The sequence below is a fragment of the Phoca vitulina genome, unplaced genomic scaffold, assembly GCF_004348235.1.
Source record: "Phoca vitulina isolate PV1807 unplaced genomic scaffold, GSC_HSeal_1.0 scaffold15, whole genome shotgun sequence".
Lineage (NCBI taxonomy): Eukaryota > Metazoa > Chordata > Mammalia > Carnivora > Phocidae > Phoca > Phoca vitulina.
The window spans coordinates 33,762,653-33,832,836 of record NW_022589718.1 but is presented as its reverse complement, the minus strand read 5'-3'; the positions used below and the strand labels follow the sequence as shown (position 1 = coordinate 33,832,836).

Genomic DNA, 70,184 nt, shown 5'->3' with positions numbered 1-70,184 from the left:
AGGATGGAGCCCCTTATCGGGCTCCCTTCTCCACAGGAGGCCTGCTTCTCCCTCTCCCACTCCCCCTGCTTGTGTTCCCTTTCTCACTGTGTCTCTCTCTGTCAAATAAATAAATAAAATCTTTAAAAAAATATATATATATATATATAGTTCATGATCCCATTACATATTTTTATTTCCCACAGAATTGTCAGCTGAATTTTGTATCAAAAAGAAAAAGATTGTTGGGGCCCAATACTTCCTTAAATAATCCCCTTTAATGCCTATTGCCAATCATCTTGGAGATGAATTGACCTGACACTATATATCAGTGTTCTCTTATGTCCTATACAACTGAACATTGTCTCCAGGGACAATTTATGTTTCTAGTTGTTTATTCTTAGTGTATAGAAATGCAACTGGTTTTTGTGTGTCAATTTTGTATCTTGCAATTTGAAAATATTTGTTAGCTCTAGCAGTGTGTGTGCATACTTTAGTGTTTTCTATGTATATGGTCAAGTGACTTGTGCAGAAAGATAATTTCACCTTTTCCTTTCCAATTTGGATGCCTTTTCTTGCTTAATTGCTCAGGCTATAACTTCTACTACTATGTGAAATAGAAGTAATGAACGTTTACATCTTTGTCTTGTACCAGAAAAAAAACTTTCAGTCTCTCAACATTGAGTCTGATGTTAGCTGTAGATTTTTCTACAGGGTTATTATGCTGAGGAAGTTTCTTTTCATTAGTAGTTTATTGAGGGCTTTTGTTAAGAAAGGTATTGAATTTTATAGATGCTTTTTCTGCATCATTTAAGATCTTCATTTATTTTTATTTTATTAATGTGCTGTATTACATTGATCGTTTTACCTATGTTGAACAATGCTTACATTCCAGTAATAGAATCCTGCTTGATCATGGTGTCGTATATAATCCTTTCAGTATGTTGTTGAATTAATTGTGCTAGTATGTTGTTGAAGATTTTTATATCAATATTTATGAGGCGTATTGGTCTATACTTTATTTTCTTGTAACATCTTTGTTAGGCTTTGGTATCAGGGTACTGCTGGCCTCATACAATGGGATAGGAAGTACTCCTTCCATTTCAATACATTGAAATTGTTTGAGAAGTATTGTTGTTAAATTCTTCTTTTAATATTTGGTAGAATTCACAAGTGGAGCCATCTGGTTTCAGACTTTTCTTTGTTGGGGGATTTTTGATTACTGAATCAATCTCCTTACTAGTTATAAGTTTATTAGATTTTCTCTTTCTTCATTTGGTTTTGGTGTCTTGTGTGTTTCTATGAATTTGTCCATTTCGTCTAGGTTATCTAATTTGTTAGAATACAAATATTCAAAGCATCCTTATAATACTTTTCATATTTCTGTCACTTCGCTAATCATATCCCCACTTTCATTTCTAATTTTGCTAATTGAGCTCCTCTCTCTTTTTTTCATAGGCGATGTCACTAACGGTTTGTCAATTGTTTTATTTTCAAAGAACTGACTTTCTAAAATATTTTCTATATTGCTTTTCTATACTCATTTTTTTCTCTACTCTAATCTTTATTTTCTTCATTCTTCTATCTTTAGGTTTAGGTTGCCCTTCTTTTTCTAGTTTATAAGGTGTAAAGTTATTTTTAGATAAGATTTATTTTTTTTAATGTGTTTACATCTGTGAACTTCCCTCGTAGCACAGCTTTCACTGCATCCCACAGGTTTTGGAACATTGTGGGTTGTTTTTTTTTTTTTTTAAGATTTTATTTATTTATTTGAGAGAGAGCAAGAGCGAGCATGAGCAAGGGGGAGGGGCAGAGGGAGAAGGAGAAGCAGACTCCCCACTGAGCAGGAAGCCTGATGTGGGGCTCAATCCCAGGACTCTGGAACCATGACCTGAACTGAAGGCAGACGCTTAGCCAGTTGAGCTACCCAAGTGCATGGAATATTGTATTTTTGTTTTCATTTGTCTCAAGGTGTTTTCCAATTTCTCTTGTGATTTTCTCTTTTACTCATTGGTTATTTAAGAATATGTTGTTTTATTTCCACATATTTGCAGATTTTCCAGTTTTCCTTCTGTTATTGATTTCTACCTTTATTCCACTGAGAAGAGAAATGATACTTTGTATGATTTCAATCTTTTTAAATTTACTAAGAATTTTTTTGCAGCCAAACATATGGTCTGTTCCAGAGAATGTTTCACATGCACTTGATTTGTTATGCTGTTGTTGGGTGGAGTTTACTGAATATATCTCTTAAGACTAACTGATATGCTACTGTTTAAGTCACTTTCTTTCTGTACAGATCTTCCTTCTGGTCTATCTGGTTATTCTATCCATTATCAAAAGTAGGCATTGATGTTTGCATCAATTATTGTAGAACTATTTCTTTTTCTCCCTTTGATTTCGTCAGTGTTTGCTTCATATATTTGGGAGTTATAGTATTTGTCATATATAGGATTATAAGTACTGTATCTTCTTACTGTATAGATTCTTTAATCAGTATAAAATGTCCTTGTTTGTCTATTGGAACAGTTTTGGACTTAATGTCCATTTTGACTTATATTAAAATAGCTACCCTTGCTCTCTTTTGGTACCTATTTGCATGACATATATTTTCCTTCCTTTAACTTTTCATCTATTTGTATCGTTAGATCTAAAGGGAGTCTCTTGTAGACATTATATAAGTGGATCATGATTTTTTTTGTTTGTGGTTTAGTTTAAAATTTTTAATCCATTCTGCCATTCTATGTCTTTAGGTTGGGGAGTTTAATTCATTTATATTCAAAGTAATTATTCATAAAGGAAGATTTACATCCTTGACTTATTAAAGACTATATGAAATATGAACTATTATTTTACATGTCTTTTGGCTTTAACTCTAATTTTCCCTTCATGGCAAATATATATATTTGTGTGTATGTGTTTATATATGACTTTTTTAAAAATTAGCATTGCTATACAATACTTGATTCTTTTTAATCACATGAAAATTTGCCCTTTTTGTTGTTCTTTATCCTTTCCTGCATCTTTAGGCTTCCATCATTTGTGATCACTTTCATTTATCTGAAGAGCATCTTTCTGTAGAAAGCACTATGTTTGTTCTTAAATGAACATGTCTTTAATTCTGTTTTTAAAGGATTTTTCATTAACTTTAGAATTCTGGCACATAATTATCTTTTTTTGACCACCTTACTGATAATTCATTGACTTTTATTTTGTTTCTGTTGAGAAATTGGTATAATTCTTATTTTACTCTTTACAGGAAGTTATCTCTTCCTTTGCTTTCATCTGTAACTATATGCATTTCTAGGAAAGGATGAGAAAATACATTTGAACTAAGTCCTTCAGGCTCCTGGGCAGGAGGAAAATCAATTTCTTTCTCTTTTGAGAAATCTAATGTAGAAGAGTAAAGAGTCAGATGCTTAACCGACTGAGCTACCCAGGCACCCCTATCTTGGTATATATTCTACTGCAAAATTTGCTTTTAGATAGCAAGCATTTATTTTTTCTTATAGTCCTAGATATTTATTTATTCTGCTTGCTTTACATTTTCATTGTGAATTGTAGTCTTTTATTAATAGATTAAATTCTTGCGTATTTCTCTTTAATGTTTAATGTATGCCTAAAACTATTAATTTCCATAGCTGTTTCCATATTTCATTACTGCAATCTTGTTTATAAAATATATCTAAGTAAAACTATTTACATATTATCTATTCAGATATTAAAGTCCAGATTGAATGTCTAAAAAATCCCCTTGTGGCTTGATCTATGGGACCAAGGCCGTTAATGTATATAGCTTATTGGTATTCTTCCTCTCCAAGACAGTTCTTATTTTCATTATAAACCTTTTCTTATATTTTAAGCCATATATGTTATGTGTATTGGAGGCCCCCCTTTTTTTAGTACCAAGTTCCAGCTAATTTGTGCTCTGACTTGCCCATAACTGGTTGGTTCATTAAGAAAACATCTGACCCTGTGGCTAAATTCAGTGGTGTCTTCCTGAAGGGTCAAGGGATTGGCATGCACTTCATCCTCAAGGTCAACAGAGGCATCTCAGAAGCTGTCTGCCTCTGGTAAGAGATCTGAGTATGTTAAAGAATCTAAGATCTTGGAGGAAGGAGAAGGCAGGTTTGTTATTCTTTTGTGCAGAATACACAGGTCAGAATAAGTCTCCATGAGTTTTTTGGCCTTTATAAGATCCAGAATCTGGTACAGCTCCTTCAATGAACAGCAACTCAGGAAGCTGTTCTCTACTGAGGTAAGAGAGGAGGGCAAGAGTAATGTTGTGGTTATTTTCAATATAACTATTTCAGGAGACCTATGTTTTTCTAGATCACTTCTCCTGGCCACATCTTTTGTTTTTGTGTTCTTTGGTATTTTTACAGTGTCATGCGTTTTAAAAGTAAATCTTTCACCATGAGTTAGCTGTGCCTGCAAAAACTCCTATATGTAACCTTTTCCCTATTGGAAAATTATTTCCAAGTTCTTCCACAGGACTCCAGAAATATGCATTTCTATGAGAAAGATCTTTGTGTTCAAGCTCAACACCTCCAGGGATAGAAAACCCCTTTGTCAGGGAGGGAGGCAAAGGGGGAATGAGCCTTGTCTTATAGGCACACACATCCAGTTTTGCCTCTTAACAGGTTGTGTGACCCCGGGTAGATTATCCAATTCCTCTCTGAGCCACTGTTACCTTACATTTAGAACAGTATGGCCATGAAGTTATACTTGTACAATTCTGAAAATCAGAGAGAAAACAGGACAGTTCTGTAGAAAGTCTCTGAAGTTTCACTATTTTTACGTGCATAGAAAATGACTTCCAGGGGTGCCTGGGTGGCTCAGTCGTTGGGCGTCTGCCTTCGGCTCAGGTCATGATCCCGGGGTCCTGGGATCGAGCCCCGCATCGGGCTCCCTGCTCCGCGGGAAGCCTGCTTCTCCCTCTCCCACTCCTCCTGCTTGTGTTCCCTCTCTTGCTGTGTCTCTCTCTGTCAAATAAATTAAAAAAAAAAATCTTTAAAAAAAAAAAGAAAACGACTTCCATTTTATCTCAGTCTCTGTGTTCTTCAGGTCCTACTAATGAATTAGTACAGTTGGTAGTGAAGGGAAGGATGGAGGTATGCAGAGAAATGCCTCATGTCTGTCTGGCTCTGACTTCTTGGTTAGTTTGGGATGACCTCTGTGATGTGTCAGGACATCCTCCTTGGTTTTGCTCACATTTGCAGCCACGGCCAGTGACATGTGTGGTGGTGGTTATTTATTCTTATGGTACCTTTTAACTGCTCTAAGCTTTTGTTAGAATTCAGTGGGAGGGGTGAATTTTTCTGGAAGTGATGCTCTTCCTTTGAAACCTGTTGAAGGGAAAGGTGCCAAGGCACTGATCCTTACTTCATTGGATTTCAGTTCTTGTTCATGTTGATGCTTTTGTCTGTCATAGCCAAGTATTTTGAGATTCTAATTTCTGATCTGTAGGCTAATATGACTGAAAGAGGGCTTGTCATTTTTCCATTAATTGTCTGTGTGCTATCCTGTGGAAGTCCCTCTGTAGCAATTTTTGGCTCTTAGGTGCCCTCCTCCATGTTGGTGGCCATTCAAGCCCCTTTTCCGTTTGGTATGAAGATGGGAACAATACAAACACTAAACAGTACTTGTCAAGCTTATTCATCTTTTGCTTCATTCATTTCTTTTTTTTAATTCATTTAGCCAGCATACAGTAAGTACATAATTAGTTTCAAATGTAGTGTTCAATAATTCATCAGTTGTGTACAACACAAAATGTTGATATTGCAGCAATCTGTAATGTAAGGTTAACCTTAGAAAAGGGGTATTCATAGAAAGCCAGAAATAACGGCTCCTCTGATGTATATTGGGCATTGGTTGTGTTCTGGGCTCTGTAAGAGATAAGGTACACCCCTAACTTCAAGAACTTAAGATGTCATGTCTGAGAGAGACATATATTTTTAATGTCATAAACTATGTCATCACTCATAATGGATGCATCAGGAAAAGGCCTCTGAATACAAAAGTGGGAGACCTTGACCCCAAGGAATAAACAGGAGTGTGTTGAAGGGAAGGAAGAATGAGCAGCTGCCAAAGGGATATTTACTGGATGGAGTTGAATGGAGCTGCAATTCCTTCACAGCAAGTGAAGCAGCTCAACCAAGGGCTCTGAAAGCAACATGGTATATATATACAATAGAATATTACTCAGCCATCAAAAAAATGGAATCTTACCATTTGCAATGACATGGATGGAACTAGAGGGTATTATGCTAAGTGACATAAATCAGTCAGAGAAAGACAATTGTATGTTTTCACTCATAATTTAAGAAACAAATCAAAAGGATCATGGGGAAGGGAGGAAAAAATAAGATAAGATGAAATCAGAGAGGGAGACAAACTATAAGCGACACTGAACTCCAGGAAACAAACTGAGGGTTGCTGGAGGGGAGGTGGGTGGGGGGATGGGGTAACTTGGTGATGGACATTAAGGAGGGCACATGATGTGATGAGCACTGGGTGTTATATGCAATGGATGAATCACTGAACTCCACCTCTGAAATTAATAATACACTATATGTTAACTAATTTAATTTAAATAAAATTTTAAAAAAGAAAGTAACATGAGATTCACAATGAGCTGCTGCATGAATGTTTAAGTGACAGAATAGTGAAAAGTGGGTTTATCTTCATCGTCATAAATCTGAGTGCATAATCTGAAGTAAGGATCATTTTTTACCTTGGAATTTAAAAGCTTTTATAACCATATGAATAAATATTCTGGAGGTTTAGAAAATCTAATTTGGTTCTGGGAATTTATATGGTCTACCTGAGTATACTTCACTCCAATGAAAATAAGCTGTGTAATCTGTAAACATATTGCACCTTCTCTAGATTCTCTTCTTTGAACCCTACTGCCTCAATCTCTAGTATTAACTCTCTTTGGGCCCTACTCAGAACCTCAACTTCATCAGAATAATATTGACTTTATGAGGTCCCTTGGGGAATTAAGAGATAGATTACAGTAAGCAAGTATATGACAAAGTACACAGTGCAGAAATCAAAACCATCTTCATGCAAATGGATTGCAAATGTTTTTTCAACTAATCACTGTGGTATGACATTTTGAGCAATATGAAATAAGTCAATAAAGCTCTCCAGTGAAACATCTTGATATTATATAAAGCTGCGTGCTTATGAGAAAGCCAACCCCTTGGTTAATACAAACAAGAGCAATTATCTTTGACGATATGTTGATGAATGTAAAACTTTAACAAGACACATACATTTTCCAAATTTGAAATTAAACAAAAGAGAAAAATAATGAAATTAAAAATGTGTGAATCCTCAGATGATAGTATATGTTATTATAGGAAATACATATATATACAAAGAAATTAGAGACCTACTAATATCACCTTTGAAAAAGAATGTACAATTAACATAGGTCAAATGAAGTCACCCAAAATGCCAGTGTTAGTAACTCCAATGCACCATCCCTTCACTAAGGCAATGATGAAGCTGTCAAAAACTACTGGAATGAACTTTTTCAGAATTCTAGAATCTAATAAAAAACACAAAACCTGGGGAAGTGCTTAAAAGGAAAAAGAAGGTACTGAATTTCAGTAAAACAGCCTTTAAGATATTTTAACTTACCCACCTCCCATGCCACACTCCCCAGCTCTGTGGCCACTATGAGGACAGGGGTCCACATTCCTGGGACAGTGTGCTCATGCCAGCAAGACTGATTGTTCTCAGAGAATCGTGGTCATGTGTTCTGACCTCTTTGGGGGCTCCACGAGGGGCAGACTCAGGGGCTTCCCTTTGTTCCGGCCGCCTCAGAACTTTAAGGAGCTGCTGGGTGGCACTGTCCAGAGCGTTTCAATGAAATATACCAGTGGCACCTGTCTGGGAAGGGATCAGCCAGAGGGGCCAGAGGGAGGCAGACCGAAAAGCCTGGGAAGGAAGATGCTGGGACATAATTGAGGGACGAAGGGCACTGAAAATCTGCTGTGCGCTGGGCAGTCTAAAGACCATGCTGATGCCCACGGCTAACACCTGAGAGCACCATGTGAGCTGGCCTTCAGCACTGGCGCAAGGGCAAGTGAAGGGATGACGGAGTTAACTCCCTGCGTAAGCTCTGGAGCAGAGCACCAGCACGGGGGCGGGCGGTCTGCAGTGACTGGCAGAGCACCTCGTCGTGGTCTCCTCCAGGCATTGCAGGAGCTCTCTCTCAAATCACAAGGGGCCCACCAAGCTAACAGAGCAGACTTCAGGGGCACTCATGACAAAGACCCTTTACAAAAAGTTGAGAAAATCATTAAAGTAACACAATCCATATGAGTTGTAAACAAACAAACAAAACCCTGGAAAGGCAGAAGATTGTTGTTTGCAAAATTACCACATTGTGTTGCTCAAAATGTCTGGTATTCAACAACAAAAATAGAGTTATACAAAAAAACAAAGTACAGTTCATTCAGGTGGGGTGGGGGGTGGGTAAGGAAACTGAAGATACCGTCCCTAAGGAAGTGGCTTTAAAAGAACTATTTCAATGATGCTTGAAAATTGAAACCAGGAGGGGAGCCTGGGTGGCTTAGTTGGTTAAGCGTTCGACTCTGGATTTCTGCTGGGGTCATGATCTCAGGGTCATGTGATCAAGCCCCACGCCAGGCTCCGTGCTGGACATGGAGCCTGCTTAAGAGTCTCTCCCTCTCCTAGAAAAAAAATGAAACCAGGAAGGATGCGCTTTTACCAAATCAAGAGTTTCAATACATAGAGATAAATTATAAAATGGAGTTAAATAAAAAATCTAGAGTTGAAAATTACAGTAGCTGAAACAAAAAATATATATATAAAAAGAGGGTTCCAGCACTGGACTTGATCAAGAGAAAAATTAATCCATGAACATGAAGACAAATCATTTGAAATGATCAGTCATGGTTTATGGATGAGCCAAAGATGGTCTCTGCATATCAGATGTGTGTTTTATTTCTTCACAGCAGACAGAGCCCTTTAGCTCAAAAACCCACTGTTACCAAACTCAAATTTTTACACACTGGATTGTTTTAAACATAGCCCAAATTAGTAGATTTCATAGCTTAGCCATATCTTCTGTGCATGCCCTGTGAATCACCACCTAACATCTACTAACAGTAAATAAGATAGACCATGAATATCAGTGTCTCCAAGCCCCTGTCATCCATTCATAATTCTCTGGCTCAGAGACTCTATATCTTGCTATTGAGAGACATCATCTCCACAGGTAAGCCCCTTCTCCAACCCCTCTCCTCTGGGAAGTTTCTTTGTCATCCTAACTTTCTGTGTGGTGGACCTGTACTGTTACCATTGAAAGATATCATCCTATGAGGGACCACCCCATTCAGTCAAGCAGTCAGTGTGCCACCAAATAAATCTTGTTGCATGATCATAAAATTGTATGTTATCAGCCCTGTACTGAAGTCCCTTGATCTCAGTACAACTGCCCAACACACATCCATAAGTCAGTGGAGATAAATCCTACTGGGACATGAGCTCCTCTCAGAAGGGGGTGTGTGTGTCAATCTTAGGAGTCCCAGCACTAGCACAGGCCCCACCCACAGGAGTCACCAGGAGCCATCCCTTCCCTCCTGGTGACACTTTAGAACAGAGCATGTGATTCCTGGCTAAGCCACCAGCTGGGTCTCTAATAAGGTGGTTGCCCAGAATTACAATTCAATACAACTAGAGCTTGGGGGTAGAACACGTATTGCCTTAGGCAGACAATAGAATTGGTTGCTCATCATCCTCACACATGACTTGATAACATGTTTCTACCCTAACTGTACCGTAGAATCACTGGTGGAGATTTTAAAAAAATGATGTGTCAGATACCCTGCACTAATTATATATATTTTAAGAAAACAGCTTGTGTGGTGGCTAATAGGTTTAGGGATTTTATCCTACTGGAGCCCTATTTTCTGGTTTGTGGGGTGGGGTGGCGAACAGCTATGGCGCTTTCTAAGGTGACTGGAGGATGCATAAATCCAAAATTGTCTTAATAAGATATAGACTGTGGTCACAGAATCAACTCTTGCTCCTACTTAGTTCAATTCTTAGTTCAATTCAGGTGTTTGGGGACAAAATCCAAGGAGCTTTCTGGGGGCTGAGAGGGCAGAGCTGCCTCTCTCTCTGGCACCAAGTTGCTTCCAGTAGCAGAGACATAAGCTGAAGGGCCACCAAAAATTTTAGACTAGATGTCTTTGATAGTGCCTCCATGACCTTGCCTGACCAGCATCATGAGCCTCTGAGAAACCTGGCAAATGGGGCTGAAGGTCACAGTTGTGCCATCACCAGGGCATGAAGGGAGACAGTGTTGGTGGGAAGTTGGAATGAGTGGAGCTGAGCTGTGTGGAAGGGACTTGGAAAAATGGGAGACTCACAGAGTCTTGCTGAGTCTCTAACCCACATGCTGAGGAGTACAGAACTGAATCTACATAGAGAAAACTAGAACACCAACATTTAGCTTCTTTAGCAACAGGTTTTATTGTTCAAATATTTGCAAGTGTTGATCTATAGTAAAAGTTTAACTTCTTAAAAAATTTTACATTTAATATTGCCAGATCATTTTGTACTCCTATATTTTATGCCACATTTTTCATAATGAACCAGGGGTTATCTTCTGCACGAGTGCTATAGTGTTTTTAAAGTTGAGAGCTGTTGCTGAAAACATCCGTATTGTTATATTTATGATATGAACTCTGCCATGTCATCTGAGGTCAGACCATGACTGAAGGCTTTGCCACACAGGGCATATGTATGAATTCACTTCCATACACAAATGTATATCTTGCCTGAGAAGTATGAGAACTGAAGCGTCCTCTATATTGATTACAGTCTGTTTCTTCAATATGTGCATCCTTTGGTGACTTCAAATGTTAAAGCTCTGACTGATATTTCTTCCACATTCATTGCATCTGTAATACCGTGTCATCTCAGGTCAGAATACTTACTGAAGACCCTCATGATTTTCTCTCCAATGTTGGATTCCCTCATGTTGTCTAAGGGAAGAATACTGACTGAAGAATTTCCCACATAGCTGACATTCATATGGTTGCTCTCTGGTGTGCGTTCTTTCATGGTGTCTAAGATTGAAATATTGACTGAAGGCTTTCCCACACTGGTGACATGCATATGGTTTCTCTCCTGCGTGTGTTCTGTTATGTGGTCTAAGTTCAGCACATCGACTAAACGTTTTCCCACATAGAAGAGACACATGTGGCTTCTCTCTAGTGTGAGTTCTCTTGTGTTGGCTAAGGCCAGAGCTCTGACTAAAAGTTTTCTTACATTGATGACATTCATAACATTTCTCTCCAGAATGAATTCTCTCATGTTTTCTAAGGTAGGAACTGTGAATGAAAGCCTTCTTACATAGATGGCATTCATATAGTTTCTTTCTTATGTGAATTTTCTCATGTTGTCTAAGGTAAGAATTCTGACTGAAGACTTTCCCACACAGATGGCATTTATATGGTTTATCTCCACTGTGTGTTTGATTGTGGTTTCTAAGGGCAAAGCTTTGCAGAAAGCCTTTCCCACAAAGATGGCATTCAAATGGCTTCTTTCCATTGTGAGTCATCTTGTGTCTTCTAAGACTAAAGGAATTACTCAAGTCTTTTCCACATAGATGGCATTTATGTAATTTACCTCTAGTGTGAATTTGGTTATACTGAGTAAGGAATGATTGTTCACTAAGTGATTTTCTACACTGTTTGCTGAAATAATGTTTCTTCCTCAGGTGAATTAACAAAAATTGAGTCAATGCAGATATATGAGTAAACTCATCACCCAAGTCAGTACTTTCAATAGGATCTTCTGGAGCACGAGATTTATGCTTTGGGGAAGAAGATGAAAGGTTGTTAATGGTTTGCCCACATACTTCCATACATTTATTTCTCTACATATAAATTCTAGAGTAGTAGTTAGTAATATTCTCCAGTTGCATACACATCTTGTTACTCTCCGAAGGCATCAGTATTTTCTCTTTTGTAGTATTCCAACCTCAGAGTTATCAGATTAATTCTGAAAACTTCAGTATGTTTCAAAGACTAGGTAATGGTGGGGAAAAGATGGCAGAGGAATAGGGGACCCTATTCCAACTGGTCCCCAGAATTAAGCTGGATATCTTCCAGACCGTTCTGAACATCCAGGAAATCAGCCTGAGATGTAAGAATATAGAGCTGGATCTCTATAAACAGAATACTGCAGGTGGTTGGTTTCAAGGTATGAAGCAAGGAGCCGTGATTCCGCGGGCAGATATTGGAGGATAAACAGAAGGGGGAGGGAGCCAGCCATGGGGATCCTACACCACCGGTGAGTGATAGCCTCCCACACTGGGGACCGGGCACAGACTTCCTGACAGGTAGCAATGGGGAAAGGACTTTAGGGCAGCCCCCCCAGATGGAAACCCAGAGTGGTGGGGCTACGCATGTGAACTGGGGGCGGCTGGCGGGTTTAGAAGTACAAAGGGCAGAGATGAGCCCCAACCCGGAGGCGAGGACTGGGAGTGCTGCTGAGGGGCGTACAACCCAGGACGCTGCAGTTTATAGCAGCACAGACAGAAACAGAGATAATGTGTCCTGGAGAGCTCACTGAAGAACAGACTGCGATCTCTCTGCTCTGGGGTAGAGGATTGGAATGGTCTCTTCTGCTCTGACTCTTGGAAGAGATGGGGAAAGCCACCAGAGAACAAAAGCCTCCCAAAACCGGTTTTCCCTGAGCCCATCCCCCACCACAGGGGGCAGGACAACTCTGCCTAAACAGGGTTGCCTGAGTAACAGCACAGCAGCCCCCCCCCCCCCCCCAGAAGACAGGCTGGGAAAACAAGAGGCCAGCAACCCTAAGGTCCCTAGAAAACAGGTGCATCTTGCTTGGGTTGTGGTCAATAATTGGGAATCTATATATTCCCTCAACCACTCCTCAACAAAATTACTAGGAGGAGGAACCCCCAAAATAGGAAAGACTCAGAGACTATGACTTATGCCACAAATTTACAAATGGATTCAGATATAACCAAGATGTTGGAGATGGAATTCAGGCTAGCAATTGTGAAGAAAATAGCTACAATGAAGAAATCAATTAATGGCAACATAGAGTCTCTAAGGGCAGAAATGAAAGCTGAATTGGCAGAATTTAAAAATGCTATCAATGAGATCCAATCTAATCTAGATAATCTAACAGCCAGGGTAAGGAGGCCAAAGAACGAATTAGTGACCTAAAAGACCAATTAATAGATAAAAAGGGTAAAGAAGAAGCCAGGGAAAAACAACTCAGAATCCATGAAAATAGAATCAGAGAAATAAGTGACACCATGAAACGTTCCAATGTCAGAATTATTGGAATCCCTGAGGGGGTGGAGAGAGAGAGGACTAGAAGATATACTTGAGCAAATCGTAGCTGAGAACTTCCTAATCTGGGGAATGAAACAAACATTTGTGTCCTAGAGGCAGAGAGGACCCCTCCCAAGATCAAGGAAAAGAGGCCAATACCCCGGCATGTAATAGTAAAACTCACAAATCTTAGAACTAAGGAAACCATCTTAATGGCAGTTTGAGGGAAGAGATTCCTTACATACAGAGGGAGGAACATCAGAATAACGTCAGAGACCTGGCAAGCCAGAAAGGGCTGGCAAGACATATTGAGCGTACTAAACGAAAAGAACATGCAGCCAAGAATACTTTATCCAGCAAGGCAGTCATTTAGAATGGATGGAGAGATGCAGAGCTTCCACGACCGGCAGAAACTGAAAGAATATGTGACCACTAAGCCGGCTCTGCAAGAAATATTAATGGGGGTTCTATAAAAGGAGAAAGACCCCAAGAGTGATATACAACAGAAATTTACAGGGACAATCTATAAAAACAAGGTCTTCACAGGCAACATGATGACAATTAATTCATATCTTTCAATAATCACTCTCAACGTGAATGGCCTAAATGTTCCCATAAAATGGCACAGGGTTTCAGATTGGATAAAAAGACAGAACCCATCCATATGCTTCCTACAAGAGACTCATCTTGAACCAAAAGGTACATCCAGACTGAAAGTGAAGGGATGGAGATCCATCTTCCATGCCAACGGACCTCAAAAGAAAGCTGGGGTAGCAATTCTTATATCAGACAAATTAGATTTTAAACTAATGACTGTAGTTAGAGAAACAGAAGGACACTATATCATTCTTAAAGGGTCTATCCAACAAGAAGATCTAACAATTATAAATATCTACACCCCCAACATGGGAGCAGCCAACTGTTAACCAAAATAAAGAGTCATGTTGATAACAATACGTTAATTGTAGGAGACCTCAGTACTCCACTCTCAGCAATAGACAGATCATCTAAGCAGAAAATCAACAAAGAAACAAGAGCTTTGAATGACACACTGGACCCAATGGACCTCATAGATATATACAGAACATTCCACCCTAAAACAACAGAATACTCATTCTTCTCGAACGCACATGGAACTTTCTCCAGAATAGACTACATACTGGGTCACAAATCAGGTCTCAACTGATACCAAAAAATTGAGATTATTCCCTGCATATTCTCAGACCATAATGCTTTAAAACTGGAACTCAATCACAAGAAAAAATTTGGAAGACATTCAAATACTTGGAAGCTAAAGACCACTCTGCTCAAGAATGTTTGGGTCAACCAGGAAATCAAAGAACTTAAACAATTCATGGAAACAAATGAGAATGGAAACACATTGTTCCAAAACCTATGGCTTACTGCAAAGACAGTCCTAAGGGGGAAATACATAGCCATCCAAGCCTCACTCATAAAAATAGAAAAATCCCGAATTCACCAACTAACTCTACACCTTAAAGAACTAGAGAAAAAGCAACAAACAATGCCTAAGCCATGCATTAGAAGAGAAATAATTAAGATTAGAGCAGAGATCAGTGAATTAGAAACCAGAAACACAGTAGATCAGATCAACGAAACTAGAAGGTGGTTCTTTGAAAGAATTAATAAGATCGATAAACCACTGGCCAGACTTATCCAAAAGAAAAGAGAAAGGACCCAAATTAATAAAATTATGAATGAAAGGGGAGAGATCATGACTAACACCAAGGAAATAGAAACAATTATTAGAAATTATTATCAACAACTATATGCCAAGAAGCTGAGCAACCTGGATGAAGTGGATGCCTTCCTGGAAACCTATGAACTGCCAAGACTGAAACAGGAAGAAATTGACAAACTGAATAGGCCAATAACCAGTAATGAGATTGAAGCAGGGATCAAAAACCTCCCAAAAAATAAGAGTCCAAGGCTTGATCGATTCCCTGGGGAATTCTACCAAACATTCAAAGAAGAAATAATACCTATTTTCCTGAAGCTGTTTCAAAAAATAGAAACAGAAGGAAAGCTTCTGGACTCATTCTATGAAGCCAGCATTAACTTAATCCCCAAACCAGGCAAAGACCCCATCAAAAAGGAGAATTTCAGACTGATATCCCTGAAGAATATGGATTCCAAAATCCTCAACCAAATCCTAGCTAATAGGATCCGACAATACATTAAAAAGATCATCCACCACAACCAAGTGGGATTTATCCCCAGGATGCAAGGGTGGTTCAACATTTGCAAATCAATCAATGTGATAGAACACATTAATAAGAGGAGGGAGAAGAACCATATGGTCCTCTCAATTGATGCAGAAAAAGCATTTGACAAAATACAGCATCCTTTCCTGATTAAAACTCTTCAGTACAGGGACAGAGGGAACATTCCTCAAGTTCATAAAATCCATCTATGAAAAACCCACAGCGAATATCATCCTCAATGGGGAAAAGCTGAGCGCCTTTCCCTTAAGATCAGGAACATGTCAATGATGCCCACTCTCGCCACTATTGTTCAACATAGTTCTAGAAGTCCTAGCAACAACAATCAGACAGCAAAAAGAAATAAAAGGTATTCAAATTGGCAAAGAAGAAGTCAAACACCCTTTTTGCAGATGACATGATAATTTATGTGGAAAACCCAAAAGATCCACCCCCAAATTACTAGAACTCCTACAGCGATTCAGTAATGTGGAAAGATACAAAATCAATGCACATAAAAATCAGTTGCTTTCTTATACACTAACAATGCAACTGTAGAAAGAGAAATTAGAGAAACGATTACATTTACAATAGCACCAAAAACCATAAGATACCTGAGAATAAACCTAACCAAAGTGGTAAAGGATCTATACTCCAGGAACTACAGAACACTCATGAAAGAAATTGAAGAAGACACAAAAAGATGGAAAAACATTCCATGCTCATGGATCGGAAGAATAAACATTGTTAAAATGTCTATGCAACCCAGAGCATTCTATACCTTCAATGCCATCCCGATCAAAATTCCAATGACATTTTTCAAAGTGTTGGAACAAACAATCCTAAAATTTGTATGGAATCAGAAAAGACCCTGAATCGCCAAGGAAATGTTGAAAAAGAAAAACAAAGCTGGGGACATCATGTTGCCCGATTTCAAGCTGTATTACAAAGCAGTGATCACCAAGACAGCATGGTACTGGCACAAAAACAGACATATAGACCAATGGAACAGAATAGAGAGCCCAGATATGGACCCTCAACTCTATGGTCAAATAATCATTGACAAAGCAGGAAAAAACATGCAATGGAAAAAAGACAGTCTCTTCAATAAATGGTGCTGGGAAAACTGGACAGCCACATGCAGAAGAATGAAACTCGACCATTCTCTAACACCATACACAAAGATAAACTTAAAATGGATAAAAGACCTCAATGTGAGACAGGAATCCATCAAAATCCTAGAGGAAAACATAAGCAGTAACCTCTTTGACATTGACCACCACAACTTCTTTCAAGATACATCTCCAAAGGCTAGTGAAACAAAAGCAAAAATGAACTTTTGGGACTTCATCAAGATAAAAAGCTTCTGCACAGCAAAGGAAACAGTCAACAAAACAAAGATGCAACCCATAGAATGGGAGAAGATATTTGCCAATGACACCACAGATAAAGGGCTGGTATCCGAGATTTATAAAGAACTTCTCAAACTCAACACCCAAAAAACAAACAATCCAGTCAAAAAATGGGCAGAAGAGATGAACAGACACTTCTCCAAAGAAGACCTAGAAATGGCTAACAGACACATGAAAAAATGTTCATCATCATTAGCCATTAGGGAAATTCAAATTAAAACCACACTGAGATACCACCTTATAACAGTTAGAGTGGCAAAAATTGACAAGGCACGAAACAACAAATGTTGGAGAGGTTGTGGAGGGAGAGAAATCCTCTTACACTGTTGGTGGGAATGCAAGTTGGTACAGCCACTTTGGAAAACAGTGTGGAGGTGCCTCAGAAAATTAAAAATAGAGCTACCCTATGACCCAGCAATTACACTCTTGGGTATTTACCCCAAAGACACAGATTTAGTGAAAAGAAGGGCCATATGCACCCCAATGTTCATAGCAGCAATGTCCGCAATAGCCAAACTGTGGAAAGAGCCAAGATGCCCTTCAACAGACGAATGGATAAAGAAGATGTGGTCCATATATACAATGGAATATTACTCAGCCATCAGAAAGGATGAATACCCAACTTTTGCATCAACATGGATGGGACTGGAGGAGATTATGCTAAGTGAAATAAGTCAAACAGAGAAGGACAATTATCATATGGTTTCACTTATTTGTGGAACATAAGGAATAGCATGGAGGACATTAGGAGAAGGAAGGGAAAAATGAAGGGGGGGAAATTGGAGGGGGAGATGAACCATGAGAGACTATGGACTCTGGGAAACAAACTGAGTGTTTTAGAGGGGAGGGAGGTGGAGGGATGGGTTAGCCCAGTGATGGGTATTAAGGAGGGCCGCACGTATTGCATGGAGCACTGGGTGTTATAAACAAACAATGAATCATGGAACACTACATCAAAAACTAATGATGTACTGTATGGTGACTAACATAACATAATAATAAAAAAAAGAAAGTATCACTCACTTGACAAAATCTTCAGTTGATATTTCTAAAGTTATACTCACTCAGACTAGGCACCTCCTCACACTAAAGCACAGGTCTCTGCTACTTACCTGGACTCTGGCCTTGGAGAAATCCTGTTCCTTCACTCCACAGCTCTTTTCCTTGCTCCAACTGGAAGGATCTTTTGCAAATCTTATTCCATGTTTGTGGAGGAAAAAGAGTATATGGACTTGAGTTCTGTGCAGATTAACCTTTGTTATCACCAAGTCCAGGGTGGGCTTTACCAAGGATGAATAAAAAGATGCTTTGAAGGTCAGCCCATGTAGCAGCACCTTCAACAGAGAATAAATTGAAGTTCCTTCAGCAGACCAGGAGGAAATCCAGGCTGGAGGCCAAAATGGTGAGGACTGCTAGATGCCGATGCTCATGCACAAGTTCAGAGAAAGAATGCAGAATCATCAGTCTTTTCAAAATGGGAAAGACTAAATGTCTCCACAGTGGGTTAAAAGTTATTTTCAAACAGCATCCAATAAACATAACAGCCTCAAGAATAATAAAAATTATGTTATTTTCACAACTCTAATCTTAAGCCTCCACATAGTGAGGAAAACAGAATCATTACTTCTAAGATATTTAATCAATTTATTTATGAATTAAAATAACCATTGAGTTTCCAATTCTGTTCTGAATGCTAGAGACTGAGTAGCAAGAAAGGCATGAAATTGTGGTCAGGTTTACATTCTAGTGTGTTGACGAAAAGTATAATGTGAAGAAACATCTTCTTCTTAAGTAGTTATAAAGGTTGTAAAAGAATCAGGACAGCGATTGGAGTGGAATATGGGGGAGCTGTTCTATACATTCAATGAGTGAATGAATGGAAACAAACATGTTGGCAGACTTACCCAGAAAGACCAGATGACTGATATTCTCCAGCATCACATCTCTGAACAGCTTTTGCTGGGATATGTCCAGCAGGGCCCACTCTTCTTTGGTGAAGTCTATAGCTACATCTTCAAACATCCCTGATTCCTAAAACATCATGGAGATTCCGTTTAGACAGAGCATCCAGAGGTAGGAGGGTTGAGATGACAGCACTGAGGATGGAGGCAGAGGAGCCGGGTTTGTAGAAAGATCAATATACGTTTGGGGCTTCCTGTCAGGTCATTGTCAATGCTGAACTAGTATCTGCCTTTGGATACATTTACGGAGATCTACACACTCTGACTTCATAATACTTTATTATAAAGCAATATCACACGAAGTGTGGCATAATACAACTTGGACATGTTTCAGTAACCTGGTGATTAGAACTTCCAGACAGGTGATTATAAAATATTTGCTTGAAAATTCATAACTAAAACTCTCTTCCCCATTAATTCCAAGTAACTCTACAGATCCATCATGAGACAAATAATAACCATGGTGTACTGTCTTTAAACCATAATCATTGGTTTAAATTATTCCCTAGGTGAACTTCTGGTTCCTCATCTACGAACTGGTTTAATAATATGTTGTGAATGTTAAAAGATCCAAGGCCTTGATCTAGGGAGTGTTTCCTGTCTAGCAAACCTGCATTAAATATAAAACATTATCATTAAAATATCAGAAAACCTTGAAAAAATTGCCAGCATTACTCAGAACTGGAAAAGACTCATAGATGTCTCTCTTAATGCTACATGACTCGGGTGTTCATAACAAACTATAAGGTCAGATGGCTCAGCAGCACAAGCCAGGAACCTTTGAGATGGCTGTACTGAAGGACAGTCCTAGCCTGACCATTCCCGTGTTATGAGGACTCTCATTCTCAATATTCTCTGGAACCTCAGGCACCAGTTATCACTGTTTCTCTTGTATCTTTATTTTGTCTCCATGCGAAAGGATAAAGGAGACCTCATGACTGGTTTGAGTCTATCCAGTTTTTCAAAAATTTACATGGGAACCTAATTTTATTCTTCCTACTATACTCTTTTTCCTTTATGTGTAGTGCAATTAAGAAAATACTACTCCCTACACATTCCTTCCAGTTATCAAATATGAACCAAAAGTTAATTACTAAGAGGTAATACATGTGACTGGGGACAAGCATGATAGTGATAATTTCAGTTATATTTTTTAGAAAATTTCAAAAGTGCAAATTCTAATAATTGTATGGGGTTTAAAACTGAGAAAAACATAAAATGATTCTTCCTTCCTTCTAAACCTCTCTCCTGTTCCTCTCAACACTGAGCAATGCTCACACCAGGTCTTGTAACACTAGATTAATTATACTCACATGCTGAAACATCTACTTCCCTACTGGACTATAATATTTCCCTCACTCATCTCTAGCACTTGCAATCACCACCATCCTAAGCCCATTGCATCCCAAAAACAAGGTTAATGAGTTGAATTATTTGCCAATGAGGTCATGGGCTGGATGAGGGAAAGAAAACTTCTCTTATCTCTTCTGTAAATACACAAGCTTAATGGAAGCTATCATAAATTTGCATGTTAGGAAGGAGATTAATTATCAATGAGTTCCTGACAGATGGTAACTATTCCAGAGTCCAGGAGAACTTAGCACACAGATGCCTGAACCCCACCTGATTGCACTTAGAATATACATGCCAATAGGAAAAACTTGCCCATCTGATTGGCACTAGGGTGCTACTTCAGCAGAAAGAGGCTTCCCTACTCACTGGTGACTGCATTGTCAGTAACTCAGTTGTCAGGTATCTCTCTCTGGGTTTTCGCTCAGACAGTCCAAGCACTAAGTGGGCAAAGCTGAGGATAGAGAAAGAAGCCATGAGACTCCCGTCCTGTGCACAATTTCCAGTCTCACCTGTCATTAGGCCCTGAAACTTCACCTGAGGAACACCCCCAGCCCTACAAACTGAAACAAGTGGTGCACTCTAAGAATAGAGTGCAAGAGGTAGCTCCTATCCCAGGGTCAAATTTAAGGTTATAAATGTGGTTGAAAATAAAGAAGGTCAAAATACAGATATCTTACAAATCAGAACATAATAAGCATTGCATTTTGTATATTAATTAGCCTATGGCATCCCAAATTATTTAATTCCCTCCCTGATTCCAAAGCATAGTGATCCCCAACTCATGCCACATATAGGGTTTGGTTTTTTCCTGAAGATGAATGCTGTGGAATTTCTCAGATTTCGTTATTCTTGCCTTATTTACTAGCAATAGTTCTCAAGCATCCATGGCAGCCCTCTGAAGGCTAACTCCCTTCCTGCTCTTGGGTCCCCCATAGACTTGAATATCAAGCAACTAAGAATCTACTTTATGATGGAGTTAATCAACTCAAGACCTTTTATAAATCATCTTCACCCCTAACATCAGTAATAATTTAATGTATTTCATGGACAAATAATGGAAATGCATCATGAACAAAGGGATAATTAACTCACCCATTTGTACCTGAGGCCCAGGAGAAAAAGAAAAGTTAAATTTGTACTAAATGTGTCTGTGTACTTACATATTTATATGTATTTGCCAATTTAATCACCACAATGACCATGCTAATTATAATCTGTTGGCCAATTTAACAAATGACCCAAGCAGAGGTTTCAAAAACTTTAGTAATGTGACAAAGTTACACAGCTAGAAAATGGAATAGCTCTCTTTAATTTTAACTGTCTCCTAGGCGCAAATTCCTCTAAGGTAACACAGCACACCTAGGCTTTACCTGGAACAGTACCACAGAACATGAATCATCAGAAGCACCATGTTATTACAATATCTTTTTCTCCTTTGAATTTTTACAAAAGATCTCCTCATCTCCAGCTTCTCTACCACATGGGAATGACCAGAGTATTGACCCCACTTCCCAAACATCATAATCTCTCTTCATATTTATTGCCCCCATTTAATCTATACTTTCTCAGTCCAACACACATTTACCAAGACCACCATATTTTCTTGTCTCTTGAGCTATCTATTGCATCTGCTCATCAAGACTCAAGTAACAGCTCCCCTTCTATGACTGCAGCAGAAAGCACATGGTTAAGATGTTGATCCCAGTCTAAGCACATAATCACTGCTCCAGGAGGCCTTCTGTGATACCTAGCATTTTATTATGCTGTGCTAATAGTAATAATAATTATTATCATTCCAGTACCAGTGGCTGGGTGGCATAAGCAAAAGAAATTTATTTTCTCATTACTCTGGAGGCTAGAAGGCTGAGATTAAGATGTATACAGGGTTGGTTTCTTCTGAGGCCAGTCTTCTTGGCTTGTAGACAGCTATCCTCTCCCCCTGTCTTCACATGGACTCCCTTCTACATGTGTCTGTGCCCGACTTTCCAGTTATATTGGATTAGGACCCTTTCTTACCTCTTTTTAAATTACCCCTTTAAAGAACCTATCTCCAAATAAATTTATATGCTGATATATTCGGAGTAACAAACTACAATGTATGAATTGGGTGAAGGGAGAGGCACACAATTCAGCCCATAACACAGATGCATTATATAATTATATAATAGGACAAGACAACTCAGTATATATCACTACAATATCTACCTGTCTGCATTCATATCCACTGGTTATTCCTTTTCTCCTATTAAATTAAAAATTTTGCTACCCCTGGATATGTCCAATGTCTACACAATTGAATTCCTTTCTCTCCTTTTTTGGGGGAACTACATTATTGATTTAAATTAAATGTCTTTTAAGAGAAACCTCCCCATACATTCACAATCAATCCCCTCCTATGTCTCCAGATATGTCCTCTGAAAATGTTTTCTCCCTGCAGTCCCTCACAGTCAAACTGGAAATGCAGTTATCAAATTCAAGCAGATATAAAAGAGAAGTCCCAGAGTAATGCAAGGATCTGCAAACTGCAGAAATGTATCCAATATCCAGGGCAATTCACCATTCTCTATACACACCAAATTGAGTGTGTATAGAGACACTCTATAAATGCACTTTAGTGATTGAATTATCCAGAACACATGAGAGTATCCAAGGAGGGAGAATGTAGAAACACTAATTAGGAATTGACCTTGGGATTATGTTTGGTTTTGAGTTCAAGGAAAATTCAGAGTGGAATGGAACATAACTTTTTGCTCTTAGAATGTTTCTTTTATAGAAATAAAGGAATATTGGGGCACCTGGGTGGCTCAGTCAGTTAAGCATCTGCCTTCGGCTCAGGTCATGATCCAGGAGTCCTGGGATCGAGCCCCACATCGGGCTCCCTGCTCAGTGGGAAGTCTGCTTCTCCCTCTGCCCCTGCCACTGCCCCTGCTCATGCTCTCATTCTCTCTCTTTCTCTCTCTCTCTCTCAAATAAATAAATAAAATCTTTAAAAAAAAAAGGAATAAAGGAATATGTAAATCCCCATTTGATATTCAGGGAACCCTTGTGCATATGCTACTCTTAAGGAGTAGAAAGCAAGAATGTACCTAGGCATACCTGTGCTAGGTCTGTGTTTCCAAGTAGTAGGCATCAAAGAAGGTCACTGAGTAGGTTTTAACTGGTACCTAAAAAGCAGCCCCCACAGAGCTTAGGTTATGGAAAATACGAACCAGGTCCCACAAACTCTCCATACATCCTGTGTTTAATAGCCATCATTTTGAGACAGGGACATTTTCTGCTATAGCACAACACTGACATGTATTTATCTCCAAAATATTACCTTGAATTGATGTTATTTAAGGAGGACTAACCTGAATAATAATGACTTGGAAAAAAATGCAGTAGCTTTTCAAAAGGCTAAAGTATAAAATAAGTCAGATTGAAAAACTAGTTGGAGATCATTATTCAAGGAATCCTTTGCCTTTGAGCCAAAGAACATCACTTAAGTTATCCAATAATTTTAGGAATGAATTGATTACAATTTACTAAAAGCCTTAATTAAAAAGACTTCAAATCAGAATTATAAGAATGAAAATGAGATTTTAAGACAAATGGAAGAGATTTTAAGACAAGAGAAGAAAGAAAAATGACCACAGAGTTCTAAAGCTTCCAATAGGAAAATGAAACCATGTAAGAGAAGAGACTGCATTGGGAAATTAAGAAGGAAAACAGACACTGCTTAAAAGTTACTCATATCTGTGGCTATCAGGCTTTTAAATGAGCAAAAAAAATTAAGTAAAAGCTTGTGAGGGGATTAGAGAGAAATTGAAAGCTATGGAAAACAAACCCCAAACCCATAAAACCCACATTGCTGCTATATGTAACAAAGGAAATGATACGAAATAATTATATTATTTAATTTAATAAAGATATAAAACATATGAAACAGAATTTTTAAGTTCATGAGAATCTATTAAGAGTTTGGAAAAATGTATGTAAAACAAAAATTAACAAGAGCCCCACCCCCCCCAAAAAAATGTCTGTAATTCAAAGGTGAAGAATTATTTGAAGATCGTTATACAAACTCAAGCAAAATATGGGATGAATTTCACTCAACAAAATAAGATATTGGAGAATGCCTACTAAGCCTTCAGGGAAACCAGGTGTGATCCTTAATCTTATAACCCAGGAAACCTTCCTCAAATATCACAAGACATGGAGAAGACATGTGTAAGTATAACTTATAGATAAAATAACAATTGAAATGATCACATGGAGATATGTCAGGGACTAAAAGGACACACATTATGAGAAAGAAGTCAAAACAGACCTATTTAAACCTAGATTAGAAACTATCTCAGAAAATGGAGATTAAATGCACTTCAAAAACCATAGCAATATAAGCAATCTTTAAAAGAACTAACAAAACCTATTTAATGGTTCTAAATTATTCAGTAATTTATGCAAAAATACATTGACCAACTTCTTACTAAAACAGGAATAATGACTTAAATCTTTGGTGACCTCAGGACAGGTGATTGCACACCATAGGTTCTTCCTCCAGATTTCAAAGAGCTACCTAGAAGGAGGCATTCAGCTTCCTCAACATCACCTTAATATTTTAAGGGTGCTGCTAACCATGAGAGAGTAGAGCTTTTACTTCCAGCCATCCCAGGGCTATTTTGACACACTTTGTTAGTTTTTGGGTGCTTTAGGAACCTGTGCCCCCCATACCAAATCTGTGTTCCCCAACAGATCTGTCAATAAAAATGACTGATATCTACTCATATTCACTCACTTGCCTTTTCCCCTTCTTCAATTCGGAACTACAGTCTGGAAAGTGATGTTATTAGGTGAGCTCTCTCAAATTTCAACACTATGAGGGGTTAGACACTATTCTAGGTGCTAAGGATGTAGCAGTCGACGTAACTGAAATGGTTTGCCTTCTTGCCTCTTATATTTTAGCAGTGCACAGACAGGAAAACAAAGACAAATCACAGGGTACAAGAAAGTAGCTTTAAATATGAAGAAAGGATTAAACCAAAACAAATGTACATCAAATTCATACTGAAAATGGAGAAATATATCCTCGCAGGTTGGATTACAAATCAAAGTTCAACCTTTCATGATTTTCAACATTTAATATATTCAAAGTAATTCAGGAATGGTGAAATTGGATTTAAGTTTACAATCATTCTAGAATTTTGTCTATGACAGCACCATACCCTGAAACAGAAGGTTTATTTTTGAAGTGCAAAATGGACCCTGCATACCAATAGTTTATGTACCAGGATGGGTAAAATCTCAAATTTTTTTTAAAAAGGAATAGGCAACAGCCCTATAAACAAGGAAATAATACCAGAACATGACAGCTATAGAAGAAACAATCTGTCAACTGAAAAATAAGGAGAAAAAAATCTCTTTTAAATAAAGTTGACACTAAATTTTTTTAAGTACATTATGAAAAATAACATTTGAATGCAGTAATGTGTAAGTACAAATGGAGCAAAGCTAAAATAATATTCACAGGAAATTATTTGTTTTAAATATAAATTTTTTTTAGAGAGAGCTTGAGAGTGAGAGCAGGGGAAGGAGGAGGGGAGGGGCAGAGAGAGAGAGAATCCCAAGCAGGTTCCATGCCCATTGCGGAGCCCATCGTGGGGCTCAATCTCATGACCCTGAGATCACTACCTGAGCCAAAATCAAGATTCAGATCCTTAACCAACTGAGCCACCCAGACACCACTATATTAATTTTAAATGATTAATCACGTATCTAAAGACATTTATGAAGAAAATCACTTGATGAAACCCATAAAAGGAAATTAGTTCATAGAAGCAGAAAATGAAGTATTTACAATAAAAAATAATAAAAACATAAGATGTAGATCGCTGTGCCAACAGAACTTCCCAAGATAAAGGAAACGCTCTATATCTGCATTGTACAATACAGTATCTGCCAGACATACATAGTTACAGAATACTGGAAATTTGCCCAGTTCTGCTGAGATCTGAAGTTTAGCTATTTAATTTTTATTAATTTAAATTTTATAGTCACATGTGGCTGGTAGTTATTGGAAAGCAAAAATCTAGAATCTTAGGGTAGGCAATTAAAATAATTAAAGCGATTCAAGGCCAATATGGAAAGGGGACACAAATAGTCAAAAATAGGGAATGACAATGGTGGTGTAAATGTTGACACAAATATCAAGATCATAAGAAGCTACTTTGATAGGACAGATGTCTAAAGAGGCAGAACTTACATAATTTTAAAGGAATCAGGCCAGCTCACATCTCACTGGAGAACTCACCAGAACCGAGTTGGAGAAGATGGGGAAGCCAAATTCTCCGGCGAGTTTCATAGGCAAGCAGCCAATTCTTTTTCTTCCAATGTCCCAGACCTCTCCGTTTCTTCTCAGGGAAAATGGCTATTTAACTTCCCTTTTATACTGGGAAAAACCATTAATAACTTAATCAGAGCTACATTCCAGGGCACACATCCTGATTGGATAAATCCGAACCCTAATCAGGGCTTCAGCCTGTGGGACACACCCTGTCCAATTTGATTGGATTGTCCAGACTAACACAAAATTATAACCCTCACACAAAGAGCAGAGATGAAAAGACACTGTGAAGAGATATTAGATCCATCCATTTCTTTACTCATTCATAAATGTTTTTGAGTGCATTCTATGTACCAGAAAACATTGTACATCTTGGAAATGAAGCAGGGGATCACACCCACTGGGATTCTGGTTGTCAGGGTGATCTGGCTGCAACATCTGTCACCCCATTGATCGCCAGGGTTGATTCGGCTGATCTGTCTGGCTAGGCAGGTGTCCCCTTCCTCCCTCACAGCTCTATGTGCGTCCCTCCCGAAGCTGCGCGCTCAGTCGAAGAGGACGACCTTCCCTGATAGAGGAGGACCATTCTTCGGTCAAGGGTATGCAAGTAGCTGCCCTCCCCTGCTAGAACCTCCAAACAAGCTCTCAAGGTCCATTTGTAAGAAAATGTAGGGTAGTCAAGCTTCCAAGACTCCAGACACATCCAAATGAGGCGCTGCACATGGCAGTCTGCCTTTCTTCAAAAAAAAAAAAAAAAAAAAAGGAAAAAAAAAAACACCCAACGGGATTCTATGGACATGAAACTGGGGGAAAAATGGACTTAAAAATAATTTTTTTAAATGTTTACTTGGATAAAGAAGATGCATGTGATGTGATGACCACTGGATGTTATGCACAACTGATAAATTGTTGAACACTACATCTGAGACTAATAATGTACTATACGTTGGCCAATTGAATTTAAATTAAAAAAAGATTATACACACACACACACACACACACACACGCGCGCACGTGCGCGCATGCGCACACAATGGAATATTACTCAGCCTTCAAAAGGAATGAAATCTTACCATTTGCAATGACATGGAACTAGAGGGTATTATGATAAGTGAAATAAGTCAAAGACAAATACCATATGATTTAACTCACGTGGAATTTAAGAAACAAAACAGATGAACATAGGGGAAGGGAAGGAAAAATAAAATGATGACTGAGAGGGAGGCAAACCATAAGAGACACTGAACTCTAGGGAAAAAACAGGATTGCTGGAAGGGAGGTGGGTGAAGGGATGTGGGAACTGGGTGATGGGCATTAAGGAGGGCACGTGATGTAAGAAGCACTGGGTGTTATATGCAACTGATGAATCAGTAAATTCTACCTCTGAAACTAATAAAATCAGTCAATCAATAAAATAAAAATAAAAATGTTTAGTTGACTGCTGGGCACTGGCCACATATTAATTTTAAGAACATGTTACAAATTTATTAATTATCCAAAGAAGATGGGGGAAACAATCTTATATTTTATTTCTTGGTTAGGGGGGAAATTATTAAAAACAGAATCACATAATAAAATACGGTCAATAACTTTGCTTCCAAGCCATTCCCGGTTGATTTACACATTTGAGTGGAATTCTTAACACTTGTAAAGATAGACTCTTCTGGCTTAAAATTCCTTAAAATTTCCAAGGGGAAATAAGTAAACCAGAGGACATAGTAAGTATTCCATTGTATCTGAGGACATTTTGTTTCTTTCTCCAGAAATGCCTGGCGGTCCTAGGAAGCCATGCATGTAAGTTCCTTCTTCCATGCTCAGCAAAGAATACATCAGAGTACGTCTGCCATTACCATGCAGTATCCATGGACTCTACTTTCACCTTCATCAGATGGCATATTAACAATTTCACAAATGAAGTAGATAATTTGGGATGTAGATGCTTTCAACCACTAGATTTAACATAGTCCTGCACTTTTCACTAATCTCCCTCAGAACAGGAAAGGGATTACCTCTCCTCTCAGGCAATTTATTTCTGCATTTGTGTTCAGTTTCCTATTCTCTCCTACTGTATCATGAATTTCATGCTATGATTTAAAGCATATTCCCCTTATTTGAAAGTACTCCTTCTCAATCTGATCCATCCCCTTAGCATTTCAACTGGTGATGGCATCACCCAGCCTGAAATTTGCATTGAAAAATAAAAACACTTTGATCTCCATTTATTTCCAACTGCTTCTCTCATCGTCTCTCATCAAGGGGAGGTAAGGTCCGCTAATCGACTTTTCTCCTCATCCCACACCAATCTGATTTTATTTTTTGTCCTTGTTAATTCATGGACCTCTTTCTTGCTGACAATTCAAACCTTCCAATCAACAAAAAAAAATGTCATAGAGTGTCATCGGTCTTTATGTTAGTTTCAACCTTAGCAGAATTTGATTGCTCCTGTTTGCAAGCCCTCTGTTCCCTGGAGTCTTTTCCCCATTGTCACATTTGAGGTTCCCAGACAGCAGACAAGATGGAGTTCAGGGCACTGGGTGTTTACTAGGCAGTGATCTCCAGACGAACATGTTTGGAAAGGGTGGGGAGGAAGAAACCCAGGCGGAAGGAGAAGTCTGGAGGCTGCAAGGCAGCCTTACAGCATCCGCCCACCACACAGGGTGCTGGAGAACCAGCAGGGCCCGTCACACTTGTCCTAAATTGAAGCAAAGTGGCCAGGCCTATATATTCCCCACCTCTACCAATAATCACTGCATGTCAGTCACTCTGGGGAGCAGTTGCCTTGAGGCAGGTGGCTCTTTGCAGCTGAGTCAAACCCTGCATTTGTTGACAAAGTCCTCCGGGAAGCCTTCGCATGGCTCCTCCCATTCCATGTCATCACCTGCAGATCAGAAAGTAATAAGGGTGGTATCCTACAAGAACTGGCCCAGATAGGCAAATCTAGATGTCTAAAACTGGCGGGCCTGGCAAAGTACAGATGGCAGAGAGGCAGCTAAATGGATGACGGAACACTGGAAGCTCAGAGTTTGTCCTAGTGGTGCTTCTGTGTGACGGGTGTGGATCGGGTCCCCTGCTTTTCCTTGCACGGAGTCTGTCAGCCAGGTGTCCTCACTCCTAGAGGGTGGGGGGGGGTAGGTTTTCAGGGCCCCGGACCAAGGTCCCTCTACCTTTGCCCACAAGGCTCTTTTTTTCATGGTTGGCACACTAACTCTCCTGCCCTCCACTGGGTTGGATTTCTCTTTTCTCTTGCTAATGGGCTTTGCCCTCATGGAATATATTTCACTGTTAAATCTAGAACGCAGACTCCAACAACCCCATGAGAACTGATATTACCATATTACTCCCTTGGGGAAACCTGTCTTCTAATCTCCCATCTCCTTAGGTTATGATTATCATTAAGATAATAATTGTAATTCCCTGACTATGAGCATTATCATGATTGTTATTGTTATTCATCTTTATCTTCATTGTTACTTTTCTTACTATGAATTATTTTTGTAGTTGGTTGATATACAACCTTCAGTGGAGTTTCTCCTCAGGAAAGCGATTCCTGCTGTACCACATGATACTTATTTTTCTGAGGAGCATCCTGAAATATTCCAAGTCAGCCTCCAGAAGCAGGACCAGCCCCTGATACCAGGGGAGCCTCCTGGAGGGCATCCTTTACACACATCCCTTTGTTAAAATTTAAAATCCCCTCTAGGGCCCACTGACTGCTTGTGCCAGCCTAGAAGCCCAGGGAAGTTGTCCTTGGATGAACAGAACTGCCACAAAATTATTTTAGTTAAATCGGGGGCCCCACAACCACTCTTGCCTTCTCAAAAAGGTGGGAGATGGCATCTCTGCCCATATGAACGTTCATGTGAGTTTCTAGATCTGATATGGAGCCCTGGGACCACGGTAGCTAAAAATGGAGGTGCTACGGTGGTCCCTCTAGCTAAAAATGGCTCCCTAGGCTCTAGAAATCCAAGTCCCACCAGGTACCCAGGACAGGCTTGTCAGTATCGAAGGCACAGAGACTGTGAACTCCCATCCTGTATAATCCACGACTTTTCTCAGTCTTCCAAGGGAGCCTGGCAGCCACCCTGCTGGTATGAGGACAGGTGATGCCTCCTGCAGCCTTTGCAAATATTTTAAGTGACCTTGAAGACATGAATTGAGAAGTCTGGAGGATCCAGGGTCTAAGTAGAAAAGAAGCAGAAGGGGTGCTGGGCAGGGAGGGCAGGGATAGTAATGGCAGCTTGGGTGTCCATTCGATCCTGGGCTCTTTTGTGCCAGAGGTAGACATGGAGTCCTGCCTCACCTGCACAGGGGCCAATCTCCTGAAATCTGGTGGCTGTCCTGCTGCAAGCGGGCCCACACCAGGCTCCCACACCCTCTGCCCCAAAGATCTGCCCTCAAGGGGTTTGCATGCAATTTCCCAAGTTGGCCCAGGCCCTCCTCCAGGCTGGCTTTTTTTCCCTCCTGCTGTTCACCTCTGCCTCATGTCACGGATTTCATGTGCACACGCAGGGCTCCAAACCCTCCACCCTGTAAGGCCCAAGACAGTCACTTTGTCATTCACTTAGGGGACTCAATACCCAACCTCCTTATTTATCGTTATTTCCCATATTAATAGTAGTGGAATTAATATAACTCATGATGACTATTATAATTCATTATTTTTATCAGTAAATTTTTTATCATGGACTATTTTTGTTGCTGATGCTGTACTACATTATAGTCTCTCTTTTCATGAAACAGGTCAGATCTTTTGAAGATGATTATGGAGAGTTCCCCAACAGACCTATAATTCACACACTTGCTTCCGTGTCCCCACCGTATGAGTTGGAGTGTGTTCCTCTGATGAGCCCTGTGAAATATTGCGTGTCCCCCTCTAGAGGTGTTGACAGGTCTGTGATGATAGGGGATTCGTGAGGAGGACTTCCTTTGCCAACCTGATCCCCTAGGAAAATGTCTGTCTGCTGTCTGCTTCAGGTTTTTTTTACATGTGTTTGTGTGTTTTACAAAGCGGTGTCTTTCCATACAGATGGTAGACTTATCTGCTCCATCTTCCCTCTCCTAATCCCTCTCCATTTAGGTTAACAATTTGTCATCATTCATAGAGGTAGAGTCAGCTCATTTAAGAAAGCTCCACACTTTCTAGAAGCATCAATTCATATTGTGTTTCTGAGTTAAAATCATAGGCTACAGATACAATGGAGTATTATTCAGCCTTAAAGAGGAAGGAAATTCTGACATAAAGATTCTAGAACGTGGATGAATGTGGAGGACATTATGCTAAGTGTAATAAGCCATTCACAAAAAGACAAATAGTGTGTGATTCTGCTTATACGAGGTGCCTAAGTGGTCAAATTCACAGAGACAGAAAGTAGAATGGTGGTCACCAGGGGATGGAGGGGGAGGGGAAATGGGGAGTGTTTAATGGGGAGAGTTCCAGTTTAGCAAAATGAAAAGAGTTCAGGAGGTGGATGGTGGTAATGGATGCACCACAGTAGGAGTGTACTTAATACCACTGAACTGTACACCCCAAAACATGGATGGAACTGGAGGGGATTAGGCTAAGTGACGTAAGTCAAGCAGAGAAAAACAATTATCATATGGTTTCACTCATATGTGGAACATAAGCAATAACACAGGAGGACCACAGGGGAAGGGAGGGAAATCTGAAGTGGGGGGGGGCGCGGGGAATTAGAGAGGGAGACAAACCATGAGAGACTATGGACCCCGGGAAACAAACTTCAGGTTTCAGAAGGGACGGAGTGGGGGGATGGGGTAGCCAGGTGATGGGTATTAAGGAGGGCACATGTTGTGATGAGTACTGGGTGTTATACTCAACTAATGAATCGTTGACACTACATCAAAAACTAATGATGTACTATACTATACAGTGGCCAACTGAACATAATAAAAAAAATTGTTAATCTTATGATATGTAATCTTACAAAAATAATGGAAAGACTCACAGGCTGAAATGCTTTTTGGGTCTTCTGCCTGAGACATAATTCAATGAACTGATTGTTGCCATTCAAAAGTGACCCTCAAAATTGTTTCACCCCTTGCTCAGGGCTTCCTAATATGCTTGTGTCCTTTCTCTGTCTGTTGCAATGATGTCAACATGAATGTCCTTGTTTAATTAATAGGAGGTTTATTACTTTGAGGGAGAGTCACAGGTGTGTTGCTGGTTTTGGGCTTGCTTGTATTTTCAACGTGAACAGGTTTTGCTGTTGCACAACCCAACATAGCACCCTCGTGTTCCTATCTGCAGTGCAGGGCAATATATTTTTCTTGCACCATCCCATTAAGTAGGAGCTGTACTCTGGTTATCAGTCTGAGGAGATTGAGACAGTTTTACATTACTGCATCAGTATTGAAAGTCTTTGTCTTTCAGCGTCACGTGGAAAGTCGATATTCTCCTACATCTTGGTGGTCTATAGTCTATTCTCCCCTCTCCTTAGGTTTATTATTATTACTATGACTCTCATCGTAAATACTGTTGTCGTTATTGTTGTTAATAGCCAGGATACTAATTATTACAGCAATTAAGATTTATCATTGTTGCTGCAGCTGCTGTTAGAAAATCTTGAATCGACTTGCTCCATCCAGGAAGGGTGTCTGGTTTACTGAAGAGGATGATGGAGATTTCCCAAAAATACACACAAATGAAGAGAGGCTTCCAGGTCATTCCTGGTGCCCTTTAGAGATATGAGCATCCACAAATATTTCCAACTTTCCTTCCAGGGTCCTGAAGTGGCCATTTTGACAGGGGAGGCTTGGTGAGGGCATTTTGGCCTGCCTGAGCCTCTGGGAAATATTATGAGTCGCCTCTGGGAAATATTATGAGTCATCTCTGGGACCAGTAACCACTTGTGCCTGTCTGCAAGACCCAGGGAAGCCATCCATGGCCCACCAGGCTCAACGAAAATCGTCCTAAGACCACCCCAGACCCAGGAATAGATGGAACAAGCATGGGAGGCCAGAGGGAGGGGTCCCCACCCTCTAGAGCCTCTGCAGTATTTCTAGGTATGCCCCAGAACCCGGGAAGTGCTGTTCCTGCCTTCTTGTGTAGCCCCATACTGGAAGGGAAGTACCATGCACAACAAGGAAGAACCTATTCAGGTGCCAACCAACAGCACCAGGCCCAAAAGCACAATCTCTTTAATCCTGACAGCAGATGGCAGAAAGTGCAATAGGGATGTGGGGGCTGAGAAAGTGCTAGAGCCTTAATGTTAACTGTGGTGGGGGGGGGGGGCTTTGGAGGATGGAGAGTGGGGAGCTGTCCTTGCATGTGGCCATATTTCAAGGCAGACCCATCTCCCTGGAAGACGCACACACATACTCACTCACACACATACATGAACTAATATTAAGAGTGTCCCTAAATGACAGATGGTTTTCCAGATATATTTTCACATCCTATTACTTTTTCCTCATTAGGACATTATTCATGGGAAGAATGATATGATTCCAGGGGCACCTGGGTGGCTCAGTTGTTAAGCATCTGCCTTCGGCTCAGGTCATGATCCCAGGGTCCTGGGATCGAGCCCCACATTGGGCTCTCTGCTTGGCAGGAAGACTGCTTCTCCCTCCCCCACTCCCCCTGCTTGTGTTCCGTCTCTCGCTGTGTCTCTCTCTGTCAAATAAATAAAATCTTAAAAAAAAAAAAAAAAGAATGATATGATTCCAGGTTTGCTTTAAAGAATCCAGCTTCCTTCCCCCACCTACCCACCCACCAAGCTGAGTTTGGAATGAGTTACACAATACTGCTAATTGTTAGTAATTTTTTATCTTAAGGGTACAGAGTTTCATTTTATTTTCTCTGATTTGGGGAATGTTTCAAATAAACAAAGAAATATATAAAGCATTTGTGCATTACTTAGAAAATATGTTTATACTAAATTATTTTAAATCCACTGCTGGTTTCATTTTGGTTACTTCAATTTATACTTGATCCATACATCCATAAGTAAGATTGGGTTATATATTTTCCTTCAGCACCATCCAGATGTTCCAGAACCATTTTAGAGTTTTCTCCCACTTTTCCCAAATGGGCAATGATATGAGTGAAAGGTAATGGTTCTATATTCTAGGAAGACTAATCTACATACATTTTTTAAAGTCAAATTTCCTGGTGACATTTTTTTATTTTACTTTTTTTTACTTTAAGTTTTTAATTTTTTTAAGATTTTATTTATTTATTTGAGAGAGAGAATGTGAGAGAGATCAGGAGCAAGGGGGAAGGGTAGAGAGAGAAGGAGACACCTTGCTGAGCCGGGAGCCAGATGTGGGACTCGATCCCAGGACCCTGGGATCATGACCTGAGCTAAAGGCAGACGCTTAACCGGCTGAGCCACCCAGGTGCCCTTAAGTTTTTATTTTAATTTCAGTTAGGTAACATACAGTAGTTACATTAGTTTCAGGTGTAAAATATAGTGATTCAACACTTCCATACATCACCCTGGGCTCATCACAACAAGTGCACTCCTTAATCCCCATTACCTATTTAAACCATCCCTGAATGCACCCCCACCCCGTGACATTTTTAAAGATGACATTTTCTACAGGAAAGTATCCTAAAAGGGGTTTATTTGCTTCAGTTGGTTTCGCCTCCATGATCCTCTTTTCTAGAGCCGTTGGCAAGCCCTCACTCTCAGTTCATGGTGGAGGAAGAGGCAGGAACCTGGGCAGGGTTCTAAGTCCTACTGGTTAGGAGCAAAACTAGGGATCAGAGAGGGTCCTCTGCCCACAGGCCCTACTGCTTTTGGGCATCCCACATGGCTTCACATGCCTCATCTTATCCATGTCTGAGTCTCAGGATCACCACAACCAAAAACATTCCTGTCTCAATCCCAGTGGGCCTCTGATGGGGTGTCAAGAAGGAGGAGGGTCTTCAGCCAATACTAGGTTGAAGCGACCCCTGCTCTCTGGGAAACCACTAAACTCTGCTGTATCCTGCCACCCCCCATTCTTGGCCTGGACACTTCAGAAGGGTTTTCACTTGAACTTGGAGATCCCTGGTCCCCTTGGCCCCTCCATCAAAACACCCAATGACCAGTCCCTCTTTCATTATGATTCCTTTCATAGGGGGTACAAATGTAAAGGAAAACATTCTAAAAATAGGGGAAGACACTTCATACATAGTCAAGTGAGAGCCATCCCCCAAAATGAGGTAGGTACTTGAAGTAAGTTTGCAAAGAGGCTGGATGGAGAAGGGAGGTTTGGGATGCCAGATCCAGGACTTTGGTTTGGGTTTCTTTGGGAGAAGGGATCCCACGTGGTTCATAGTCCTCAGGGAGTATGACAAAGTTGACAACGATCCCCTGGAATCAGACTCCTGATCTTGTTCACCCCGGGCACTGATTGAACAGCCTAGGTTGAGAGAATGGGTCAAGGATGGACTATGGAGTTCTGTGTGTGTAGGGGGAATATGGTTTCTTTTTTATTGGCGAACACAATAAAACACCACCATAGATCTGAACGGCTGCAGAGAGGGCTTGTTTCTTGACCCTCGGCTAACAGCAAGAAGAAATTTATGTGTATCCTACCCTGTGTACATACATGTGAGTAGTGTCTACCCACCCATCCACTCATCAATACAGAGACAGAGCTGTATCTGGATAAGGAATAGTCTTCATTTATATTAAGGGAAACATAGCTTAATAGTTCATACCAGTGTTGCCATCTACAACCCACCACACATGGACCATTCTAGCCGTCTCCTCACTTGGCTCTTGCCTCCCACTCCACCTGTGAGGGCACCTGTCAGGGTCTCATCCGGGACTCAGGGATCTGGGAGCTTCCTGCGCTGCACCCTGCTGACCGGCAGGGGGCGCGCCGACCCGCCTTTTCTGACGCGGCGTCTTAGGCCCGCGTGGAACGCATGCGCGTCGCGCCCGTTGCCCTCGACGCCGCGTCTGCACGAGAGCCGGAGCGACGTTACCTCGTGACTGACGGAGGCGGCGACGCTTCGCACAACTAGGGCCCGCGTCTTCGGTGAGTGACATCCCTGTGCGGCCCGGACCGCTGAGAGGAGGCTTTTCCCCGCTACCGAGGGCTGTTTTTTAATAAATAGAAACTCGCTTTCCGCCCTGCGCCGCGTGCCTTACTCCTTCCCGTGTGGTGTTTCACCAGGACTGACTTGACAGGAGTGCCCGTTCCCTGAGGGGCTTCGGGGGCGAAATCGTAGCGTGCTGGGGTCATGTCTATGGCTTCGGGGTTGTTTTTGGGGGGGGAAACCCCAGTGCAGCTTAGGTGAGAGAGAACCGCGTGAGCGGTGAGGAAGGGACGGGCCAAAATGTTGGGGTGTTCGGGCGAACCCGGGGCGCGGGAAGGGCGGGGGAGGACACATCCGGCCGCGGGCGGAAGGGGCCCTGCGTGCGCCGCTGCTGCGCCCGCTTGTCTGCGTTGCGGCGGGTGGTTTGTTCAGAAAGTGAGAGTAGTTGAGAAAGTGCTGAAAAATAGAAAGGTAGGTGTGTTAAAACTCACAGCTGTATTTTATTTACATCCAAATCCGAATGTATTATAATTTCACTTCCCAGGCGTTTAGGGGAAGTTGCTGTGCCTCTAATGGGTTTAGAATGATGCTCCTCAGCGCGTCTCCTTTTCGGACTGAAGTATTAGCATGTTCTTCGCGTGACGCGGTGACAGCCGTAGATAATTGTGAAGAGAGGTCAGGCCGCTGAAAGGTCGTCTTCTGTAGGACCTCCCGGTGACAGGGGTTCTCAAATCTAGGACACTTCCAAATTTATGGAATGTTCATAAAAACTCGGGGAAGGAAAATACGGATTTCGAAAGGAGCCGTTGTACTCAAAATGAAAATACATGTCTTCAGAATCGTTTATTCTACTTTATTGCAGAAATACCTGGGATGTCTAAATTCTAAATTTTACTTTTTAAAAAATCAGTTATAAAACACATTCTGCTTATACTCACATCACTTCTACATTGTGGCTCAATTATCATGAGAGGTCCTCATATCTTTTTATATAATTTTTTAAACAGATTTATTTTTTTTTAAAGATTTTTATGGGGGGGGGGCGACAGAGGGAGAGGGACAAGCAGACTCCATGCTGAGCACAGAGCCTGATCTCACAACCCCAAGATCATGACCTGATCCGAAACCAGGAGTCTGACGCTTAACCACCTGAGCCACCCGGGCACCCAAGAGGTCCTAATATTTTTAAACTTCCTCATTTCCAGCCCTTAAGACATCCCTGAATGTCCCTGGACAGATGCAAGATGGGTCGGCTTTCTCTTCTTTTGTGTTAAAACATGCGCACCACAGAACCCTCAGTGTGTTCTGCTTCTCGACTGTATCATAGGTATGAGAAGAAACATCTCTTCTCCTGTGCCCAGCCCCCATTTTAATTTTAGACATGTCACGATGTGTTTCTATCTCAGTTTTTTTTTAATAAGTTCAAATCAGGCAACAGGAGACCAGCTGAAGGTTCAAAAGTGCTCTATAAAGACCGTAATTTTTGCTTTACTTTTAAAAGTGTGTCTTAACCTTGTTTCACCTCGTGTGGGGTGGCGCTCCATAGAAAGGTATTAGTCAAAAGCAGCTTCCTGAATTAGCTACTTCTCACAACAGTGTATGGATCAGCTGTGCATTCCCTGAGCCCAGGGAGTGGGGAAGAATTGTCCCCCGAGTGCCAGCGGCAGCCAAGAAGGGTCTGCAGAATAGCTTTAGAGGTGAAAAGGGGGCTTCTCAGGCTTGCAAAAATAGCCTGTTCTGACTAGTAAGGGGAAAACAAGGACTCACTCTGAGTTTAGGAATTTAACCAAAGACAAAGAAGTAGTTAGAGATGAGCCAAAACTAGAGCTAATTTTTTGCCTTCCTCTCAGAACTTATTTACTTAATAGAGTAACAATATATTAATTTCAGGTGTACAACATAATTTGATATTTGTATATACTGCAAAATGATCACATAGTTACAAGTTTTTTTCTATAATGAGAACTTTTTTTAGGGGGGAGAGGCAGAGGGAGAGAGAATATCTTAAGCAGGCTCCACCCCCCAGCACAGAGCACAATGCCACGCTTAATCTCACAACCCTGAGATCATGACCTGAGCCAAAATTAAGAGTCAGGCACTCAACTGAGTTACCCAGGCACCCCTATAATGAGAACTTTTAAGATGTACTCTTAGTAACATCCAAGTATATAATACAATATTTTTAACTATAGTCAACATGCTGTGTATTTCATCCCCGGGATTTATTTATTTTATAACTGGAAGTTGGTGCCTTTGGTAATCTTCACCCATTTTGCTCCCCCCCACCCCCCACCTCTAGCAACCACCAGTCTGTTCTCTGTATCTATGGGTCTGTGTTTTGTTTTTAGATTCTACATGAAAGTATTTTTCTTTGACTGATTTCACTTAGTATAATGTACATAAGGTTCATCCACATCATCCCAGATGGCAAGATTTCCTTATTTTTATGGCTGACTAGTATTCCATTTTGTGTATATATACCACATTTTCTTTATCCATGCATCCATCGATGGACACTAAGTTTGCTTCCATGGCTTGGCTGTTGTAAATAATGCTATAGGGGCGCCTAGGTGACTCAGATGGTTAAGCGTCTGCCTTCGGCTCAGGTCATGATCTCCAGATCCTGGGATCAAGCCCCATGATGGGCTCACAGCTCAGCGGAGAGTCTGCTTCTCCCTCTCCTTTTGCCTGTCCCCCTGCTTGTGCTCTCTCTGTCTCTGTCTCTCTCAAATGAATAAATAAAATCTTAAAAAAAATAATGCTATAGTGAACATGAGTGTGTATATATCTTTGTGAGTTAGTGTTTCTATTTCCTTTGGGTAAGTTACTCAGAAGTAGAATTGTCACACTGAAAACTGCAGCCTGAGAATATTTTGTAGGCTAAACCCACTTGAAAATATTGATCATCTTGCTGTAAATTCCCTGCAGTGCTTGCCAGAACAGGCCCAAACCCACAAAGTAAGGAGGCCTTTGAATGCTTTTAGAATGCCCAACAGGATTTAAGGAATTACTCTGTTTTTCATAATTGTATCTAAATTATTTAATTAATTAGAGGGGAAATTTTTTTGTTAAACTAGTTATTCCTTGGTTATATTTATCTTGATTGACATCCAACGTAAACAGGGTCTGTCCTTTGCATTGTAAATCTGATGAAGTTATCAACTATGTCAAAGTGAGTCCAAAAACAAATATATGTCTATTCTTAAAATAAATGAAATTCTGAGCTCAGGACTTTGGTGATGGCACACTCAATAACCACACAGTATCACAGGTTTTCCATCTACTTAGGTTCTGGTGAGTACTGAAGAAAAATCTCCCCAGTGAGATCCAGCCTCCTTTATTTTGCCAGTGAACTTTAATTATGAAAATGACTGTTTAATATGATGGGAGCCATTTGTAATACCACATCTAAGGGTAGGTTAGATGATGGGGATGTGGAATTTCTGTTTATTCATAATTCATGAATCATAGTCAAAGAGAACCTTGCCTTAAGATTCTGCAAGTGGTCTTTCTGCAGGTAGTCTTGTCAATAAAGAAAGGAGTAAAGATATAAATGCTTCGTGAGAAATTAGAAGAGTAATCTGAAGAAAAAAAGTAAGGTTCTACTCAAGACAACAAGGTGAGAAGGAACAACTTAGGTAGTAGTTTAAAGGAGGGATCTCTGAAGAATGGCATTTAATCTTGGACTAGTACCTAATGAGAATGAAGTGCCATATAAATGCAGATATCAGGATGGAAGTGAAAGTTAATAGTGCTCAGTGTAGAGATAATAGCAGTGCTTAATTGTGTGGTTCTGAAAAGTAGTGTCAAAGATTAATACTTGGATATGTGGCAGAACCGTTATCTGACTTGAAGACTAGAAGAGAAGAACTTTTTATTGTGGAAGAGTTAAGTGCCTATAATACACATAGGTGGAGATTACGGCCTAGAAATGGAATCTAGGTATGTTTTTATGATTTAGAGATAACGGTGGAAGAAATGGAAGCAAGTGAGTGTAGTGAGATTTCTGAGGTAATCTATTGTAAGAGGAGAGAAAAGGGGTACAACTGAACCTTGAGACACTGTTTTTGTTGCAAGGAGGACCTTGCAGAGGACTCCTGGAAGGAGTGGCTAGACTGTTTGAAAGGCAGTTAGGAACCTGAGCCATCAGAAAAGCCTAGGAAAAAGAGAGTTCCCAAATGGAGATCCTGTGCCAATACTGCTTTGGTTCCAAGTAAAAGGCTGAGAAACACTGGATTTAATTATGGGTGAATAACTCATCTTAACAAGATTTATTAACATGGAAATCAGAAGTGATTTTTGTAAGTCAAAGTGAGGGAATGTGAAGAAACTGTAACTATGTACTGTTTCTTCAGGTTCATTTTGAAGGGAAAAGGTCATGTGTCAGCAACTAGATATAAATTGGTTTAGAGGAGGTTTTTCTTAGAGGAATGTTGAGACTAAATGAGTTTAAGGAGATGAATGGGGAAATAATGAAGGGGTTACTGGTAAAAAGCAGTTTGGTTTATAATCAATAACAAAATATTTGAGGGAGGAGGAAAGAAAGATACAATTGGAGAAGTTGGATTTAATTAGGAATAGAGATTACTTTTCAGTTTTTACAAGAGCAGATATACTGATGGGTTGGAAATCAGGAATAATTACAGTTTTCTTGCCAGTAAGCTGAAATATTTCTTCAAATTATCAGGTTCATCTCTGCAGTAGGAAGTGAAACCATTTTTGGAAACTAAGGGAAAAGGTAAGAATTTGTGAGATTAGAAAATTAGAAAAGGGGGACGCCTGGATGGCTCATTCGTTAAGCGTCTGCCTTCTGCTCAGGTCATGATCCCAGTGCCCCACATCAGGCTCTCTGCTCGGCAGGAAGCCTGCTTCTCCCTCTCCCACTCCCCCTGCTTGTGTTCCCTCTCTCGCTGTCTCTCTCTCTGTCAAATAAATAAATCTTTTTATTTTTTTATTTTTTTTTTTTAAAGATTTTATTTATCTATTCATGAGAGACAGAGAGAGAGACAGAGGCAGAGGGAGAAGCAGGCTCCCCGCGGAGCAGGGAGCCCGACGCGGGACTCGATCCCAGGACCCTGGGATCATGACCTGAGCCGAAGGCAGACGCTTAACCGACTGAGCCACCCAGGCGTCCCTTTAAAAATAATTTTAAAAAAAGAAAAAAAAAACAGAAAGGCACAGGGAATCTTAACATATTAATGAAGCATAGCAAAGTGATTGTTAAGCCAAAGTTGGATGCCAGATGTTTAGAAAAAGCTTTTGGGAGATTTGTGACTCTGTAATTAGACCAGCTCAGTACTTCATTCTGAGCTGTGACAGATGGAGCCAAGGGGAAGGTGAGATATTGGCATCATCTAGGATTGGGGTTTTGATTAGCAGATGTTGGGAAGGACTAAGCGGCATTACAGTTGTTGGTCTTGATGTGTATGTGTTGGAATGAGTAAGTGTATGTTATACTGATCAGTAGAAATTAGATGTGGGGGCTGAATTTGGAAATTGGGGTCACTGAACTAAAGGTTCCCATGTAGTAGGAGATCCTGAACATGGGGAGAAATTGTGTGAACAGGCCGAAAGGAGGAGGTTTTGAGGGAGGAGTCTCTGGTCATGGATCTGACTGGAGATATATGCAGGTAAAACTGGTTCTGGTGTCTAGTGTCCTTCAAAATGAAATTCTTTAGTTATTTGACATTCAGAGACAGGCAGAGCTAATTTTAAATTCTAGCTGTCAATTTTTAGCCATGTAGTTTTGTCATATAAATAGTTTTTTGAACCTAGTGCACATCACTCAAATGTGTAAGTAATCCATAAAGGCAGGATTATTATTCAGTATTAAGTGCAATGTATGTCAACATGTATGTAAATTCCACTCACAGAGTCTCAATACCAGTAGTTTTTTTTTTTTTTTTCTCTTTCCAGGTCCTCAAATTCAGTGGGTTTTAATCATATCCTATTCTTGACACATTATCAGTGTTTGTTGATGTAGTATATTTATTTATAAACATTGTTTGAGATAGTACAGTAGAGGTAACAAATTCTTTTATATACTTAAATTATGAAATGCAAATATAATCTTGTTGATAAAAATAACTGGAACTCCAGACCCCAAGAAGTCGATAAATTACCTCTAAAACTAAACCTCTTTGCTCTATATTTTATGAGCCTGTCTGCTCTGTGGGGATTGGGTAGCAATCCTTAATGTGTAGCATTATGACATATGTACTCCTGCTTCTTTCTTGTGCAAGGGATTGTATGTACTAGACTTACATGATGAAAGTCACTGAACGCTTGAGCAAGGGTTGGGTCTTTGAAATGTTCCAGCCCAACTTTAAAGAGATTCCATGGTTGCTAGGCCATATATCCAAGGCCATGAGGTGTACAGTTGGGTTGAGGCACTAACACTGCCTGAATCCCACATATGGAGGAGCCAAGGTGACTGAGGGTAGGTGTTGCTTGAGGGATAGCATGGGGCATTCATGAGCTGAGATGGGTGTTGGAAAACAATGCTAGTGGACTTCACCCAAAAATGATAAAATGAAATTCCAAAATGGTGTCCTGAGTTATCAATACAAGAATTTCCATGTGACAGGAGTTAGGTTCTCCTCTAAGATTTTGGTGCCAGGGATGTAAATAAGTAGGACCTCTGAATACCAAGTCTAATTAAATGACACCTCTAAGCTTTTGCTATCCTTTTAATGGGGATATTAATAACTTCTTTATGAGCATAATAGGCAAAGACTTCTTATTGTTGATTTGATTCTTGGACAGGGGAGCCCACTCCCTGTTTGTCTTTATTTACTCTGCAGGTACATGTGAGTTGGACTATGGGCAGGAGTCACTACCATAGGAAGATTTGCAGATTCAAGATTGGCATATCTAGGAATATTGGAAAAGACGAGTCTCATGGGTTCTTTCTCTTTCCTCAGCTTTGTCTGCTTAGTTATTGGACTGTCCCTTGGTGAGAATACACAGGAAGAAAGGGGCAACTGAGTTCTAGACAATGCAACCACAGGTGAGTAGGACTTGTTCTTTCTCATGGATACCTGTTTTTCTAGAGGATGAGCAGATTTATCTTCATGGCCTGGATCTTCTTCGTGCCTCCATGAAATATTAGTGTTAGTCCCACTTCACCAGGACTCAGGAAGGCTTATGGCAGGTCAGGGTTTGATCGAGAAATAATCTGATACCCATATTACTCTATTCCATCCCCCATCCCCTTAAGGATATCCTTGCAGAAAAGTTATTTCTTCTCATCCATCCCGTGGCTCCAGCTGAGAAGTGACTCACTCATTAACCAGGTTAGTGTCTGCAGTGGGTTTAGGCCTGTGGTGAGCACAGGTGATAGAAATGAGAACAAGCAGAAGCTTACAGTCCCGTGGGGAGACAGAGCTTCCTTCAGGTGAGTTCAGTCCATCCAGGGTTTTAGATGCTACAGAGGAGGGCTCTGCAGCATTGAGACTGGGGGTCGGGGGCAAGAGATCAGTGAGGAATCATTTATTTTCCCCAATTTTAAACTTACTAAAGTTTTTATAGAATATGCTTGAGCATTTTAATAACTTAAAGAAAAATTCTCCTTACCACTCTTATTCCCAACAACTCAATTTCCCTCTTTGTAATTAAACTTTGTTCAAATTTGAAAACAAATGTCTGCTGAGTATTGTTTTCCTAATGTGGGCAGTGCATTGAGAAGGATTATAATGGAATAAAACCTAGGGTCCTGTAGCAAATTTTGCAGGACTGGAAAGATCAGGTTTAATTGAGAGGCTGATGATAGTGATAAGCAGTACTTGGAGGTGCCCAAGAAGATTGAAATGGAGGGGCAGGCTAGAGCATTCCTTATGTACAGCAGTCTTAGGGCCCCTGGAGTTTTGCTTCTGGACTGTATGTCTTAAGTCTTTTTTTTTTTTTTTTTTTAAAGATTTTATTTATTTGACAGAGAGAGATACAGCAAGAGAGGGAACACAAGCAGGGAGAGTGGGAGAGGGAGAAGCAGGCTTCCCGCTGAGCAGGGAGCCCGATGAGGGGCTCGATCCCAGGACCCTGGGATCATGACCTGAGCCGAAGGCAGACGCTTAATGACTGAGCCACCCAGGTGCCCCTATATGTCTTAAGTCTTATCATGAACATGTGTGTTGTGTAGAGACTGGCAAGGCCACACTTGCTTATCCACGTCGTGTAGGAGCCCCATTCAGTCCTGCAGGAAGTTGGGCAGTGCCGTGTCCTGGGTGTTCCCACCACACCTCATGAGATAATCATTTATAGTGGGGTTATGTTTACAAAGTGTGTATATTTCTGTGAGTCTGTGTGAAAGACACATGATAAGGCAGCGTAGAGAAGCTTTTGACTGGGACCCCAGGCAGGGTTTGAGCCTTCTGTGTGTACAGCAGCCCATCCTCAGCACCGTCATGTCTCGTATACTCCCGTGGCTCCTGGTAGGGAAGGCCCTGGCTGCATCAGAATGTCTCGTGTCTTAGGAATCCGTGACCTTCAAGGATATCGCTGTAGACTTCACCCAGGAAGAGTGGGCCCTGCTGGACACATCCCAGAGAAAGCTGTACAGGGACGTCATGCTGGAGAACATCAGTCATCTGGTCTCTGTGGGTGAGTCTGTGAACATCGACGTGTTTATTCAGCAAGTATCCAGCTCTCACATACCCCCCTCCCCTCTCAGCCCTCGCTCAGATTCTTTCATGGTTCTTGAAAATACTTGAATTCAATTCATTTATTTACTTACACATATTTTGTCACCCCAAAAGAGTATATAGTTTTCCTGACCCCTCTTTCATGTCTTTCTTGCTTCTGGACCTCCCAGGCCCAGGACTGTGCTGGGAATTCCATGAATATTTTAAATGAATGAAAGCACTAAATATTGCTAAATAACTATTCTGCTCTCTGTACTCAACTGGCAATTAAAGATCCATTTGTGCAAATTATACCTATTATCCATTTCTAAAGAGAAATCAAGTGTTCTGGTGCAGTTTCTGTGTACTTAATTTTTTAAAAAATTAATTTCAGCCTACTGTGGAAACATATAATTACTTCTTTGTTGAAAACACTAAAGATTGTTCACTCTATCTTGGACCTTGGTCCTGCACATCAACAACGAGAAAATCTACCTGGGTTGGCATAGTGTCAGGATGTTCTTTCTGCCCTGGTGAAGGACTTTACTATTTTCAATGTTCAAGGTGCTCTTCCCTGGGCTCTCCTTCACTATTCACTTTGTTTTTCCTTGGTATTCTGCCCTGAAATTAAAGAGCATTCATGTTTCTCTGCATAGAATCTAAAATCAATACACCTTTTACTCCCCCAAAACAGGGTATCATCTCTGCAAATCAGATGTGATTTCCCAGTTGGAACAAGGAGTGGAGCTGTGGAGGGAGGGAAGAGGATTTCCCCAAGGCCTGAATCCAGGTAAGCTCCAGGTTGTGTGTGCACAGTGCCAGGAAGATCCTGTTATGGGGAGAGCAGGACCAGGGGAATGTCAACAGCAGACATCTTATTTCAATCCTGAAAACACTTCATAATTTTCACTTTCTTGAAATATATTTCAACTCACTGATACATTCCTTCTTTTCACATTTTTCCCCTGTGTAAGGGTCAGTATTTGAAATGTACACAGGCCTTGCATATTTTCAGAGTTTTGATCCTCTCATGCACAGTAGCAGTTCATTTTGTTTACATTACTTTAGACAGGAAAAGTGGCCTTAAGAGACAAGAAGGCATCTGCCGAAAGGACCCATCTAATTGCATGTCAATGGTAAGTTTCAAGGGGGTGAACCCTTCCTCAACAGTAAAGACATGGGAGCCAACAGCTTTTAGAACACAGCACAGGACTGTGATTTCAGTTGGGCATAAATGCTGCCTCAGCAGAAAGCTTTGGGTGGTTTGAATTAGGGAGAACATCAAGATGTAGCTCAAAGCTATCTCCTGCATTCTTATAAAAGGACAGCCACATAAACATGGCTCATGCATCTAGTCTATGAAACTAATGAAGTCTTTCAAGTAAATCTGATAGTTCTGCAGTTGAGGTGTTATGAAAAAGGAAATCTCTTTGTATTGTAGAAAATAACATGCATGGCATGTGTAAACAGGGAAGATGCTAACAGGAGATGTTCACTGCATGATCAAAGTAGGGAGTCGTGTAGCGAAATTAATGCATATGAGAAATTCTTTAACAGCCTCTCATCTCCTTCAAACAGCAGAGATCTCACACTGGAAAGGATGCCTATGAATATAATGAATATAGGGAGGTTTTCACTTACAGATCCACAGTGACCCAACATGTGCTAACTCACACAGAGGGAAGCCTATAAAAGTAAGGAATGTGGGAAGGAGTTCCGCCAGAGCACTCAGCTTTCTATACACAAAAGGACACACACCAGAGAAAAACTACAAATGTAGTGAATGTGGGAAATGCTTCATCCAGAAGGCTATTTTTTACTCACACCAAAGAATCCACACAGGAGAGAAACCTTATAAATGTAAGGAATGTGGGGAAAGATTCCATCGGAGCACTCAGCTTTATATACACCAGAGAACTCACACTGGAGAGAAACTTTCTGAATGTCATGAATGTGGGAAACACTTCAGGCAAAGCACTAACTTACATTCACACCAAAGAACTCACACAGGAGAGAAATCCTATAAATGTAATGAATGTGGGAAGGGATTCCATTGGAGCACTCAGTTTTATGTACACCAAAGAACACATACCAGAGAGAAACCTTGTAAATGTAATGAATGTGGGAAACACTTCAGCCAAAATGCTAATTTATATTCACACACAAGAAATCACAAGGGAGAGAAATCCTACGTCTGTGATAAAGGTGGAAAAAGTTTCTATTATCCTTCCTCCTTTAGTCAACATAAAAGAAGTCACACTGAAGAAAAACCATAGGAAATTTTTAGTCAAAACTCCAGCTTTAAAGAGCATGAGCAATTTTATACCAGAGAGGAGCCCTGTATATGAAATGAATGTGTCCAGAATGCTCGCTAAATGTCTTACCCTTTAGTTAAAATAATCACATAGAATGGAAAAGCCTTCATCAGTCTCTGACCTTAGTCCACATGAAAGAACCCATATTATAAATGTAAGGAAAAATGGTCTTCAGATCCTGCTCTAACAGACACCAGAGGGCTCACATAGGGAGAAATTGTATGTGTACAGACCCGCACCTTCATAGCGTGCCTTCATTTATAATTTACCCTTTAAGCACCATGAGCAAACTCTACAGCAGAAACTACAAACTCTATCGAGAGTCCTGAAATCCACACTTCAGAGTGTTCAGGACTTTGCCAAATGACCTATTATAAATAATGTAAGATGAAAATAGAGATTTGTAGATTTGTGCTGTGATCCGGGAATGTTTAGTGAAGAATTTGTAACAATTGATAAAACATTAAATTATTTCAATAGATTAGTACTTGAAATCAGTAAAGGTTATTCCTCAAAAGTCTAATAATGTTGTTCAGTTTATATTTTTATGCAGCTTTAACCATAATTACAGAGATTTGAGTCAGTCACAAAATAACCGAAATAACCTGGAAGGTCATAATACAAAATAATGTGATTTAAATATTATATCAGTGTTTAAACATACACATCTATGGTATAAATTAATACAAACATGGAAGAATAAACATTTGGTTTATGAATAAAGTCCCATGTTAAAATAATACTCCTCTTTTTAAAATGTCCAACCTGTTCACATTTTCCTAGTTGCACAGCCACAATCATTCCTATCTGAACAGGTGGGAGGGAAAGATGGGGAATGGGAAGCCTGAAGACCAGGGCCCCATTGGAGTAGGGAAAAAATGGGGCAGAGGGAGAAATGAGTGCACATGGGGGGAGGAGGCAAGTACATGGCTGGCATCTGAGGCACATGTGATGTTGGAGCAGGGATAGATTGAAGGAAGCATTCGGTAACCTTAGGGATTGACAAAAGCAGAAAGGAGGGAAAGGAATAGGAGCCAAATTACTTAATGAGGAGGCAGAAGGGGGCATGTGGAGGTGGACTCAAGATCATAGAGAGGCCAGACCACCCGAAGTGACCTGAGCAGAAGAAGAACAGGGCTTTGGGACAGGTACTGGTGATCCAGGATGTGCACAGGCCTCAGGAAGAGGGTTCAGCTAAGGAGGGTTAATGTAGGTTAAAGGACAGGATGGGGGAATACGGGGTACACTGAGGGGACATAGGAGTCCTGATTGAGATGAGGGGTTGGGACCATGGTAGAGGGTGTGGGTGGAATCTAAGACTTTTTCTTCTCTCCCAGTGCTTTCTTTAAACCTCCAAGCAGTTATTCCATATAAATTAGAACCTCAGACTCTGTGGGTAATTTTGCTAGGCAATATTCTAAGTTTGCCCCCAAGATTATATCCTTTAGGGTTCACACCTGATAATTTCCTCCCTTTACTTCTGTTCTGAACCTTTGGATGTGATGGAATATCATTCTCCTCATTATATGGCAATGGTGAAGGGGTTTTGCAGATGTCATTAAGGTCCCTAATTGGTTAATTGTAAGATAATCACAGGGGAGTTTTTCCAGAATAAGCATAACCTAATCAGGTGAGCCATTTTGAAGAGGATCTGCAGGTCAGAAACAGAGGATGTCAGATGTGAAACCAGAGACAGTCTGCTGCTGGCCTTGAAAAAGCAAAGGGAGGATAAGCAATAAATGTAACCTCCAGGGAGTGGAGAGGAGTATTGAGGAAGTGGTAGGAGGAGGACGCTTTCTGAGAATACCCTTTGGATGGTTTTGGTTTGGGAACACTTGGTGTACACAACAATGAAATTAAAGTCAACAAGAATGGGAAAAAAATGAAAAAACAAATGGGCCTAACTTTATATCAAATAACTACCATAATCACAAAATAAATTCAAGTAATTTTTTAACACATTGTTTTTACTATATACACTTAAGTGAAATACAAAAATATTTGCAAATTATCCTTATGCCTACTTGATTTTTTTTTTTTGCAGTGGTGTGAGTGTAGTAATTTTTGAAGTATTTTTGTGTATCATATGACTGAGTATGTGGTTAAATATATTTAGGTTGTTCAGCCAAAGTTTTACTTGGTAATGGAAAATGGAGACACAAATACTTGAGGAAGGAAAAGATAAGTCTCAGGATGTTGGATTGGGAATAGTCTTAATTAACATGAATTAATGATGTGTGTGCTTGTGCTTCCTAATCCTGTCCTCTGAAAGGGCCTAGAAGCAGGGACACCTCAGTTGCAATGACAAATACCACTCAAATACTGGTTTCTAAATTTCATTCTTAATAATAGGAACTAGGCTTCCTTGGAGGAAGGGCTGATTGAGGCAGGGAAATACACAATTGGTATTGAGGAGGGAAAGTATCTAAGGTATCTTTTGCTGAAAAGTAAGGAAGTACTCACAAAAGGAGAGGTAGACAGGTGAAAAGGAAACGGGGCAGATCAGAGGGGCCCCTTTGGCCACATTTGGGACAACCATATCATCAAAATAAAGAATAAAAATAATGGATTTTTAGCACATTGAAAGATTACTCATACACATACATGCCTCTATATGTGGAGAGAAATGAAACACTCTTTATAGTAGAAACCAACTAAAAGCAGAGGGAGTGGTAGGAAAAACATCACCACTTGAAACCACCATAGTGAAAGGTTAACGTTAGGTAAACAGTTTAAGCATGTAATTAAAGTTTTTGCCATCCATGAAAAAGTTAACACCGTAATGAAAAGCACTGACATCCTGTAGCTCCTGGTGTAAATCACTGAGAAAGACCAAACACCACTGTGGAGTGTTCCTGAAAAATGAAAGGAAAAAAAAGAAAGATAATACATGAACTAAACCTCACAATAAGAAAACAGAAGGAAATGCCATTTTGGGGAATTGTGGTAAACAACTGGCTCAAACTCTACAAAAATGACAATTTCATGGAAGACAAAACTGAAACATGTTCTAGAACACAGGAAGTATCAAGATAAGACAGCAAAAAGCAATGTATGATCCAGAATAGGATCCTAGAGGGTAGAAAATATTTAATAGCACCAAAAAGAATAAAACACTGAAAATATATTTAACATGGGTAGATCTGTACTCTGAAAACAACAAAATATTTTGAAAGAAGTGAAATATACCATAAAAAAGTGCTTATGGAATGAAAGTGATTATGGATTTGAAGACTTAATATTAGATGGCCGTACTCCCAGATTGACTTGCAGATTCGGTGTAATCTGTATCACAAATCCAGCTGACCATAAAATGTATGTGGAAGTGCAAGGACCCAGAATAAACAAAACAACCTTGAAAGGAAAAATTAAATTGAGTATTCACATGTCTCACTTTCAGATCTTAACACAAAGTACATTGATCACGACTATAGTACTAGAATAAGAATAGACTTTCAGATGAGTGGACTAGAATTGAGAGTTCAGAAATAAATCCTCATACTTACAGTCAATTTATTTTTGAGGATGGTGCCAAGAATATTCAATGGGAGATACAGTTATTTTAACAAATGGTACTGGAGCAACTGGGCATCCACATAAAAAGAAAAGAAATGGTACCCCTCTCTAACATATTTAAAAAAAACCCTCAAATGGGTAAAATAGCTAAATATAAGAGCTAACATCACAAGACTCTTGAGAGAAAACAAAGACATAAGTATTTGTGTTCTTGGGGGCACCTGGCTGGCTCAGAATAGTGTGTGACTTTATCTCAGAGTGATGAGTTCAAGCCCCATGTTGGGTGTAAAGATTACTAAAAAATAAAATAAAAAATATATATGTATGCAAATATTTGTGTTCTTGGATGAGGCAATACCAAAAGCACATGCAACCAAAGAAAAAAATAGATAAATTGGGTTCATCAAAATGAAAATGTTTGTGCTTCAGAGGACACTAACAAAGTTGAAAGAGTTCCCACACAATGGGAGAAAATAATTGCAAATCAAAGATCTGAAGAGAGCATAGTATCCGGAATGTGTAAAGAATTCTTACAACTCAAAAATTGTTGAAATAATAATCCAAATTTAAAAACAGGCAAAAAAACTTGAATAGATCTTTTTCCAATCTAAAAGTGACCAGTAAGAATACAAAAAGATGCTCAGCATCATTATTTGGGAAATGCAAATCAGAACTATAATGAGATACCTCCGTGCTGCCGGTGGGATGGCTGATACAAGACAGATGGTGAGCAAGTGAGAGGACATGGAAAAACCAGAACTCTCATGCACTCCAGGTAGGAATGTAAAATGCTGCAGCTGATATGGAAAGCAGACTGGCAGTCTCTCAAAAAGATAGTTGCCATATACTCAGCAATTCAGTTTCTGCTGACATATCCATAATTGAGAACACACATTCACAGAAAAATGTATATGTGAGTCTTCTTAACAGTTTCATAGAACCAAAAAGTGGAAACAACCTAAATGTCCATAAATTGATGAATGAATCAGCAAAATGTGTCATATTCGTACATTGGAATGTTAATTCAGCTATTAAAACAAGAATGAAATGCTGAGGGGCGCCTGGGTGGCTCGGTTGGTTAAGCGACTGCCTTTAGCTTGGGTCATGATCCCAGGGTCCCGGGATTGAGCCCCAGGGTCGGGCTTCCTGCTCTTCAGGGGGCCTGCTTCTCCCTCTCCCTCTCCCTCTGCCTGCCGTTCCCCCTGCTTGTGCTCTCTCGCTATCTCTCAAATAAATAAAATTTTTAAAAAAGTGAAATGCTGGGTATGTTCTCCTATACTGATGAGGCTTGAAAGCATTATATTAAGTGAAAGATGCCAGACACAGAAGATACATACCATGTAATGTCCAGATAGGCAGGTCCACAGAGACGGAGTGGTTGCCAGGGACTGGGAGGAGGGGGGAATAGCGAATGACTACTAATGGGCACAGGGTTTCTTGGGGGATGATAAAAATGTTCTGTAATTAGTGATGATGCTAACAGAGGCTTGTGAATATACTAAAAAAACATGAATTTTTTCACCAAAAAAGTGAATTTTATGGAATGTGAATTGTATCTCAATTGAAAAAGATGACACCAGCTAAAGAACCGGAATCCTGAGGTGACATGTGCCCTATGATGGAAGGAGAAATAAACTCGGAGCTGGGAGAGCTCCACGGGATACAGAATGTCCCTGTGGCTGCAGACAGAAGCGTGGAGCCCTCAGCTTACCCCTGGATTTGGGGCCCAGGAACCTCAAGGCAGCAGTCTTGGCCCCTCTGCATCCAGCCCTGCCCTCCTAATTATAGGAGTGTATTTCAGGGGATCCCTAAAGAGTTACTTCTCTCTTCCTTGAAATCATTTCTGACTTTTCTCTAGATGCTCCTCCTCACAAATATGAGAAATGAGTCAAATAGGAGGCAACCCTGAATTCCTTTCCTTGGCCTGTTTCCTTTAGTTGTTGGCCAGAGGGGCACACGGCACCAGAGAGGAAGGTCATAATTTCATTATGTGTGGAATTTGGGTGGAAGATGTTTAAAACATTGGCATCTTTTATGTGATTGGCTACCAAATGTAGAAGTAGTCACGACACAGCTTTTAGCTGCTTTCTTGTGGAAGGTGCACGTCTAAGTCTGCAGAAATATGATATGGATGCAAGCAGAGTCTTAACAGTTCAATAGAAATGTGACTCACTGATCCGTCTGTCACCTCAACCACAGGCATCTGCTTCGAGGTTCCCTTTCTTGGCTCTCTTAGAACCCCATCCCCAACTCCGTGGGTGCAGTTGGAATCGCCCCTGACTTGAGATTAGGCAGAAGATGTAACAGAGGACTGAGGATGGGGAGGGGAGACCGTGAGCAGGAGCCACAGCCCCCAGAAGAGTCCAGTTTCGTCTCTGTCCACCGACACTGTGATGCCTTAGCATCTGCCTCACTGAGTTGTGCCTCGGTGGATGGGGATCTGAGGGCCAGACACAACCACAAACACCTTTGTTCCTGTCACTCCAGGGCTCCAGCTAGTGATGCAGCTTCTCTTCCCTGTTGCATGTGTTTGCACTCTTGCTCACACACACGTCCACAACCACCAGTGTCTCTGGGCTCCACAACAGCTGGGAGTCTATGTACCAGTCCTCACTGGGACTTCCAGTTCAGCATATTGATCTTGTGGAATTGTGTTTGAACTTTGAGAACACAGGTTCAGGTTTGTAAAAATATCTACACCTTTATATACATGCATATGTTCATATTGTTAGGGATCTCTCACTAAAGACTATCGGGAACACGCCTGCAATTGAAGAAAAAATTGATTCATTACTCTTTTCATCTAGAGACAAGCTTCAAAATGGAACTTTAGAATATTAAGAAGGTGTTAGAAGGACCTTATTTTCACTTGTGTTCGTTGATTTTGGGAGTGAGTAAAAGAAGCAGTGATTTGATCTAGATTATTTGCTGTCAGAAAGCAGGGATAATTGTTTAATTGGTGTCTTACGAAATCTCTCTGTGGAGGTATGAATAGAATAAGACTACAGCTCTGATTTGTAAAGAAACAGCCTTATATAGGCTGGAAGAGGGGTGTGGTTGGTATTTTGTGGCTTGGATGATGTTCATATTTTGAACATGATAACTGGGTGGATTTGTCTTTCTCCTGATCCATCATGGTCATATAATGGCCTTAAATGATGTCGATGTTCTGTGCAATTGGTTATGTTCACCAGGAGCACACCAAGACCTAGCAGACGATACCAGACCAGTTTATGGATGACATGGTTTGCTTTTATCTTCCTCATACAATTTAAAGAGAAGTAGGGGCAGAGGTGAGCTGGAGCATTCAGGGTATTTGTTCTGTACTCTAGGTCTATAAAAACAGAAGTGGAATAAAAACCTGACAGAAAATAATGGAGCCATGTGAGCCTGACAGTAGGAGGAAGGGAGCTGGGCTTGGGGTCACAGTGACCTTCAGCAAAGGGACAAGCCGGTGTCCAAGCAGCCAGTGGATTATCCTTCCCCAATGTCTCCTGAAGTTGGTCCCTCACCTTCCCTTGCATCAAGAACAGGTGTCAGCTTGCCCCCTACCCTCCAGCTCTACTCTACCCACTCTCTTTGCACCCAGCTCCATCCCAGAAACTGCTTAAAATGCCAGCCCTCTAGGATTTAAGGCTGGTAAGTGTTGAGACTCCCTCACTGCCAGATGCTGACTTGGAGAGGGTGAGAGGTAGAAAGACTGAGCAGTGATCCACACTCATGTGTCACAGTGACTCCCCTATGTCACATTTGAGAATATGCCAAATAGTAAGTGAACTGATAAAAAGTAAAGATTTCTTCCATGAAAATCATTTTGTATGGAACATTCATGACAGTAAAAAGTAGTTGAAATTTTTATTTTTTTAATTTTAAATGTTTTTATATTTAAATTTTACTGAAAACCTTGGCTTTTATTCTGAAAATTGATGTGTAAACTATACAATGTGGCACAATTAAATGACACTGCACCTTGGCCCTGACTGGGGAGGGCCCATGAACAAGTGTTTGGGGGCACGTTCATGACACATACTTGGGATGCTAAACTGACTCGGAGATCGCTCTTCTCTGAGCTCGGTGGGCTGAATCTCCTAGAGAAAAGTTGTATCAAAGGTCTACATTTATCTTCATGAAGGTACTTTTTCTCCTGCTTTGGGTGGGGATCAATGGTAATTTTCTCCTTTAATTAGACAAACCTTCTTTCTGTTTGCTAAACTTTTCTAGCTTTTTAATTCGGGAGAATAACAAGGGAAGATATGAGTAATTACTAAATTCTATTTAATGATCCCTGTAGCATAATACAGGAACGTGATGATATTTTGTTATTGTCACTATTAAGTAGGAATTATTGTATTTTAGATATATATTAAAGGTTGATTTTAGAAATCTGTTAAATCTTGTTTTTTAGAGAACCTAGGGTAGTGGGAAAATACAAATATATCTCTTAATTAATGTGTGATGTCTATTGTTGATTCACGTAATAATATGTGGATTGTTATGTTCCAGTCATAAAGAATAAAATAATTCTATTTTAAACTCTATCTTAGGGTCTGTTGCCTGGCCACATTTCACTATAGAACTGTGAATGTTTAGGGAAGCTTTTCCAAAAACAATTAAAATTGAATAATTGCAATTATTATGAAATTTGAAATCAGTAGTATAAACACGTTTTTACGGCATAGGCTAAATGTTGATTAAAATAATCTAGTGGATAGTAAGTAACTTGAATATTCAAATAAAGTACTCTTTACCAGAAAATGGTATATTTACAGTATGCCATGGTGTGAACCACTTAACATTTCAAGTGAGAACATTAACCAATATCAGGAAGTCTTCATAAATATAAAGTGAATAATAATGATTTTATTATGTGGAAAATGAAAGGACATTATAACTTCCAGCTATTCCATTCTTTTGAAAATACACAGTTTTTAAAAAGTTAATCAGCACAGAGGATTTTTAGGGCAGTTAAAATATTCTGAATGATGTTGTAATGATGGATTTATGTCATTAAATATTTGTCCAAACCCACAGAATGTACAACAGCAAGAGTGAACCTCGAGGTAAGCTGTGGGCTTTGGGTGATGATGATGTGTCAGTCAGTGTAGGTACACCTACCCCTCTGGAGAGGGATACTGGTAGTGGGGGAGGGCGTGCATGTGCACAGGCAGGCAGTGGATGGGAAATCTCTGTACCTTCCCATCAACTTTGTTGTGAACTTAAAACTGCTCTAAACAAACACTTAAAAAAAAGTGAACCAGAAAATGCCAACACTTTAAAAAACATCACTTTCTTTGTTGGCCAAACAATACCTCACATAACTTCTATATAAATATTTCTGAGAAACTTAGAAAACATTCTAATATTAAAGTTTTATTGGCATTATGTGTTATATCAAAGTAATGTAAATTAGTAATGTAGAATATATAAATAGGACTTCATAATTTTGTATTAATAGAGTACAATTATTTTTAGTAATTACTGAATAATTCAGTAGTAATAGTATAAGCACAGATTATATTGTGTTATTGAAATTGATACTTATATGTTTACCATTAGAATATTTCATTATAATGTTTTCAGTAATTATTATATCATCAGTATTGCAGTTATTATATTTATTATTCAAATTCACCCTACCATTTTAATATTAAATGTTTTGTCATAGTTTAATTCTATCAAAATCTTCTCATTGGATTTTCTTTTGAATTTCAGACATGATTGTGGTCAGCCTATCATTGAACCCTGCTGTTCTGAAATCTGAGGGTTCCCACTGCCTGGGTGCTGCAGGAAGAAATGTAATTTTGTTTCACCTCAGTCACATTTGATTTCTAATATTTTAATTAAAACAGTTTTTAAAATGTGAAAATCCCTAAGAATAGTCTCATCAGTAAATGCAATGCAAATTGGTAGGGATTAACTAACAGTTCTTGTTTAATCCAGCGATGCTTTTCAGAACTCTTCCATACACATGTAGTCATGAATAACCAGATGGTGACCTTTCTCTGGGCTACAGTTTTCCCCAAAGAACAGCTGTGTAATTTATCTTCAGGAACTACTAATAAGCAGAGTAAGGGATGCCTTTGCATTTTAAATGAATGTAGTGTTGATATTAATCACCCAGAGATTGCTTTCCTCCATGGAAAAGACTAGAAACTGGGTGATTGTTTTCCTTGCCATAGTTCGGGCTGACATACTCAAACTAGGACTGGGCTGAGTACAGTGATAAGGAGGGCCGTTGAGCGGTGGGTAAGGGAAACTCATGTACTCCAACGGCTTTTTCTCAGTCGGGAACACCAGAACCAGTTTTGGAGACCATTCTGCATGTCATTCAACATCTCATACGTTTAAATTTTAAGAATGTCCAGGTCTTAGACATGTCTTGCAGAGGAAATCCTCAAAGGATTTTCTCCATGTGCAACTGTAGTGGGGAGGTTTTGTCCATGTGCAACTGTAGTGTGAGGTAATGGGACAGTAAAAAGTTGGTTCCTGTGTGTCATCTGAGGACAGAGCTAGTGACAGAGATGGTCACAGATGCACAGTAGTGAAAGTACAATAAGAATGCAGTCTGTGAGATAAATATTCTTAACCTGTCATTGTTGAGTTCACAGATCAGCTGGTGCCTTCGAGGGAGCCCCACTGCCTGTCCTCTCGCAGCCTTAGCTGCGGTGTTAAGGGGAGATGGGGTGGGCTGCTGGGAGGAGGGGACGAGCACCTCTCAGGGCTCCGAAGGTGGCCACAACCCTGAAACTAGTCAGTCTGCTTGGCCCTTTTTTGGTGAACTAATCACATTTTACGGAGATGTTTAAAGCAGTGACAACTCTAAGGGTGGTTTCCATTTCCTGTGGACAGTTCCCCAGTAACATGCAGAAACCTAGAAACCAGATCCCTCATACAAGTGATGGGCTCTGGGAGAGAGACTGTTTCACAAACGCTGTTACATAAGCACCTGCCTCTAAAAGCTTTTAATATGATTCATGGCAAGATCGGGAAAATGTTTTCCTTTGAAATTCTTCTATGTTTTTCTTCTGGAGGTGAAACGACTAGATTTAAATTTGTATGACCATGCCCTTCTCTAAGTATGACAAAAAATAACTCTAGAAAGAAAAAATTGAGGGGTGACATCTGCAAGATGGAGGGCTAGGAGGTCCCAGTGCCCATTTCTCCCACAAAAAACACAAATAACTACAAACTGGCAAAAGCAGCTCTGAGAAAGCTGTGGACTGTGACAAAGAAGCAGCAAAAGCCTTGCAGAGCTCAGAACCCAAGGATGGCCGCGTGAGGAGTTCAGGAAGCGTTCTAGCAGTGTAGCCCCTTTCCCCAGTCCAGACCAGCTCAGCAGCAGGGGGGGTCTGCCACAGGAGTTCCACCCCGCGTGGAAAAGGGAAGGAGAACAAGCCTTAGCACTGGGGACATTTGTCGCCTTTGCTACTGAACTCTCCCACGGTCTTCATCACAGCTGACCCCAGCTGCCGTGAGACCTGCCCCCAGGGGCTCTAGTTGCTGCCACACCCCATTCCTCAGGACTCACCACGTATAGTGCCGGAGCTGCCACTGTTCGGAGCCCCACCGATAGCAAAGCATCTTCCTCCGCCCTGTGCCCCACCCCTGATTCCCAAGTCCCACTTTGACCAAGCATCACCCGTGGCCCTGCTGCCACTGTCCTGACGCCGCCCCCAGGCCTGGCCACAAATACTGTCATTCCCAGTGCAGGCGAGGGCACAGTGAGACAGGTACTGTCATGCATTACTGCTGGACAAAATGGAAAGCCTTTCTGACAGCAGGTCATGTAAATCAAGAGTTCAGTTCTGTTAGGCAGATGCTGAGCTCCTTTTCTGTGCACGGTATTGCTGTATGCAGGTGACAAGGCCCACACTTCCTCGCGGTACGTGAGCTGCCCCGTGCGGGAGACACAGGTACCTATCATCAGGAGGCGGATGGCAGAGACATCCACCACGTGTGGTAAAGGCAGGAGGATGACCAGAGCTCGGCTTGAAGGGTTTGAAAGGGTGATTTGAAGAAATGGTCCTGAGCGGAATCTTAAGGCATGATTAGAATTTAGTTGAAGATGAGCAAGGAGAAGGAAGAGAAGAAGGGAAGGAGATCTCTGCAAAAGGAGCATGGACACAGGCATGGTGTCTGTGAGGAGGGGGGCCTGCAGTATCGAGTGTGAGGCAAAGTGGCCAGGTAGGAGGCTGCAGAAGGAACCCCTTCCCCCGCCAAGCCCCTGCTTGGAGATGTGGACTTCACCCCAGAGGCACTGTGAGGTTCAGACACAGGGAAAGGACACCATTAGAGATACATTTTTTAAATCCCCACATAAAAGTCACTGTGGTGTATTTCTCAAATTTAAAAAGTAACAGATGGAAACAAATGACCCAATTAAAAATTGGGCAAAGGACTTGAACATTTCTCCAAAGAAGATCTACAAACAGCCAATAACATGAAAAAATGCACATCACTAGTCATGAGGGACATGCAAATTAAAACGGCCATGAGATATGACTTGGCAGCCATTAGGATGGCTTTTATTTTAAAAAAATAATAAATGTTGGTGAGGATATGGGGAAACCAGAATCCTTGTGCACTGCCCACAGGGATGGAAATGGTATAAAATTTGCCCAGTGGAAAGCACTTTGGCAGTTCCTTGAAAGGTTAAATGTAGAATTACCATATGAGCCAACAATTCCATTCCCAGGTATATACCCCAAATAATTGAAAGCAGGGAGTCAGATACTTACACAGCAATGTTCATAGCAACATTATTTGCAGTCAAAAAGTAGAAACAATCCAAATGTCCATCAAACACATGAATGGATAAGCAAAATGTGGTATATACATGCAGTGGAATAGTATGCAGCCTTAAAAAGAAATGAAATTCTGACGTATGTTACAACATGGGTAAACCTTGAAAACATTTTACTAAGGGAAATCAACCAACCACAGAAGGACAAATACTGTATGATTACATGAGGTACCTGCAGTAGTCATATTCATAGACACAAAGTAGAACAGAGGTTACCAGAGGCTGGGGGAAGGTGGCAGGGAGTTTGGGGTGAGGAAGAAGTTCTGGCATTGGATAGTGGTGACGGTTGCCCAACAATGTGAATGTAGTTAATGCCACTGAATTAGACACTTAATGATTAGAATGGTAAGTTCTGTTACACATATTTTACCACAGGTATTTTTTTAAAAAAGAGAAAAGACTAATTTACAAACCGAAGGACAAACGGATGGAGGATGCCTATAATTTGTGAAGGACATAGTGGTGGGGCACCCACGGTCAAGGTCAGAGATTCCACTACAGCAGCCCTGACTCACAGCCCAGCAAAGAAGTCATGGTTTATGTCCGTCTCCACACAACTGGGAGGTGCTGTGTCTCCTGTTAATTCCAGTAACATAGTTAAATAGTTAAATTAACATAGTTAAATTTGGTAGCGCAGTGTTTGGTGTAAGTGTTGGAGCTATCATCAGAGACAGAGTGTGTGCCGTGGGACAGTGTGGGCAAGTGTGGGCAAGTGATTGGGAAGTTTAAAGATCAATGTAAGCGTGTCCTGTGATTTAGCATCTCTATTCCTGGTTCAGTTCCAACAAAAATTCTTCCATATGGTCTCCAAAAGACACGTGCAAGAATGCTCGCTACAATATTTACATCATGCCTGTTAACAAAAGATGGGTATGCAAGTGTTGAGTAGTCACCAAATGGAGTTATTAAGCAGCAGTGTGAATTCATGATCTACAAATCGACCAGTGATTAGAACAAATTTAACAGACATAATGTGAAGCCAGACACAAAAGGGCACATAATCTGTAAATTCCAGATTTAAAGGCCAACGTGAATCCATGCTGTCGGAAGTGTGGAAAGGGCTAGCTTTGGGGTGATACAGACCGACGGGGTGCACGGGGGTTGAGTGGCAGGTGCTGGTCATGTCTGCTAATCTGATTTCCAGTTGCAGTGGATTCAGGTTGTGAAAATATATCACATGGATGGAGCTGGAGGGGATTATGCTAAGTGAAATAAGTCAAGCAGAGAAAGTCAATCATCATATGGTCTCACTCATATGTGGAACATAAGGAATAGCTCGGAGGACCACAGGGGAAGGGAGGGAAAACTAAATGGGAAGAAATCAGAGAGGGAGACAAACCAGGAGAGACTCTGGACTCCAGGAAACACACTGAGGGTTGCAGAGGGGAGGGGGGTGGGGGGATGGGGTAACAGAGTGATGAGTATTAAGGAGGCACGTGATGTGATGAGCACTGGGTGTTGTACACAACTAATGAATCGTTGAACACTACATCAAAAACTAATGATGTATTACATGTTGGCTAATTTAACATAATAAAAAATTTAAAAATACATAAAGTGTTTAAATTTCAATAAAAATGTTTCAAAAAGTGGAAACAAGTTTTTAGAATGCTTTACAGAATTTGGTCGTGGCAGGGGTTGGAGACAGGGCTAGAGAGTCTCCGGACATAAACCGGATCTGGCCGCACTGTGCGCACTGTGATGACGCTAACAATTGTCAGAGCACCAGGAAGACCCACAGACCAGGGCACAGTGTCTCCAGATTCACATGTGTGTGAACAAATAGCCAAGCTCTGAAGCAGACTCACCCGTGACTTTTCTCCCCTACATGGGCTTCCAGAGGCGGGCCAAGCTCTTTCCCTGGCTGCCTCCCCTTCTACTTGGGAGCTGGGTTGAATAAAAGTCCATCCTGGTAAGCGGCAGTTTTAAGTGATTTTAGAAAATTTATTATCAAATTATTTTAGCAATTTCTAAATGTTTTTGATGTTTAAAATGTTAATATTTTGTTTTGTTGGTTTTGTTCAGGCTTCCTGAAATAAGGAACTTCTGAATTTTTTCAGTAATTTCTCTACTAAATTATAGTCTCTCAGTAACTGGAGATCTGCCACACTGTTGGGGGAGAGATCTTATGGTCTCCCCATTCTGTTTCTAGTTTCCACACTTAGGTCTCTGCTCTCCCTTTTCTCTCACCCACATCATTATGGCTTCAGCCAAGAAATCCTTTTCCTGTGAGTGTCAGGTCTGTGCCATGCTACACTGGAGTAGGCATTTCTGGACTCAGGCATTCGTCATAATGTCCACATTACTAACATGGGGACTTTCAGACCAAATGATTGTGTGCATTGATTAAACAAGGGGTAAATGGTGGAGTCCAAATAAATATCAAGAAAAAGTGAAGATAATTATAAACTAACTTCTTTGCATACTCCTGGGTTTTAATAAGTGATAACCCAAGATCCCTATGAATAACCAAATATTTTTATTACATTTATGTTTAAAGTACATTTTAAAAACTCTATGGGAAATTACTGGAAACAGAAAAATCTGTAATCCAATTTATCTGTTCTTCTAATTTTTAACCCTCTTTAGATTCATTCTTCAGTTCTCCAAGTTATACAAATCTTCAAGACATTCTGTTACTATTTGAATAAAAGAGAATCTTTTAAAGTGTAGCTTGAGGGCGCCTGGGTGGCTCAGTCGGTTAAGCGGCTGCCTTCAGCTCAGGTCATGGTCCCAGGGTCCTGGGATCGAGTCCCGCATCGGGCTCCTTCCTTAGCAGGGAGCCTGCTTCTCCCTCTGCCTGCAGCTCCCCCTGCTTGCACTCTCGCTCACTCTCTCGCCTATGCTCTCTCTAGCAAATAAATAAATAAAATCTAAAAAATAAAAAAATAAAAAATAAAAAAAAAATAAAGTGTAGCTTAAAATGGATTTTTATGTGCCCCTTCCTTTCACTACATCTGTATCTTTGTGTTAAATACCCAGTAATGCAATTGCTCGGTCATAGGGTAGCTCTATTTTTAACTTTTTGAGGAACCTCCACACTGTTCTCCAAAGTGGCTGCAGCAACTTAACATTCCCACCAACAGTGTAAGAGGGTTCCCCTTTCTCCACAACCTCTCCAACATTTTTCTTGCTTTGTCAATTTTTGCTGTTCTAACTGGTGTAAGGTGGTATCTCAATGTGGTTTTGATTTGAATTTCTTTGGTGGCTAATGATGATGAACATTTTTTCATGTGTCTGTTAGCCATTTGTATGTCTTCTTCAGAGAAGTGTCTGTTCATGTCTTCTGCCCATTTTTTGACTTGATTATTTGTCTTGGGGGTATGTTCATGGCAGCCATGTCCGCAATAGCCAAACTGTGGAAGGAGCCAAGATGCCCTTCCACAGACAAATGGATAAAGATGTGGTTCATATATACAATGTAATGTTACTCAGCTATCAGAAAGGATGAATACCCACCATTTGCAGCAACATGGATGGGACTGGAGGAGATTATGCTAAGTGAAAGAAGTCAAGCAGAGAAAGTCAGTTATATGGTTTCACTTATTTGTGGAACATAAGGAATAGCATGGAGGACATTACGAGAAGGAAGGGAAAAATGAAGGGGGGGAAATCAGAAAGGGAGACAAACCATGAGAGACTATGGACTCTGGGAAACAAACAGGGTTTTAGAGGGGAGGGGAGTGGGGGGATGGGTTAGCCCGGTGATGGGTATTAGCATGGAGCACTGGGTGTTATGCGAAAACAATGAATCGTGGAACACTACATCAAAAACTAATGATGTAATGTATGGTGACTAACATAACATAATAAAATGAAAAAATAAAATAAAATGGATTTTTAATGGCAAATAACCTTCTAGTGAGGTGTGACTTTTAGAGATACCGCATGTCACTCTACACCTTGAAAATGTTACCTATTATTTCATTATCGCAGAGGCAAGAACTAAAAATTTAAGTTTAGCATGAAGGTATCTCAGTTATTTAAACAATTACTGATGGCAAACTGGAATCAGAAAAGGCAACTAGAAAAAATATATAGAATTTTTAAAAAACAAGCATTGATGATTTTTTGCTAACTTTGCCAAGCAGTCTTACCATATTTGATCAGTTTAGGATGATTTTAGATAACATATGGATAAACATGTCTGTGACCCACTTTGTATGTACGTAATCACCGTGTGTACATAAAGATACAGTTTAGGGGTGCCTGGGTGGTGCGGTCGGTTGAGTGCTCGACTCTTGGTTTCGGTTCAAGTCATGATCTCAAGGTCTTGAAATCAAACCTTCCAACAGGCTCTGCACTCAGCAGGGAGTCTGCTCCAGATTCTCTCTCCCTCTCCTTCTGCCCCTGCCTCCTCTCTCTAAAATAAATAAATCAATCTTTAAAAAAAGACAGGTTTTTTTTAAAGATTTTATTTATTTATTTGTCAGATTGAGAGAGAGAGCGAGAACTAGCACAAGCAGGGAGAGTGGCAGAGGCAGAAGGAGAAGCAGGATCCCTGCCGAGCAGGGAGCCTGATGTGGGACTCGATCCCAGGATCCTGGGATCATGACCTAAGCCGAAGGCAGACGCTTAACCAACTGAGCCACCCAGGGATCCCAAAAGATACAGTTTCAAAAGTGACAAAACATGGCTGCAGAAAGAGAACATCTTCCAATGGGTGGCCAACCAGAGGTAGGTAGATGTGGTCGCTGCAGGTTCAGGGCATAGGCTCGCCTCCAAACCCAGAGCCTCTGCCTTTGTGAGTTTTGAATATTGGTATTCACTTCTTTAAAGAGCACAGTCTCTTTTTAAAATAAGTTTAAGGCCAGTGATCTCATCCTTTTCCTTCCTTCTTAGGTGAAGAAACAAAAGTATAGAAAGGTCCAGTTTGTATCCCCAGATTCAAGCACTAAGTACAGTGCAAACAGAGCCCAGAGCTGCATCTTCCTGTACTGATAATATATACTAACATGGTAGAAACCAGTTTTCTGGGAAAAAATTGGTACCAGAAAAAAAGTATCACTAAATGATGCTGAAGGAGATTTTAATGCAACCAAAATAAGCTTCCTTGAATTCCAAAGGTGTTAGGAAAAGAGTCCTTTAGGCCAGTGAAATCACATACACCGATAGCTTTTTATTATTTGCTTCTAGTTTCTGCGCATTATGAATTTGGGAGTAAGAATAAATGAAGTTCCCCATAATATCTTGATTCTACAGAACGGTGTGTTACATCTACACTCAGGCTCTAGAATGCCACCTCCATCATAACTACTGAACACAATACATTGTCTACAAACAATTCACCGCAATCAATTTGACACAATTCAATGTCCCAAATATAGAAAACTGCCACATTCATCCATCAAGGTCACTGACTTACCAAACATACATACTTTTTGGCAATTGCAAATGAATTTGAAGTCAATTTATAATTGGATGTGATTTTATGTTTCAAGTTTTTATTTAAATTCTAGTTAGTTTGGCCAACTAAACTTTCCTAGCCAAAGTTTAGTTGGCCAGTTTCATTTTATTTAATGGATCCATTAAATAGATTATAATTTGTTGACTACTGCAACAGGGACCGGAAATCCTTGAGATTATATAGTTCTGCTAGTACTTAAAAGGAAAATGACAGTAATTGTCACGTCTCTGACACAGAAGCCCTCAGTAATTGCTCACAGGAAGAGACAAGGCACAGAGGAAGGCTGGGTGGCAGGGGGGATGGAAGGTGGGGCAGATTAGGGCCACGTATCTTTGTGGAGATGAGTCTGCACGTCCATGAATGACCATGGAGGCTCAGATTTCTGGCTGTTAACAATATAAACAGAGACATAATGGGTAAGGGTACCAGTCCTGAGGTTTTGTCACAGAATGTAGGAAAGATATTTGTGCAAATTGTACCTTATGTCATGTTTTTAGTCCCTTGGTTAATGTGAGATGGGCCTGTCAAGCCAGGAATGGAGCCACTTTAGCAAGGGACCTAGGGTTCTGGGGTCTTGCTTGAAGCAAGAGCCCTTGGTGTTCCGTCTGCTTCTCTGATAGAGCATGGTTGGCAGTCAGGGGCCCACCTTCCCAGGGAAGATGGACCTACAGGGGCCTCATTTCCTCTATGGATCTTCCCTAATTCCTGCTTTCGGGTGGTAAGTAGGACGAAGATGCTCTCTTATCAGGAACATACAGTGAAATGAGTGTAAAATGCCAAAATTAAAATTCCTCATGCCACTTGCCCTCATTCCAACTGCTAAGATATGATCATTGGCAAACAATTCTTTTTTTTTTTTTAAAGATTTTATTTATTTATTTGAGACAGAGAATGAGAGAGAGAGAGCACATGAGAAGGCGGAGGGTCAGAGGGAGAAGCAGGCTCCCTGCCGAGCAGAGAGCCCGATGCGGGACTCGATCCAGGGACTCCAGGATCATGACCTGAGCCGAAGGCAGTCGCTTAACCAACTGAGCCACCCAGGCGCCCATTGGCAAACAATTCTCATGACAATTTATGGAAATGTCCTAACTAGATTATATATACAGACACACACACACACACAAGTCTATCTATGTGAATATATATTCATTTCTCTAGGAGCTTGGTGTTAAGTCATCTTCCATATCTTTTAATATGACATATTTAATACTAAAGTTTCAATGGAACAAATGCTTATTTGACACAAATAATCAGATATAATTTGAACACCTGTCTCTGTGTTTGTGTTTTATGAACGTTGGCTGTGTTCAGTAACCCATCTTACCAAGAATACTTTTTTTTTTTAAGATTTTATTTATTTATTTGACAGAAAGAGACACAGCGAGAGAGGGAACACAAGCAGGGGGAGTGGGAGAGGGAGAAGTAGACTTCCCGTGGAGCAGGGAGCATGACATGGGGCTCGATCCCAGGACCCTGGGACCATGACCTGAGCTGAAGGCAGATGCTTAACAACTGAGCCACCCAGGTGCCCCCAAGAAGACTTCTAAGGACAGAAAGTTTCACGTGGCTGACTATGCTCCATGTGGTCTGAACTGGGGAGAGTCAATGGTACTCAGGTGACATCTGGGCTGGTTTCAGGAGTCCTGGGTACCATCACTCATTTGTCCTTGGTGCCTTGGGAGGGATGACTGAGAGACTAGACTTCAATGGTCCTGCCACTCTCATGACTCCTGCACACAGTTTCTCCCTGGTGCTGGTCTCAGAGTGCTCAGACTTCTTATATTGTGGCCGAGGGATCCCAAAAAGAATGTCTCAAGAGAAGGAAGTGGAAGACACCAGTGTCTTAAGTCCTGGGGCCAAAACAAGCACATGAGTCTTTCTCCCTCTTCCATGGGTCTCAGCAGTCCCTGACCCCACCTGGTTTCAAATTTGGGGACCTGACCCCACCTGTCTGCAGGAGGATTGAAGCCTGAGACAAGACCTCAGTTGATCCTGATGTACACCAGTCTCCTCTCTGCTCAGCCAGGGCACCATCTGCCTTCAGCTGCACCTCCACTGAGTTTAGCCTAACGGGCTCTTGATGAATCTGTGTGGTGAACTGTATCCTCAGACACTCGAGTGGTGCAGTTTCCCAAATGCGCTGCAGCCACTCACTGTGCTAGTACCTGTGGTCGGTGCTCTCACCCCATCACCCCAACCTACGGGTCCACGTCTGGGGGGTGTGAATGTTCAGCAGGAACCTCACTGCCCCCTCTGCATCCTAGCCAGGGTCGTTTACACAAACCCGAGGCAGGGGTGTGGGAGGGAGTGGGTGTGAGTGCCCAGGGGACAGTGGAAGCCCAGAGATGGGACTCGAGGGATTTCCCCACAATCCTGACTGATCAGATCTCGATTTTCCTCCTCCTGGTGGCTGGGACAGGGCTTCTTAATGTCCCTCCCCTCCCCACCCCCACCCGCATGCTATTTTCCATCAGGGGACTTCGGCACTGTGAGCATTCCAAGAGGCTCCTCACCTCTTCATCCTCCAGACCGATCACCTCCTTCCACAGAAACCCTCCGAATAAAACCTCTGCTGAGGTATATGCCAAGCTCATAATACGATCAGACACTAACATCATAGTGGAATACTCAACTGTCATGGGTGAGGAAAAAAATGACATGAAAACTATCCGAATCAATTGAAGACTTCATGGAAAGGATTCTTAGTTTTTATTCTACCTCCCTTCTGTGACCAGACTAGGAATCATGCTCTAAACGAAGGGCATTTTTAAAAATTTAATTTTTGTTATTATTAAATAAAAATATGCCTGGGGTTATTAAAATAAAATTTCAGGGGCACCTGGGTGGCCCAGTCCGTGAAGCGTCTGCCTTCAGCTCAGGTCATGATTTCAGGGTCCCTGCTCAGTGGGGAGCCTGCTTCTCCCTCCGCCTCTGCCGCTCCCCCAGCTTGTACTCTCTCTGTCTCTCCCTCTCTCTCAGTTAAATAAATAAATAAAATCTTTTTTTAAAAAAGAGAGATACCCCACAAATAGAGTACCTTCCAAGACTAACAGTGTTTGGGAGGGGTTTGGCTTTTCCGCTACCATCGTCAGGATGAACAGGGATACGTCGGTGTTCGCGCCGGATGCGCCCCCTATGGCCAGCAGGTGGCGCTAAGACCCCGCGGTTTGGGCTCCCAGCTGGGGATCGGAGTGGCTGTCCGACCCTGGTACTTGAGGGTCTGGGAGGAACCGGGACTCCAAGAGCACAGGGGAGCTGCGGGCCCCTCCCAGGGACTCAGTGAAGGAATCACCACATTCTGGGGAGGGAAGACTGAGTTAGGAAAGGCACAGAAGGAGCATGATTCTTTGCAGCAGAATAGCTTTTCTGATGGGCCCGTGGGCTATGGGTGGGGGAATACAAATCAGGACTAGGAGGTGGGGGAAGGACTTATCATTGTAAATATCGTATAAAAAGAACAGCCTATAAGGGCGCCTGTGTGGCTCAGTCGGCAGAGTGTCTCACTTCCGCTCAGGTCATGATCGCAGGGTCCTAGGATTGAGCCCCATGTTGGGCTCCACGCTCAGCAGGGAATCTGCTTCTTCCTCTCCCTCTGCCCTTCCCCCAGTTCCTGCTCTCTGCTCTCTCCCTCTTTCTCTCTCAAATAAATAAACAAAATCTTAAAAAAAAAAAAAAAGAACAGCCTATAACTACGCTTCTTAGCAGGTGACAAAGCATAGTGATAAGAAGCCATATTACGTACCTTCAATATAATACTATTAAAATATTACTATATCAGAAGTTCAACAATAAGAGAAGGAAAAGGAAAATCAACGGATCAGCGAAGTAGTAATTAGAAAAAATTCATTGTACACACACTAAAAAGACACTTTGTGACCCAGGAGCACAGAAACCACATAGGGATTGAGGCTTCGGTGTGTATTGTTATAAACCAGATTATATAGTGGGACGGCAGTGACTGCTTATTCTTCGCAGTGATTGGTTATACTATTAGAATTTTCTTAAATGGTAGGGAATTTCTTACTGGTCACCTCATATCAACTTTGGGAAACAGTTTTAATTTTGTTTTTGATTTCCAGAGGCATAAAAAAAGAAATGACTCAGTTCGAACTTGTCTTACAACCTAAGCTAAATGATGTTTTGCTTATTTCACTAAACTGTATTTATCTGCTCAGGGAATTTTTAAGTCTGGTCTCATTTGTTTAGACTTTGATAGGCTTTGGTACTACCATCATTTGATAAACGAAAGAATAAACAATTGAATAAGTGAACACAGAATTCACATCCGATGCGCCCGCCGCCGTGGCCAGCAGGTGGCGCTATAACCCCGTGGTTTGGGCTCCAAGGAGTGGAGCGATCGGAACGCTATCAGACACTGGGACCTGAGGGTCCTGGAAGAACCAGGACCCCACAACTTAACAGGGACTGCTGGCCCCTCCCAAGGACTCAGTGAAGGAGTCACCACATTCTGAGGAGGGGAGATTGAATGAGGAAAGGCACTCTGGATTCTTTGGAGTGGAAGAGCATTTTGCATAGGCTTATGGGCTGTGGAGAATAAAAATCAGGACAGGAGGGGGGGATCGATCATAAATTGCAAAGATTCTATAAAAATAACCTATAAAATGCATCATAGCAGGTGACAAATGAGAGATAATAATTTTTAAAAATCATGTTATGTAGTATTAAAGTCTGTAAAATAATATGTAAATATGTCAAAAATTCAGCAATAACAGAAGTAAAGCCAATGAATAACTGAATAGTACTCAGTAAAACTTTACTGTGCACCCTCTAAAAACAGTGCATGACCCAGGAAGACTCAAGTCAAATATGGGATGAGGTTCAGGACTGTATTGTTATAAAGCAGCTTATATATTGGGCCAGCAGTGACAGTTTATTCTTCACAGTGATTGGTAATAATGTTAGA

The 70,184-nt window shown here is 40.8% G+C and overlaps 1 protein-coding gene across 1 annotated transcript; it reads right to left on the bottom strand.

Moving 5' to 3' along the window:
* Nucleotides 1-10,960: 10,960 nt before the first annotated feature.
* On the bottom strand, nucleotides 10,961-68,346 carry LOC116637737 (zinc finger protein OZF-like). The gene is made up of 5 exons (XM_032413235.1): nucleotides 68,298-68,346; nucleotides 67,774-67,892; nucleotides 18,879-19,005; nucleotides 18,087-18,334; nucleotides 10,961-11,845 (listed from the first exon to the last, which is right to left on the bottom strand). The coding sequence occupies exons 1-5, from the start codon at nucleotides 68,344-68,346 to the stop codon at nucleotides 10,961-10,963; spliced, it is 1,428 nt and encodes a 475-aa protein (XP_032269126.1).
* Nucleotides 68,347-70,184: the final 1,838 nt, after the last annotated feature.

What these genes read in the sequence shown, in the direction of transcription:
- LOC116637737 (XM_032413235.1), bottom strand. Translation starts at nt 68,346, where the DNA reads ATGGTAGCGGAAAAGCCAAACCCCTCCCAAACACTGTTAGTCTTGGAA. An exon ending in AACACTGTTAGTCTTGGAAG is followed by an intron (nt 67,893 to 68,297) that starts GTACTCTATTTG and finishes CACCCATGACAG; the next exon opens with TTGAGTATTCCACTATGATG. An exon ending in TCTCCAAGGCCAGAGTCCAG is followed by an intron (nt 11,846 to 18,086) that starts GTAAGTAGCAGA and finishes TCTTCCCCAAAG; the next exon opens with CATAAATCTCGTGCTCCAGA.